Source organism: Pezoporus occidentalis, unplaced genomic scaffold (assembly GCF_034315485.1).
Source record: "Pezoporus occidentalis ecotype Australia unplaced genomic scaffold, CSIRO_AGI_Poc_V1 ctg106, whole genome shotgun sequence".
NCBI classification, from domain to species: Eukaryota; Metazoa; Chordata; class Aves; order Psittaciformes; family Psittacidae; genus Pezoporus; species Pezoporus occidentalis.
Genome location: NW_026912843.1, coordinates 2805941 through 2878029, shown reverse-complemented (window position 1 = coordinate 2878029; position 72089 = coordinate 2805941). Strand labels below are relative to the sequence as shown.

The 72089-nt window shown below is 44.0% G+C and overlaps 1 protein-coding gene across 1 annotated transcript; it reads left to right on the top strand.

Annotated features, from left to right (window-relative positions):
* The first annotated feature begins 23900 nt into the window (after positions 1 to 23900).
* On the top strand, positions 23901 to 62750 carry WNT7A (Wnt family member 7A). The gene is made up of 4 exons (XM_062621014.1): positions 23901 to 24073; positions 24889 to 25115; positions 36698 to 36969; positions 58354 to 62750. Exons 1-4 carry the CDS (start codon positions 24003 to 24005, stop codon positions 58831 to 58833), a joined length of 1050 nt encoding a protein of 349 aa, XP_062476998.1. The 5' UTR covers positions 23901 to 24002; the 3' UTR covers positions 58834 to 62750.
* Positions 62751 to 72089: the final 9339 nt, after the last annotated feature.

Here is a 72089-nt window from a genome sequence, read left to right as displayed (position 1 = left end):
ATAGAGCTGACATTATGCCTACACTGGCCTCTATTTAAACTTGACAATGAGACAGAATTGTAGGTTATAAACATACTAAATGTGCTTATATTGAACATCCTGTATGAATTTAATTGTATGTATTTGGTTTAGTTAATAAAATACCGTATTCTGTGCAGTCTTATGGTGAATGGCCTTTACTTTCTCTAAAAAAAAATGTGAATTTTACAGGAAATCAGAGCCTATGTTATGGAAATAAAGTCAAGACCATGTTAAAAAAAATGAGCTTTTAACTAGAATTAGTGATAATCAGTTATTCAGTGTTAACTGAAAATTATTCTGTGACTTTTGTTAAGAAGAGCTTTGGTACAAGCTTTCACTGTGAGGCAGGAATCCACATTGCTGATGAATGTGCAGGAAGCCCGCTTGCTCTAGGGCTGATTTCTGAGTGGAAATTTAAATTGCTGCACAAAAACCTGGAGTCTAAAGGGGAGCTGTGTTAGTCTTAACTGCACCTTGGCTTTTTGCATAAATACAGCTGGTAGGGTATCAGCAGATTTGGGCAGGGAAACATACCAATAAATTTGATTCTAGCAGTACAAAGTGCCTTAGAAGCTTTAATATGCTTCACATTTTAAGTACAAGGAGTATGCTTATGAAAGACACAAGAATTACCTGCTACCCACTCCAGCTGTGATACTCCCATTGTCATTGATGCATTTGTAAGGCCCCGTATGTGAGAGAATTAAATAGATCTTGAGTCCTAGATGACAATGAGTGGCTGTTTTATTTTACTTTTGGAGTAATATGCAAGTTTAGGCTTAATGTACTTACTTTTGCCATTCTGTTATTATAACACTTGATACTGGCTCTGAGTGCTGCTGGGTTTCTTTAACTTCAGAAAACAAGTAGATGAAGCTTTTAATTTCATAGTGTCTGACTGAAATTATGTACAGCTCAACATTATTATCACAGGGTTTTTTTTTAAGTTATAAGTGTTAAAAACCAGCCCCTCTTGCAGAGGCCGAAGTGTTTCTTAGGCAAGAGGATGTGAATTTTGGGATGAATGTCTCTATATCTTAGTGTAGTGTGATAAGCAAGTACTGCAGAGAGCTACTGTGATAACTGATTCTGCCACATGAAATCCAGCCCCTCTTGTGCAATACTGAAGTGGCCTTAAGGTTAAGAATGTTAACCTTGACCCCCAGCTTTCTGCTGCTGATTCTGTCTTACCTATAAGGTGTACAGGCATTTTTTTCCTTGTAATTGGAAGCAGCTTGATGAAGTGATAAGGCTCAAACTGGAAAGGAATTATGCTGTGGTTCAGCAGCCCCATCTCATTAGATTATTTCTTACCTTGATTTGTCTGTGGGCTCCACCTAGTAAATGGTTTCTGCTCAACAAAGCACAGGATTTGTTTGCTTTTTTCCATGTGGGTATTCAGAGAGGGGTCCAAGGATGAGGTTGACACCACAACAAGAATCCTTCCAATAAAGAAACAGTGCTTAAAGAATGCACAGCAGACAGTGCAGAAAAGTTTGCAGTAACAGTAGAGACATGTTTACCACCCATATTGAAGTGATTGTCTCCTGGTGGTCTTGGAAATGTTCCAGTAGAGCTCCAAAAATAGAATACAGTGTCAGTGCAGCTCCACATCCCAGGAGGATTGTTTCTGTTCTGTGCTCTTCCACGCAGGAAGGTGTGCTCTGAAATCTTCCTGGTAGTGGGAAACCTGAGACCTGTGGAGCTTATTCCCTAAGAGGAAACATTACCAATAAATTCTCTTGTGCTTCTGAAGGGGATGCTGGGCACTTGGTGCCATGTTCAGTGTATGACCTTTCTGCATTAGAAATTCTCCCCTCTGCTGCCTTGTGTTGACCAGTGGGATTGTGGCAGAGAATTGGTGATATTGTAATAGATCCTAGAGAGCTGCTGCCACCGCCCAAAAGGGTGTTTTCTGCTGAGCTTTCCCAGGCTGGGTAGCAGATTCACATGCTTAACATGCTTAAACTTTTCCTTTGTGCTTCTGTATTCAGCCGCCTTCCAACCTGTGAGAGCAGATGCAAGGAAACTAACCTTCAGCTATCAATTGAATGTGTGTAGAGAGATGTTAGCAACACACACATAAAATTTTCATGGTATATTTAGAATCCTTGATTGTTAGATCCAATCCTGTGGTCCTTTGAAATGCCATGTCATACTTAGGCCAAAAAGCTCTTCTTGCTCTCTTGCTAACCAGCAGGCTGGACTTAGTAATAGATGTGTACATACAGTTCATCTTTTGGCTTCACCAAGCAAACTGTTAAATACCTGATACATGCAAGGGGAGGGAGGGATGCATCTGAGAGGTGGGAGAGTCTCAGATAATCTGCTTAAAACAGACAAGTTCAGATGCATATTAGTGGCTTTGGCTGATATTCCCAAAAGACAGTTGAAGTCCCTCAGTTCTAGAGGCATCAGTGCATGGTGGGGCCTTCAGACCTCTGCTAAGCTTTAAGGGGTCTAGCAGAGGAGGAAGTTGGTTTTAGTCTAGAAAGCAGTGTTCACTTGGCAAGCTTAGCTGTATATTTATTGCCAAGGTTCTGTAGAGATGAGTCACACCAGGAGCTACTGGAAGCACCAGATGTCAATGTATGTTTTGTTGCAAAACTAGAAATCAGATCTGTTGCATGATGGTCTCACTGGAATTTGATTTTTATACTAGCTTGTTTCAGACACTTAAAACCACTACAGCAAAGCTGTAGTGCAAAGCTTACATGCATTAGAAAAGAAGATACTGTTCTACTTCAGCGTGTTGTATTAAAGTGATCTTCAGAATAAAGCTATTACCAGTCATATAATACTACTAAGGACTGCTTTTTTGGTGCCTGAAAAGGTCCTTTCTAAAATAGGAGAACATTACTGAAAAAACACTTAACTTCCTTTGACGTTAAAACTCTCCTCTATAAATGATGTTGTGCTGATGAGTTAAACCCCGCACAGTATAAAGCCAGAGAGAAGGATCAAATAATGCAATTGCAAGTACCAGTTCTGTGAGGGAGCTTATTTCTCCCTGTATGTTTCCTTGTATATTATGTACTCTTTAATTACCTTTGGATTTATCTGTGGTCTCAGTCCTCCCAACAAGTACACATAAATTGCTAAGTGAAAGTATTAAGGAGTAGTAAATCAGTCCCAGTATCCCAAAATGATGTTGTACATGAAACCTGATTCACATATGTGTGTATAAATGCTTCCTCCCCCAGTAGCTATCTAAAATGAAGAGGGGTAAGGAAGAAAAAGAGAGAGGTGTAGTTTAGTTTGAACTTCCCCACTCCTACAGAAAAAAAATCTGTACGATGTCGAAGAGCTAACACTCATGACTAACATCCTGCCTGATTAAGCTGTGACTGATGCTGCTAGGACCTGGTACATAGAACTCAATCGTATTTAATGCCAAAACAAGCAGAGTCAGAGACTTCCCTTGATACTTTACAGGGAAGTAAGACTGAAGCTGGTTTCAGGGCCTGAAGTAACACCATCCTGGTCGTTTCTTCATCGGCTGGCATACGCTGCCCCAGTTGCCTTATTGTGTGCTCTGTAGTGAAAGAGGTGGTGCAGCTGCAGAAAACAATAGCTAGAAGGACAGTACAGAGCAGATTTCCCTCAATTTTGAACAAATGCAGCACATTTTCTGTTACTGCTTTAAATGCGGCTGCTGTGGGGAGTGCAGGAGAGCAGCAGTGAGCTCTACCAATGCCAGCAGGCCAAGTCAACACTCTAGCCTCTTGCTATTCAGTGGTGGTGGTGAACAGAACAGTGTTCCTGCTGTTCCCTTCTCAATAGCAGCCTCCTGATGTACGTAGGTACAGTACTGGAGATGCGGTTCTCATACAGCAGCATAGCACCAAGTCATAGGTGGGATTTCTGGTGTTTTAGCAGGTGAGAGAGGTTGGTCAAACCAAATCAGACCAATGGAAAAGACCCAAAAGGCAAGTAAAACACTTGGCGCCTCAGGCATGAGAATAACTAAGGAATAAATAAAGTGTGAAATAACAAGAGTATGTGACTGAAAGATGCAAACACAGGAAACGTGATTGTTGTCAGTATGCTGTTAAAAAGTGTCAGCTTTTTGCCATGAAGTATAAAGTATTTCCACAGTAGAGTTTTATAAATGGATGAATTGCAACAAGCAGCTCTGGGAAGCTGTCCTCTGACAGGAACAGGCATGTTCAAACCCTGTTTCAGCTGAAGTCAATGGAAATCCTTCCCTTCATCTCAGGGCAGGATTTCACTTTGAGCCCAAGTACATTTCCTACACAAGTGATTGAAACAAGACAAACAGCTAACTCCTTAATATGGGAATCAACATATTGAGGGAATATTATATAAGAGACCAATAAACATTAGTAATTTGTGTTGGGTTTTTTAAGATCTACTCCCAGCTAGGAGAGGTTTGTTGTTTCCTGAGTTTACTCTGAATAAAATACCTGTGTTCTGTTTCGCATTTCAAACCCAATTGGAGCTGGGTCCCCACTGCCATGACTCAGGTCACTCCATTGTGTTCCAGGATTTCTGAACAGGGGCCAAGAAGTCCCAGCCAAAGATTACCTTACATATATATATCCGCTGTATTGCTGGTCACACAGATCTCATTCAGTGCCCACAGGCTGTTGTATTTCAAGTAGGGGCAACAGAGGAGTTTTCGTGTCAACTTCTCTTGCAATATCAAAACTCAAATTCCCTCCTGATCCCCCTCTACTCCATTTCCTTTTGTTTTGGAGCAGCACTGAGGTCCTGTGAAATGTAGAGCCCCATTCTGGAGCCACATGTAGCACAGCTGTACACAAAGCTTTCTACCTGCTCTGCCAATTCAGTTCACTGTTGACTCAAAGATGGGTGTCCCAGGTGTTTTAAGACTGCCTTTATGTGCAGCCTATGACAGTAACCAAATTGAAGATGCTCTTCAGTTGGGTTCGTTAGCTGTAGGGTGACTGCTGTGCTTTTCAGTGCTCAGAAGCCAATTTCCAAAGATAAAATTTGTGCATGAAGTGCTCATTTGTAACTGATACTGAACACAGTGCTTCACTCTAGACAGCAGTAGTGGGTGGATCACATCGTGTAACCCCTCTCCAATCCAGGGTTTCCTCTGTCAAGATCAGCAACAGAAAATACTCAAATGCTGCTTTTGGATTCAGTACAGACTGTGTGACTAGATGACTACTAGACCTCTCAAGAGCCTTCAAAAGGAGAAAATGTGAATTATCATACAAACTGGCACTTTTCTTTGTTCCTTCCTGTCTTTGAGACAAATCAAGAACCAATGAAATATTTGTACATCTTTGATGCACTTGGGTTTTAATACGGTGTTTTAAACCAGGCCCTGAAAATAATAGTGAAAAGCAACCCAAATATCAAGAGATTTCTGTGTAAGATAGAGTATTTAATTGCATGAAGACATTAGAAAAGCTGAATGCCTGGTACCTCCCATGCTCTTCTACAATGATCCAATGCCATCTGTGTTTCTGTCAGAGGTCACTATATCCAAATTGGAAAGAGTTTAGTGTGTGAAGTACTATCTGCTGAAAGCCAACGTTCTCAGATCATGATAGTTGTTTCCTAAGTGGAGTAGGATTCTGTAAGAAACAAAGTAGAAGGCCTAAATATTGAAGGCCTAAGTAGATTTGCAGGATCGGTTTAGCCCTTAAATGTCACTTTTAAGGCAAGAGAAAAAATATGTGAGCTCATGTTCTCACAACTTGACCATTCCAGGCTGTAACTGTGCCATCAGTAGCTGCAGCACAAGTACCAGACTTTAACTTTCCAGCACCAAACATGTTCCCTGTTGGACAGATAAGCCGTGACAACTGCTTTTCCTACAATAAAATCAGAGTTAGAAAAACCCCAGGGTTAAATAGAACAGGAAGTTTTGAGTCTCCACAGGCTCTGGTCAGCAAAGTGTTTAAAGATGTGAAGCTCAGTATACCTGGAAAAATACTGTGCCCTTTAGACAGCATATTATGAAGTATTATGAAATGACAGCACATGTGGAAGTTTCTCTCTTATGGATGATTAACAATTGAGATTTTACTGTAGGTTCAAGAAAACAGATTAGCACTATTGATATGTAGTTCACATGTCGGTGTGCCCATACGTCCCTAGAACTTTTCTGGAAGTGCTTCATGGTCAGGAAAGATGGGAAAAAGGCTTTAAAAATGATTCCATTTCTTCACCCCATCAATGACCTAATGAGATACGCTAATGAGATAAGGTTTTGCGTCACCATCTTTTATGTAAATTCTTTGTTAGGGCTGGTAAGGGAGTGTTACACTTAACCACTTCGTAAAGAAAAACAAACAGAGGTCTATTTTTAGTCTCCTGAGAATATAATGCACAAATGCTGTTTTTTCAGAGGTGATTTTTTGGTCAGCAAAGCTTTGTTTAAAAAAAAAAACAAACACTCATTGATACGGACTTGAAGCCTAAATTCATGTGACAGTTGCATCCATATCTCTCAAAGCATTGTATCTGATACCTGATATGAACTTAATAGGTAGCTTCTTTTAGTATGCATCTTTAAGAGTGTAACCAAAACTCAATTCCAACTGAGTATTTTGAAAACTGTTACCTACCACCAGACAAGTAACCAAATAAACTCTTTATTTTCTCTACTGCCTAAGCCTAAACCATGGTGAATATATGCTTCCAGTTCCCCTACTTGGATTTTTAGGTCCTTTACTGGACACAGTGTTCACTGGTTCTGTTCTTACCTGGGTAGTTGGTGTGTCTTTCCAGCCACCAGCCTACTGTCAGGGACACTACTTGGGTGTTTTCATTGCACAGTAGTAAAACCCTGAGCAAATGTATACACGATGGACCCATACAATGTATGTGGTTTCATTTTAGCACTGTACAACCAAACCAACCCTATTTTGGTCCTTTGGGCAGTGGGAGCAGCCTCACCTGCCTGGGGAGCTGTTCTCTGAAGTGTTGCTCCAGAACTCTGCCAAAACAAAACAAAGGATTTTAGACACACTGAAGGCAATTCAAAGTCTTCAACATCTTTTGCTGTCAAGGTAGCAGGCACAGATTGAACCTCTGTTCTGTCACTAAAGCCCCAGTTCTTTGAACCATTGGTGTTACACAATCAAGCTGCAAGTGGAAGTGTAGGCCTGTGAGAGAACTCCCAAAACAAATCAGTGTGGTCATTGTTTCTGTTAACTTTTTCAAGGAAAAGTGAGAACAAAAATCACTAGAATAATCCACTTCTTTAAAGTTTGAACTGAGAGAGCTCATAACTCTATACTGCACAATGAAGGGCAGCAAGACCATCATAGAACCATAGAATCAGCTGGGATGGAAAAGACCTTAAAGGATCATCAAGCCCAACCGTTCCCCAGCACTGCCAAAGCCACTAGTATAACCACTAGTCATCTACAAAATTAATTTGGTATTGAGAATAGTGAAATGGGTCACAAGGAGCCACCTCTGTCCCATAAAGATCCCACAAACTGACTGCTGGTGGCTATGCACAGTGCCTCACATAGCAGTTTGGGGTTCCCACACCTCCCATTATGTGCTGGCTAGTGGTCGCTGCAGGGCGCCCATCCTGACTACCTGAGGAACGCGTGACCAGTTTGTTTTGGCCGGTTCTCAGGCAGGTTTTCACTCTGTGTGTCAACACTGGGTGTGCTGGTTGTCATTTGTTGATACCAAAAGTCATACACCCCTGTTTGGAGAAAGGTATCATGCTCCACCTGTGTGTGAAAGGTTCACAGGGAAGGAATTCTGCTGTGTGAGTATACTGATATGGGGACATTAAAACACAGTCCAGTTCACTGGGTGAATTTGGCTAAAGGAGATGGAACAGGCACATGCTGGAGGTGATCAGTGCTGCTACTACCAGGGACACACAGGAGCAAGAGCCCCAGTCCCAGGAGCACCAGGACTTCGCCGGTGGTGCTTGGAGCCCATGAGGAGCTATTTGGTGTGAGCAAAGGGCCAGGTCTGTTGGCTGGGGCACAAGAGCAGGGGTGGGGTTAGTAAGTTCCTCACTGTATTAGCAAGCACATGGCTGTATTGTGAATCAGCCACAACTTGCACTCCTTGAAAGGGCAGCAGGACAAGTTGCAGTGGTTGCCACCTTTCACTTTACGTGCTCGGTGTACAAAGAAATTAAGTTTTTTCTCTCTTATTTCCTCTGTCCCTGGAGGGGCTTTACTCAGAACTTGGATTTCCTCTGAAGCACCTGAAGTAAAATCGAGTGAACTTGTTCGTAGCAGCTTGACTCGAAACTGCCATCAGGTTCTGCTGGTCTTGGCTAAAATTAGCACTGCAAATGATTTCCCTGCTAATATGTATTTCCCATCCTATCTATAAGTTATGGACCTGAAGCTACCTAACACCAAAGTTAAAGTGGAGGAAAACCTCCCAAACCAAGCTTCTGATCTACCTTTGTGGTGGCATCACTGGGTTTCATCCAGCTTCTGTATCCAGAGAAGGAATCTGAGATTAGACAACTACAAGTGTTGGGTAACATCTGCCTCATACAAACTGTGGTGGTTTGCACCCAAACTGGGAGGCACAGGATGTACAAACAGCCCCTGAGAAGGCAGGTTGGCAGGAAAAGCAGAGCCCAGGTCTCCTGAGTGGTAATCCTGCCTGCTGGGCATGTTCCCTTCCCCGCAGCCTTCTGGCCATGCAGGGCTCATGTTAAAGCCTGCATGGGTTATATTTTTCATGTTCAGTAAAATTTGACTTAATCTGTGCCAAAACCTTTCAGGATTCTCCCTCCCCTGTCCCCCGTGAGTTATGTTTCCTTGAAAAACCACAACCCTCTCTTAAGTACCTTAGAAATGCACTATAAGCATTAAGCCAACGCGAGACAATAATAAATGAGGCAAAATTACATGCCAGGATGTGCTGGTGATAATGTTTTCCACTGAAGACAGGAGCAATGAAATTTTCCAGCATAACAGCAGAGGCACCATTCCCCCTGTCCCATGTGAAACACGAGTAAGCTCTACCTCAGCACCCGCTCCCCTGCAGCCCTGGCCTTGCCCCGTCCCGTACCATCCCATAGGTGACACTGAAGCTGCCTTCGAGATGCTTGACCTTTAAATCCACCCTGTCTGCGTGCCCAAGGGGAAGTCACATGTGTGGCACGAGCCTGACCCGGGAATATTGCCCGGAGTAGGATATTTGCGTGAATAAGGAAGGGCAGGGTCTGCAAGATGAATCACTGAAACAATCATTATCCTGAGGAAAAACCTTGGAGGGTGGATTAGCCGTGATAACTTCCCTGTCAAGGTAACAACAATGCGAACCGTCAGCTCTGCTCTGCTGCGAGGGGCAGAAAATGCTTCAGAACAAAACATAACAATAAAAATGATGGAAGTTCCTAAGCAGAGATTGGCCAAGGAGGCATCCTTCACTTCCAGCTGCCCCCAGCCCAGCCCGCGATTGTTGGACAATCTGCCCCAAGAATTGCTCCACAGATTATTTTTAGAGCACCAGAGCTTTCAGTGAAAATAAATAAAAGGACAGACAGTTGCTATAAAGACAGGAAATAAACTTTAGAAACTATTTAGCTTTTGGCTAAGCTGGGCAACTGAATTGCACAGTTCCTGAGCATGCATGATGGCCTCAGATAAGATGAACACCCAATGATAGGGGTTTGTTTCTTTCCTCTGATCAGCCCGGTTCTAACAAAACTGTTGGTGCTGTGATTGCTCCGCACCTGGAACAGACACCACAGCCAGGAATGTTAGGGTGCTGCAGGCTCTACATACATCTTTGGTATGTAGAATCACAGAATGGCTTGGGTTGGAAGAGACCTTCAAAGCTCATCCGGTCCAGCCCCCTGCAATGAGCAGGGACATCTTCATCTAGAGCAGGTTGCCCAGAACCACATACAGCCTGACCTTGAGGGTCTCCAGGGATGGCTTTTCCCGTGGCTCTATCGTGTACTACTGTGATGTGCAGGCACAGGGCTCACAGTCGGCAGTGCTGTAGTGCTGTGCCTGTGCCCTGTCCCTGGAGGCAGCTGGTCCTGGCCACAGCATGCTCCCCAGAGCAGTGTCCCCATCCTTCCCTCTCCAGCCCCAGCCAGCCTGTGTGCCCACCTGGCTGCTTGGCTCGGGCACAGCAGTGTTGGTGCCTTTGCTTGCACGGCACTTAAACTGCTCAGAAGAGCTTCAAGCATCCCAAAGACAGGCAGAGGGGTGGTGGCAGCAAGAGAGGCAGGACATGACCTCCACCAGGGATGGGATGAGAGCAGCACCTCCAGAGACACAGTACAGGGAGCAGAAGCAGGCAGGTACACCCAGGCAAACCTCAGCAGTGATGATCTGCTGCTAACTAAGCCTTTGCTGCACTGAAGGAGGAAAAGGGAAAGGCCTGATTCTGTCTCCCAGCTAAAGCAATAGCCAAATTTCAATTAATGCACCAACTTCGTGTTCAGTCTTAGCTACTTCAGCTCAACACTCTGGACTACCATGGTGCCAAGCGGAGCTGATCTCCAAGAGGAGACATTATTTTGCTGCCTTTCACTTTTTCAACCAGTGTTTTCCCTCAAGTTTGCTTTGGGTAGCAGAGCCTTGTCTGTGCTGCGTTCCATCTGCTTCATGGGCTGATGGAAGTGGTGGCATTACTTCACAGAATCATGGAATGGTTTGTGTGGAAGTGACCTGAAAGCTCATCCAGTTCCAACCCCTGCCACAGGCAGGGACACCTTCCACTAGAGCAGCTTGCTCCAAGCCTCTGTAGGCACTTCTCAGGGCTAGAGGCAGAGTGAACCCCATCTGGGGTCACTCAAGCCCTGTCCTGCACCTAACACAGAAGCTCTCTGCAGTGACAGCGTTTGGGGTAAATAAGCCAGAGTTTGGTGGATGAAGCCAGAGGCATCCCAAGCTCTGCTGCAGAGGTTGCTGTGTGCAGAGCACGAGGCTGTGCTGTGCGCACGCTCCTCACCAGGCACGGGAGCGGTTCCAGCTCGCGCACAGCCTGTGCCCACCAGGAATGTGCTGTTGGACCCCACTGCCTGTGCTGGGGAGAGGCTCCTCCTGCTCTTCCCAGGGACCGGCTGCCAGCAGCAGGGATGGACACGGGAAGGGAAACCACAGCCAGGGTGAGGAGACCCAAGCGCTGCTCCTGGGGGCTCGAGCCCACAGTTACCACAGGAACCTTTGCAGTTTGTGCAGTAACTTCAGTAATGATAATAAAATAAACGAAGGCATTTCCGTGTTTCAGTGTTGTGTGGATGCCTTTCCATCTCACTGCCCCTGAATTATGAGAAAGAGTAAATATGAGAGTTGCGACACACCATTACTACAACTGTGAGCAGTTTTAGGTACCTCTGCCACCACTTCTTCCTCAACTAGACACCAGCATCCTCTTGTTCCTCCCCATGAGCGTTCCCTGAATGTGTCTGGTGTCTGTTGTTTGGAGATGGGTCCATCAGCACTTGAAGGGTGGTTTGAGGTAAGGTGAGGTCAAATTACTTCAACATCCTCCCATTTGATTTGCTTGTCTAGCCGTACATGGAGTCCTGGTCTGCCCACAGCAACATCCCTCCCCTCTTAAGTGTTAACAAAATGATTTTCATATTTTTATGTCCCCAAAACATAAAAAGCCCCACCTTCGGCCCCAGCCCTTCAGCCTGAACTCAGATGTGCCTCTCTTGGTTACAGAGCAGGAGTAAAACACCTTATCAATTTGGACACATCAGTTTCCTTTGTGGTGGAGCTGTTTTCAGTGTGCTGTGATGTGTATTACAAAAGCCAAAGATATAAATGATCAACTGGAAGCTTTAATTAATTTTTCCTCATGTCTAAATTAGGAAGGTGAGTAATTGCTGCAGTAATGGTGAGCAGAGCGTGTTTATCAATGCCAGTGAATAACTGGCTATTAAACAATGGTGCACTTTGCCTTTGAAAATTCACAACACTCTAACAGGAAGCTCACTGCCAGTTTGATATTAGCTCGATGACTGATGAGAGGAGTGGCAGGATTACAAATGCAGTTTGGGGAAAAGCTTTCTGACATGTCTCCCCCAAAAGCATCCCTGTGCCTGCAGAGTTCTCCTTGCTGCAAGGGTAAGTGCGCAGTGGGCTTAGATTACAGCATCTGAAGTCACAGGGCCAAAATAGCACAAGCCTAATTCTGTAATCAATCACCTCTGATTGCAGGCAGCCCAGCACTGCACCGAGGAGCCACAGGCAGGAGCTGCCTCTTGTTTTCTGGCTTCGTACATGCGTCTGTCTGCCCCTTGGCCACTGCTCTGACCTCACCCTTTGTTCACAGCAGCCCCGTTATCTCCCTTATGCCTTCCCATTTTCCATGCCAAGCCTATCCTCTTCCCACCATGCTCCTCACCCCTTCCTTTGACAGTGCTGGGTCGAGTCTCTGTCCTGGTGCACCACCCTCTCTACCCAGCCACACCGACTCCGCACCTCCACCTGCTTTCCAGTGCCACCTCTGTGCTTCTTTCCACTCCTGGTTACCTCTGGGCCCTGTGAGCTCACCCCACAGCTCCTCCAGCTACCAGGACCTCACCTCTGCTTTCTCTGGGTATCTGCCTTTCTCTGAACTTCTTGTGTCATGGTGCAAATGGCTGGGGATCCCTCCCATTCCTGCTGCTTCCAAACCCTTTCTTTTGCCCAACCTCTCCCCAGCCTCTGCCATGCTTGTTCCTAAGCTCTTTCTCCTCCTCCCAGATTCCTACATCCACTCTTAATGGTGCTGGGTTCTGATGTGACAACTCACCCTGTTTCTTACACTGGCACCTCCATATCCTTGTGCTTCCAGCTGATCTGCACCTCCTGTTTGACTCAGTCACTCTGAAATGGTGAATGTATGGGTTTCTTTCACCTAGCACTGCTCTTCCTCACCTCTCCACCCTGCAGATTTCTCCTCTGGCCGCTGCTCATCCAGGTAATTCAATCAGTGTTTCTTTCCTCCTCTCTTTGCAGACCTTTCTTCCCCATCCTTTTTTTAATTTGAAGATTGCTCATTTGCTTTCAAGCTTCATTTCAGTCTAGACTGCCTTCCCAGAGCCTGGCCTACTGACTTCATTTCACTTCGGTTTTCCCCTGAAGCTATTAACGCAGCAGCAAATTCATTCTCTCCACCTCTCCATAGCGTCACCTTCCCAACTTAGCAGCTTTAAGATCCAGCTGAGGCTGAAGCAATATATCTGCAGCTCTGGCTGATGCAACTTCTCAATCACTTTTTCCTCCTGGCTCCTCTGCTCTCCCAGGAAGTTTGAGCTGACCGGTTTTCCTCATCTCTGTGGTAGGCACTGCGTTGTTCTCCCTTCCAACAGTATCTCCAGATCATCTTAGTTTCATTCATCCCTTTTAATTCTAATTATCCTTAACACCCCTCCCCTTTATTAAACCTCGAATCCTGCAATTTCCCCTTCACTAACTTTCTTTGGAATCTCCTTTCTTTAAGATGTACCAAAAGGTCCTTGATTCCCTTATTATCCTTAGAGACACTGTTCCATCCCATAGCTCATTGCTGTTCGTAGTGTCCTGGTGTTCCTCCAACAGTTTCTGCCCCTCACATCTTACTGAAGCTTCTCTGGTTGAGGTCTCTCATATCTTCTTACCACTATTTCAGTCAGACACTGCTTCTTTATCATTCTTCGTTTGCTTTTAGCACTGTTGACCACACTCTTCTTGAGATCTTGTTCTCTGAATCCAGCACCCCTCATCCTCTGCCTTTACCATCCCTCGCTGAGCACATTTGCTAAGGAGTCTTCACCAGCATTGGGTAATCTTGGTCTCTTTTCTCCTACCTTCTCATTTCCAGGAGAAAACCATCCATCAAACCAAACAACAAACCCAAACTCACCTCCACGCACAAACTCGATAACCACCGCTGCAGAGACCTCCTGCTCTACAGCTCAACTCCAGACCTGTTCTTTCTATCCAAAGAAAAAGTAAAAAATTAAAAGATCTTTCTGTAAGGTCATCTTTTTTTTTTAGATCTGCTTTTAACTCATACTCTTCCTGGCTAAAGCAAAGCCCCTGCCCGTGCCTCCATACAATCCACCTACCTTCACTACTGGCATTGTGACTACATGCGTCAGTCACCCCGCAACCCACCACAGCCTCCTGTCTCTCTCCTAATGCCCAGTTTATGAATCTATTCCTTCAAATGGGGATTAATTCTCATGAAGTTGGCTCCTACATTGGTTTCTAGGAGCTGAGAGCCTTTCCCAGTGATCCCTCAGCTGAACTCTCACCATCTGACATCCGATGAGACCATTAGCTCTACTCTTGTTTTGCTCACAGCAGTGCAGCACTCTGCCACAGTTTGTCACTGGCATTTTGACACACACTCCTCCTTTCACATCTCTTCTGACACCTCCTCTTCAGCATCAAGTGTAAGTCACTTTGCTTTTAAGGCTCTTCAAGACATATTGTCCTTCACTGATAAGAAGCTGCTCTACGGCTGCTCCACTACAATGGCCTTTATCCCTCACTATTATATTTCCAAGGAAGCAACTGTCTTGTTCCTGGGTGCTGAATTCCTGCTTAAAGCTCCCTGTGACTACTTGCAAAAGCAATTCACTCTTCTCCTACAGCCACAGCAGCTGCTCACCATAACAATGAGCATGGTTTCCTTCTTACCCTCATGTCTTCCACCCTCATCTTCTACATACACAGTAATGAATTTTTGGGATGAGATCCTTCATGATGCTGCAGAAAGGCAACCTGCTGAAGAGATAGGTTTCTATCATCATCAAATGGCTTGCAAAACACGGCAATATGTGGGAAATGTAATTATCAGAGTGTACTCCTTCCACACATCCATGATCAAACATATAAATCCTCCCAGGGATTCTTTCAACCTGTGCCTTCTGCTCAGGTCAAGTGCAATGCTGACACCTTTCAAATGGCCCTGATTCCATGAGAAATTATTTCACAAGAAGTCAGACTCTGAGATGTCCAAAGGGTTTGTGTGCATTAACACAACCCAGCCACGGCTCCCAAGTGCTTCCTAGGAACAATCCAGTAAGGGCTGAATTTCTTAGTGTCTTTTCAGGCTTTCCCTTCTGATGAACAGCACAGCAAACTCCCTTGCTGACAAGAGCACTCAGTTGAGCCAGACCAGCAATAACACAGCTGCAAAGCCCTTTTAACCTGAACCACCAGTTGAAGGGTACATCTGGAAGTGCCCCCTAGCCCAGACAGCAGACACCTTGCTTATCCTCTGTGACCATATGACAGCCTTGGACTATCATGTGAAGTGCATTAGAAAAATTAACTATTTTGGCAGATGGACACTAGAACCAATGATGAAGTGTCCTAACCTCGTTGTCAGAGATGACCCCTTGTCCAGGTCCTTGGCAGAGCACAGGAGCTGTGGCAGGAGCAGGGCAGTGCTGCCAACACAGCATAAAGAAACTTTAGTTTCCTAGTGCCAAGTCTTTTCACCCGGCTAAAGCCAGCAAGCTTCAGTGAGGCCACAACAACCCACATCACCAGGACCATGGCCCAGACCCACACCAGACAACCTCTGGCACTTGTGGTACTGATTTGCCTCCATCTTCCCAACTGCACAAAGCACATGCCAGGACTCCATCACGATGCCTTCAGTATTGTTAGATCCCCAGCAGTTTACAATTACATACTCAGTACCTTTATTGTTGAACTTAGTGATCTTAAAGGTCTTTTCTGACCTAGTTGATTCTGTGGTTCTATGATTTACTCCACTTTTACATTACTTTTTGGAAATGCATAACTGGAGGGCTGTATGGCTCACTCTGAAGACATCACCTGGTCCATGATAAACAGATGTGCTTTCAGTGTCTGCACAAGCAACCTTTCCAAAACCGTGGATTAGCTTAGGTAAGTGTATTCCATAAGCACACTTTTGACTGATCAGTTAATATTGTTTACATAATTTGAAACTAAATATTGAATGAAAGCCTATTTTGCCTTACACCTTGACATAAAATATATCTCTGCGTAGATAGATAGGAAAAAGTTCCTGGCTTTGCAAGGAGATAGGAAACTATTGATAACAGCCCTGATATCTGCAATACAATCCCCTTTCCTAGGGTTCACAGAATTCCCCCAAAGCTCCTCTATTAACAAGGGCTGTTTGAACAAACTTGGCTGGAAAACAAACCCAGTTCAGTACTTTTCCTTTTTTTTTTCTTTTTTTTTTTTTTTTACCTGCAGTGCTATTTTAAGCCCAGTTTTTATGGTTTCAGTTCGGGCACTGGCTAAAAAGGAAGAGGAAAAACCACAGCGTTTCATAAAGTTTATGTGCATTGCTCATAACTCTCTCTCACAGCATGATATCACTGCGGCCATGTGAATTGCTAGTGGCACCTTGACATCAGCCTTGTAAAAGCACATCTCAGATCTTGGAACAGAGGAAAAAGGGAAAGCTTCATTTTGGGAAAAGACAGGTTTCGAGTTCTATCATTTAAACTGCAATTATAGTGATATTAATCTTATCAATAGTCTCAAAATGTCTTCTGCCCATTGTCAGATTTGTAAGCATGTGTTAATCCAAGGTCAGCCTTTATCAGGACAAAAAGTAGACCCATGTCTTTCTGTGCCTTCCTCCCCATCATTCCACTCTCTCCACCCTTTCTCTCCTTCCTGCTGTGAACACGAGTTTGCTTCCCCTGATCTCCACATGATTTCCTCATGCTATTTGTTACCCCTTCCCATCCACAGTTCTATGTCTCCGCCCTGCACACATTCAGGGATCGACAACACCCTTGTTGTCCATGCTGCTGTCCCCACCCAGCCACATGCTATCTGCTCCACACATCACCCTGCTCATGGCCCATCTGCCCAACAGAGAGCCCCTGGGACTTTGGCAGCTACCAGTGTCAGGCTCAGCTCTGCTTCACCCTTCCCCTCTCCCACTGTGCTGCGAGCAACCACTGGAGCACATCACTGGTACCCAGCAGGTTTCAACACCAAAATACACACCAGCAGGACTTGAGATTCAATCTCAGCTGGCCACAACTGGCAAAGGTGCATGATTCACCTTCAGTTTTGCACCCCAGCTCTCTTCCCCCCACACTACTCCCTCTCTCTGCAGACCTGGGGAGAACCTGATAGCTTTGGGAATACCTTCTTTTAGCAGCATCTATAGCTCTTTGTTTCTTACACTGCCTGGAAGACTGTGTCATATTTGCTGGATCAGATCCATGGTGTTTTAAGACCTTTCTTTGGCAACAAATAATCTGCTTTAACAGCTCATCTTTTCACCTCTGTGCCCATTAATAAACATGTAAAGGAAATGTCAGACCCTTCTTTTTTATTGTTAAAAAAACCCTACAACAAAAAGGCAAAAATAATATTTGCCCGAGTGCAGTTGTGGTAATTCAGATTCCTCCAGCGTGTCTGTAAAGACCAACCTGTGATGGGATGGAATCTGAAGAGACTCCCAGAGAAGCTGTGCAGGGAAAAACAGAAGAAAGAAGCCTGGATAAGCAGCACCCTGAGAACAAAGAGCTGTGTTTGTACCTGTCAGGGAACAAACATGAACCACTGGAGCTCTCTGTGTGATGTGAAGTAGGCACCTGATGACATCTGCACATTGGTTGAGGGAGCAGAAGATGCAGATCACTGGGGTTCAGGTACTTCGCTCAAAACAACTAACAAGAAGGGGTCTGTCACTCCACTTCTTCTATTGATGTTAAGGATTACTGTTTGAGAGTAACTTACTTCATATGTATTAATTATTATCTCCTTCTCAGGTAGGTGCAGCAGGGCTGGGTCCAGACTCCAAACAGGTGAAATGGTACCCATGGCACAGTCTGCAGCTGTAGGCAGGGTGAAGCCCAATCTCATTTCAGGATACAGCCCCAGCGCCCGGCCTGGTGCCTGCAGACACATGGGAGATCCATTGCTTTGGCCTTAATGTGAAGTATTCCTTCACCTGTACCTAGATTAAAAAGCCTGAGCAACCCCAGAGAAACCCAGGACTCACACTTTGTTTTCAGGAGGTCCTCAGGCTGTGTCCAGCTCCAGAAGCCAGCAGACATGTCAGAGGTGACAGCAGAGGAGTGCTTCCCTGATGCTCACGCACAGACACAGCTCTATGCCAGATGAGCATCAACTGGCTGCTTCTTCCAAGTCACTGAAGTAGACTCCTAAATCACCAAAACAGAGCCACTCTTTCCTTATCCCAGATCTTCTCCTGGCTCCTAGTCACCCACCTCTCTCCGCACCCCTCTGACACTCTGAGCCCATCAGCTACTAACTGAAGCTGCAGGTAATCAGCTCCCAGGTACTTTTGCTGGCTTGTATTGACTGCTTGGCTTGGATGAGCCCCACCTGGAGCACACCCCAGTGGGATCTGGGGTCTGAGTGACCCTCTCAAAGGGCGCAAACCTGCACCACATTTCTCAGACCCCTTGTCCTGAGCTTGCCAGGTGCCTGTCTGTGTCACCAAGTCCATCCACACAAGGCAGTTGATCACAACCGGCCATGTGTCCTTTTTATTGCCACAAGTGTTCAAAACTGGACAAGGCTTTCTCTGGAAGCACCCCCCAGGTGCAGCAGCATTGTCAGGAGGGGTGGCCAGGGCAGGGCAGGTGGCTTGCACCCTTCCTGAGCTCTGACCTGCTGCTCCTCACGTCATGTACTCCTTGTACAGAGAAACTCTGCAGCAGGCTATTTATTGCTCATTTTGCAGCCCCACGAATACATCTGTAAACTGAGAAGGGGCTGTGGTTGCTGAGGATATGATCTATCACAGGAATGGGCCAAGAAGAGCCCAGGAAATTAACTGGCTTTGGGAGTATTATTTATTTATTATTGTATTTTTTTTTAAAACACCCTTTTAGGAGGTAGGAGATTCTCAGTACAGGGAGCACTGGTATATTAACCTCACATTTTTGCTACTGAAAGGACTCTCTAGTCTGACTTCTATGTTTTGACAACAAAACAGTGCAGCTATGATTAGCCTGATAAAAGGGAGCCAGAGTTGGAGTATTGATGGTATGTGCATCTAGGATCTAGTTACAAAATGGGCTTTTAACCACATTCTCTCTCGTGAATTCGTGTTATCAGAGGCCATCTTAAAAACAACAAAAAAAGACAGACAATCTTTCTTTTTCATTTCTGTGGGTATGTTTCTTGTATCTCTTTATGCTTATGAAAAATGAGACATTAATAACCTTGACCAGAACCACACACTGAGCAGACGGGCGCTGTGTGAACTTCCTGACTTAGTCCATGCCAGTGCAGGGATCAGCAGCAGCAGTGAACCTCTAACCAGAGGTAAGTATCGGATCCAGCTGTGGTTCTGTGAGGGAGCCCAAAGGACTGTATCAAGACCAACAGGCTCTAAAAGCTTCTTTTTTATGATCTAATTTATTTTGAGAATACATTTTGAGAGCTGATTAGCCAGTGTACTAAATCATTGCACTGCCTAACCCCAAAAAGCAACCTTGACAAACAATTAACAATAGAAACACCATTGTAGCAACAAGTGATGGATGGCTCCAGGGTGTAGCTTGAGCCTAGTCTTTGTTCAGAAGAAAGTGGCTGCTGCTAAATAAAGAACTGGGTAGTAAAAGGTGAGAGCAAAGAGATCATATCTGCAATAAGACTATTTGCTCTGCTTGAGCATATGTTTCTCAGGGCAGTGAGCATCTCAGGAGGCAGGAGAGCCCCTGCCTGATGACTGCACACCCTGTGTGCTCCCTGGGGGCAGAGAGGCTCTCACACTGCCTTGGACTCTCTCTTGAAGAGTCAGAGCCATGTGCTGGGACGGGCCTTCAGACAACAGTGCTTCATGGAGCAGCAAAAGCTGCCTCAGCCATTCCTGTAGAGACACCACAGAGTTCTTTCAAGGGAGGAATCCAGAACTGGATTTTATCTGCATACATCTTACCATAGAATCACAGAACCCCAGACTGGTTTGGGCTGGAAGGGATCTTAAAGCTCATCCAGTTCCAACCCCTGCCATGCACAGGGACACCTTCCACTAGAACAGGTTACTAAAGGCCAAGATCTGGGATTTCTTTTAACCTTTGTAAGAACAGTTTCAAGTTTGTTTCTACTGCCTCCTGATTCCTACTTTTCTGTCATTAATTTCTAATCGTTGTTCCAAGTTTTGTGCTAATTTACCAATTTGCCTATAACTTCCTGCTGTACTCTGTTAAGAGAAATTGGGTAATTTATCATAATGCCTTATATTGATTTTACTATGCAGAGATAAGCAAGTAATAAATTTAAGAAAATAGTGTAAAAAAGGAAGCTGGATATATACACACTGTAAAACAGATGGTAGGTAAAGATTAGTTACTACAGACCCCTGGAAAGACAGATGGTTGAAAGGACCATTTAAGGTCTACAGAACTTTAAATGGTGATTAAAATGCTTGAGACACTTTGCCAAACAAGACAAACTACCCTCCATAATCTGCACAGGAATGCTATTTTATGTATGCTTCACATGAGCGTGCACCCATGCACACATATATATTTAGGTCACTTTTTTTTTAGGAACAGAGTAAGAGAAAGTCATTGATTAGCCCAGTAAATTATTTATCTTCATTTTCTGAGGAGGCTTTGCCATTTTCTGTTCTTACTGAGCCCTTAGACAACAGTTTGCTCAGCCTTGACCTATCCCATACCCCTGTGCTGTGTTAAACAGCCAGCTTGCTGAGGTTGGGTTAGACAAAGGATCTCTAGCTTCAGCATCAGGAATACAAAAAAAAAAACAACAAACAAACCAAAACGAAGCCTAAAGAGCTCCTGGACCATGTCTTATGTTCCAGGTCACCACAGCAGAGAATATGGACTGAAACTGTGAAGCAGATTTAAAATGACCTCCTACTTGTTTTAATGTTCAGAGATCCACTTTGGAAAGCAGGTTTAGTTTCAGGATGAGAATTCTGAGACCTTTTGTGCCCATTTGTGCTCAAGAGCTATTGAACCAATGTGACCAATTGTACTAAAAGCAACAAAAGAAGCTACAACCCCCACCTCCACCATGCATCCCTAGATCCTCAGCAGCAGCAGTGTTTGGGTGGCTGGCTTGGGTTTTGCCAGCCCTCAGGAGCCCAAGTCTGGATCAGGACATCATTGTACCAAGTTATACATAGAATTATAGAGTGTTTGGGTTGGAAGGGATGCTAAAGTTCATCCAGTTCCAAACCCCTACCACATGCAGGGACACCTTCCACTAGAGCAGGTTGCCCCAAGCCCCATCCAACCTGGCCTTGAACACTGCCAGGGATGGGGCAGCCACAGCTTCTCTGGGCACCCTGTGCCAGTGCTCAGCACCCTCACAGGGAAGAGCTTCTTCCTTATATCTAACCTGAACTTCCTCTGTTTAAACCCATCATCCCTTGTCCTACAGTCATTACTACAGTTCCTAATGAAGAGTCCCTCTCCAGCATCCTTGTAGCCCCCTTCAGACCCTGGAAGCTGCTCTGAGGTCTTCACACAGCTTCTCTTCTCCAGACTGAACAGCCCCAACTTTCTCAGCCTGCCTTCATATGGGAGGTGCTCCAGTCCCCTGATCATCCTCGTGGCCTCCTCTGGACTTGCTCTGGAGCAAAAAATAAAACCCTTCATTCACAAATCCACACAGGCAAAACATGCTTTGGTGACTGAAATGGCAGGGCATGTTCTGACACTCAGAAAACTGCTTGACATGCAGAGAGGACAGCGCACTGAGCACAGTCACTTACAGAACTGATAAAGCTTGTGTAATCCTACTTCCTCATGCAGGTCCATCCCACACTGCTTAAGCTGTTGGCCTGTGTACCCTCACGCGAACTGAGTGAGCATCTCTGTGTGAGCTGTGCACAGGGTTCTCCTGATCCCCTGCTTGTCACACACCCGTTCCCAGGGCTTCCCCGCTCGGGCAGCCGGCGGCGCACGGCCACGGCGCGGGGTGCCTGTCTCAGCACGCTGCTGGGGCTGGGCTCGCTCCTAGCAGCAACACAGCGTGTTCCCTGCTCATCTCAGGAGATGAGAGACAAATGCAAATTGGAATCGTGCCCTTCTGCCTGTCTCTGAACGGCACTTGCCTTTTCTGGGGGGTTTCCCCCGCCCGAAGAGGACATGCCCTAAGCCATACATAGGCATATCCTCTCTTGCATAGGCATTCACTTCTCACGATGCGCTGCCTTACACACGCATACACGATGCCCTCCAGGCAACCTCGTATCTGCTGCTGGGACACTCAGTGCCTGCTTTATTTCACTCGAGGCTGCTAAAGCCGTGGGGCAGCTGCTCCCTCTGCCCCAAAGAGTCTTGGAGGTTCTGGGCGCTGCCCGCACATCCCGCCCTGCCCGCAAATCCCGCTCTGACCGCTCTGCCCGAGGAGCCCGCACTGCCCGCCAGGTGGCGCTCTGACCAAGAGTTTGTTGTGGCGGCTCGGGGCTGCGGTGGTGTGAGGGGTGTTTGCGGGGTCCGCGGCTGCTCCCACCGCCGACACCCCAAATTCCGTTTCATTCCTCCCTCAGGGCCTGGAGCCGCTCACCCTTGGCGGGACGGCCCGGCCCGGTTCGGCCTGCGGGGGGAGCTGCCGGGCGCCAGGGTGATGTGAGAGCACCCGCAGCAGCGGGACACACAGGGCGCTGGAGGCGGGAGGGAGCCGCATCCCTGCCCAGGCACCCCGCAGGGCCAGCGCTGGCCGGACTGCTGTCCCGGCCCATTCATAGTCCCGCCGGTGCGGTTCGGGGAGGGGCGTCCACGCGGGGCACCGGCGCGGTTTATGCCGCTGCTCCGCTCACTGGCCCGGGAGAGGGGTTTGGTCCCGTGTTCTCGGAGGGATCCCGAGCGCCTTTCACTGTTGGTTTATTTTTTGTTTTCAGAAAACCCCTATCAGCAGAACAATTCCCACACCACACCCCTGTTATCGCGTAGGTAACCTCCCTGCTTGAAATATTTTAAATGGATAATAAAATAGTCACCATATCCGTGTAAATTCCTGCAAGGAAGAGCCAGGAGGCTCCCCCCCTCCCCATGCCCCCCGCGGCAGGACGGTGGCTCCCGGAGCGCCCCGGCTGCGGGGTCCGACCCTGCGCGGCCCCGTCCCACGAACACCTTGTGCGAGCCCACGGCCGCGCAGGGCCCGGCGGGACAAGGCGTCCCCGCCTCTGTCATCGCAAACTAAGCGGAGAGGGCACCGCAGGTACACACGGGCGGGGCTTGCCCCGGCCCCGGCGCGCTGTGGTACCGGCGGCGCTGCGGGGGAACGCTGCAGGGGGCTCGCCCCGCCGCGCCGGTTGGCCTCGGAAACCGGGAGGGAAAGCAGCAGCACGTTACACAGTAGCGGGGAGGCAGAGCGAGGGGAGGAGCGTCCGCGGAGGGCAAACGCATAAAACCAGCCCCAGGTGCTCGGTAGCCCCGGCGAGCGGCAGCTACCGCGGAGTAAAAACTTACCCCCCCCCCGGTGCCGGCCGGCGCGGAGCAGCGCTGGGAGCGGCCCCATGCCGTCCGGCGGGCCGGGGCCAGCCCCGGGGGCACCCCCCGGTGACATCCCCCGCAACTCCCGCCGCTTTCCCCCGGGCCGTGCCCGCAGGAGGAGTCGCGCTCTGCGCCCCGGGAGGATCGCTGTGAGCCTGCGGGCAGGCAGGTGATCGGCCTGCCAGTCCTGGTTACCCTTCTTCCCACCTCCCGCCTTTCTTCCCCCCCCGGCTGGACAACTCCCTCTCTGGAGAACACGCCCAAGTAGCTGAAAAAGAGGGAAAGCGAGGAGAAAAGAAAAAAGGGGGGGGAGCAGGGAGACAGTTACCGCTGGACCGGGGGGAGCCGCCGGCGCTCGGGAGGATCCCGCAGCCCGTGCGCTGCCGGCAATAAAGCGCGACGTGTGACAGGCATACAAATCCGGGAGCGCGGGAGCGGCGGGGCCCGGCGGGCCATGTGAAGAGCCTGCGGGGGCTCGCCGGGGCGCAGCGGCGGGGCGCTGCGGCGCGGGGGGCCCCGCTCAGCCGGGCGGCCCTGACCCACCGCACCGCCGGGACCGGGACCGGCCCCGGGCCGGCTGCGCGGCACGCACCGTTTCGCACGTTGGGCTGAGACACAGCAAGCAAGGAATATGAACAGGAAAACAAGGCGCTGGATCTTCCACATCTTCCTGAGCCTGGGGATTGTGTATATCAAGATCGGGTAAGTAACTTTTTTTTTTCCTTCCCTCTTTCTTTTATAACAATCGCGTTCTCGCGCTCCCAGCCGAACCTGCCCAGACCTGTTACTATGTAACTCGGGAAGTCTCAGAAAGAAAAAGATGATGGTAGTGATCACGGTTATTTCGTAAAGGACAGGTAAAGCACCCCCCCCCCCCCAGGCTCTTAGCAACCCACGGGGAGCGGAGCCTCTGGGACCGGGAGGTCCCCGCCGATGCGGGAACCGGGGAACCCCACGGAGCAGCCGGGACCTTCTCCGCCCCAGCCTGGGGCCCCTGCCGCGGGGTGCCCCCGCCCGCCCCCCGCAGCCACCTGCCGCCGGCCGCGGGTTTGCTGCTGCTCACTGAACACCCGCACCCAGCGGGGAACGGGCCGGTGGCAGCTTCCCCGACCCGTCCCGCAGCAGCATCCCCGGCCCGGGTCGCGCGGAGCTGCCGGCCCTGATGCGCCCGGCTGCGGGGGGATGCAGCGGCGGGCGCGGGTCACCCTCTGCCCTCCCTTTGCCCTCCCGCTATCCCACAGGAGAGGGAAATCCCTCCCTGCCCGTTGCCTGTGCGGGGCCCGGGCACGCAACGCCGCTGCACGCGTTTTAATTTCACGAATGAGGAAGTTGGGTCCCGTTTTGGCAGGAGCCCGCGTGCGCCTTATCTCCGCTCCGGCTGTGGAGAGAGGGAGAGGGAAGCTCAGCGGGAAGAGGCGGCAGTTTTCCGGCGGCACCTGCCAAAGCTGGGCTCGGCGGGTGCTGCGCGTGCCTCGGGCACCAGCCGCCCCTCAGCCCCTGGTATGTTGTCGTTGCAGGGGTTTTTCCTCTGTGGTGGCCCTGGGAGCCAGCATCATCTGTAACAAGATCCCGGGTCTGGCCCCCCGGCAGCGGGCGATCTGCCAGAGCAGGCCCGACGCTATTATCGTCATCGGGGAAGGGTCCCAGATGGGCATCAACGAGTGCCAGTTCCAGTTCCGCAACGGGCGCTGGAACTGCTCTGCCCTGGGAGAGAGGACCGTCTTCGGGAAGGAGCTCAAAGTGGGTATGTTGCCTCTCTGATCGCTGCTGGCTGGCTCCCACCTGCATGACACTCAAAGGGGGGCACACGGGGAGCATTGCAGGCACATCTATGGCATTAGGAAGGACCAGCTGGCTCGTCCAGCTTGCACCAGCCAGGGCAGGACTGTCACCTGGGCATCTTCACTTGGATGCTATGGCTGTTGCTACCAGTGTGACTGACATCTGTGCTTCCTTCTGGCAGGGCACCTGCTGTGGTTAAGGAAAGCCCTTCCACATGCGTTAGCTTCCACCACAGCATTGCACTGTCCTGGTCTTGCAAATCCTTTACGAAAGCTTCCCCATCTGTGCGCAGGACAGGACAGCAGCCGTGCTCGTGTACTTAGGGATGTGAAGAAGGTGTTTGGTTCTGGTTAAAGGTAGTGGTCAGAGACCGAATGCTGAGTGGGGAGCAGCTCAGCAGTGACACTGTTTGTACCTGTTGAGACTAAGTCCAGCACTTAGTCTTCTTCTAAGAGACTTCCACTGGACATGGTAGTTATTCTATAGCAACTATATGTAGTGTCCCCCCTCCCACCACAAAAGGGGTGGGTTCTGCTTGGAGATGTCAGGACATTTATAAAAACTGTTCCAAGCAACAGGCAGAAGATCCCAATTTCCTTCCTTCCCCCCCCCCCCCCCCCCCCCCCCCGGCACCCAGTTATTGCAACAATACAAAATACATCTAAATTCTTAACTGAACCAGCATTAATAGTGACAAACACAAATACCTGAAGAAACAGAGCTCTCATAACCCTGTACTGAAATCATGTAGTAGTTAGTGGAGTTTACTCAGTAATTATTGATTCCACAGCGCTTAAGATACAAAGACTCAGGAAAGGTGTTTTCCAAATACAGGTATAGCCATTTTTAAAGCCATCATTGAAAGCTAATCACTTCCAGGACAGCATTCCTCATCCAGAAGTTGAAATTGGGATTTGTGGTTTTCAGCCTTAAGGTCTTTCTGCCTCCTCCCCATGTAACATGTAGATGCCAAATGCAGAAACCCCATCAAACAATGCTTAGCATGATAGAAAACATGGATCTTTCAGTAAAATGGAAGAAGTGATTGAGGACAGGAGGTAGAAGAGCCCTGAGCAGTCCCACAGCAGCTGTGCCCTGGCTTCTAGCTTGCTGGGAAACCCTCTGGACTAGACTTGCTCCAGGCACTTAGTCATCTAGGGACAAATGGCAGGGTATGTCCCTAGTTCCTTATTCCTGCATTCCCGTGAAATGCAGGAATACATCTTTGCTGCTCTGCTCTGGAACTCCTGAGAACTCCTGGAAGCAACTAAGTGTGTTTTATCACATGTGTGCATGCTGATACATGTATTTTCCAAACCCCAGTGACATTTAAGGGAAGATCAGAAAGAACAAGATGACTAAATTTGAAAGCCCCATGTGAGTTACCGATATTTCAACACCATTGATAATCAAACAGGGTGAGCCAAGTAGGGGTTGTAAAAGCGACCCTGCATGACACTGTGAAACATCTGAAAATGGACCATTTATTCAGATTAGCTCATTGTTTCTATTCCTTGAGCTGAGCTGTTCCTGTCAGTGATGCATGCAAGTGTTTGCCACTTATGTCAGTGAAGAGCCCATTTGGATGGCTGACAGGTTTGGGCTCATTTACTCCAAGAGTAACGTTTCCTTAAACAGAAAATGTGAGAAGGATTTTTAATTCTTCAATGAATCTTAGAACTGCAGAGTTGCTGTGGTCTCTTGTACAAACATGCACTCAGTTCCTCCCCCCCTCCCAAAATTGAATTATTTAGCTAGCAGGTTATATTTAGGTCCTTTTAAAGAAAGTCAATATTAAAGAAAGTAGACTTTGATCTGTCTTTGAGGTGATAACTCTTAATATGTTCTATCTATCCATTATGAGGCTAAGATGGATAGGGCAAATTCATCGCTGGCTTTGGAACACAGTCAAGTGTTGAATGGCATCCAAATGATAAAACTCATTTAAAGAATAACAAACCCCTTCATATTTAAACGGGTTATACACTTAAATTTGAAAACAAACTTTGATAAAAATCACACAGGTTTGAAATCCTCAGTGGTGAATTTTACTTGCACCCAAGACGTGCATGATGTCTCGAGGATAGAGATACTCAGGCCTTCAAACACTGGGAAGTGTTATAACGTAACTCTTGCTCAGGTTGTCTCGTTGTTCTTCTGCTTCTTCCCTATCAGCATGTACAGAAACCTAGAGTATCTGACACAAATAATTTTTGTGCAGCTATAAGAAAAATAATCTGTTTCCCAGGTTTCTCCCTCTTTTCCTAAGATCTCTGTGTCGGGGTGTGCTCTAGGTTATCAGTCAGAGAGATAAAGGTTAATATTACCCTCATGAAAAAAGGGTAAAGCTTATGTGCTATAAAGCCATAAGCCAAGTTAGGTGCCCACAAACTAGAGGAGATCAGCCCTCTGTGCCTCAATCTAAACAGGAGGAGGTATGTGGGACATGAAGGACCATATACCCTAGAGGGTGTATTTTAAGGTTACAGTGCACAAGAACAATCCCGGTTAACATTAGTTACTGTATCCTTGTCGCTTTTTTAATTAGCAGCGACAGCTCTAGATCCTCAGTCCCTTGTCATTGTGTGTATTACAAAATACTATTCACACAGCAACTAACACATTGTCACCTTTCATAGCATTCAAAGACTGATTCTATTTCTTGGCCACTTGCATCCTTAAAGTTACTATCTAGGAAGTACATGGGGCAGCTTTGTCTTGCCACCTGCAGTAAAGTCCATGGCCACACATGACCTCATTGAGCTTTCTCTCTCAGAGGCTCTGCTCTGCCTCTGGAGTGGCACTGATGTACTGGCTCTATGATTAGGGTATGACTTCAGAATGACAGTGATGTGGCTGGCCTGGCCACTGCGCTGCTGAACATGTGCAGTGAGCAGTCTAATATCAATCTGGGATGATGTGCTTAAATAACTCTTATGCTAATGGATTTGTGTGTGTTTGTCCATACAAATAAGTTCCCTTGGATACCACAGATTCTTGGGAACTATTTCCCAAGATCTGATTTTGATGGCACACCAAGCTAAACCTCTTCAGAACCTGGTTTCTTTACTTTTACCTTTACAGGGTGATCCGCTTTAGGAATGTTACACAAATGTGCCCAAATTATTGAAATTCTCTTCTTGTCACTACAGGGTGATTCAAGAGGCCTCAGTTCTCCCTGTGGCTCTGCCATTGTGTGGCTGAGGGACAGAGACCCTGCTCTGTGCTCCTCTTTTCCTACTTTTAAAATGCCAAGAGGCAGCCCTGGTCAAACACTGAAGTCAGTAAGAGGAAAGCATCAAATACAATTTTCCTGCTCTAATCTGTAGCTTGTGTGTATCTGTATTTTAACAAATTCACATCTAATCCATCTTCAAGGGATAATTTAGTTGTAGAGTTACAGTTAACAGCTATTTAAACTCATTCATGCTTCATATGGCCTATTTGTGGCCACAGTTACCACCTCGTGTAGCATACTTCAAACCAGTGCACAGCATATACTCTCCATTTGTTGTGTCATTTTGTCTAGTTTGCTCTTCAAATAAGAGATTCTTCCCTACTGACATACTGCGGATATCTTATCGTGACAGCTGGTGACTAAAGTGCCAATAACATGAAGAGAAATAACAGAGTAAAAGCGACATCAGTTTACTCCAGCAGAGGGCTCGGTCCAGTTATGGGAGTGACAAAGTCGCCATCAAGATCACCACAAGGATTTTTGTTCTAGACATTTCTGTAGACACCTTATTAATAATGTAAAGTCACAAAGAGAAATTTTAAAATAACCATGGAGATGACGCAATGCTGCAGTTCTGGACACTTTTAAAACCAAACCTATTTGTTACAGTGCTCAGCAGTTCTGTTCCTGAAGACAGCCACAATTAAACCAAGGGTTTAAAGCAGGACTGGCCAAAAAATTCCTGCCCACCTCTCTTCAGGTGAAATACGGTTCAAGCCTCAACATCTGAGCAACCAGGGATGCCTTTGATAGAATGTGAAAATCAGGTTTGGGCTCTGACGGACTGCAGAAAGAGCAAGTGCTATAGGGAAGGCTCTTCATCAGATGCCTTACTAACCCGTTCTGGTGTGCAACCTTGTCAACAGGTAGTCAACAGTAACTTTGCTGTTTGTGATAATCACAGGCCAAGGAATAACTAACTCAAATAATTCCCTTAGGATATGTAAACATTTCATGGTATCTAGAGGGCAGCACCATATTGGCGTCATAGGGAAAAACGGAAAAACTATGTCCTGAGTAGCACTGCCACTATTAAATGAAGCCTCCCAAGTGAAACTAATGCAAACTGTTTGACTTAATCTCGGCAAAGTGACACACAAAGGAAACTCATCTCAGTATAGGTCTATGAAAAGAAAGCCACTATGACCATGCAGAAGCTGTCACAGACCCTGCATGGGAAAGACTGGAGAGAATCAGCCGAGGGCTGTGAAGACGTGGTGGTCTTCAATGAGCATTACAGCAAAAGGGGTTTCAACCAAGTTTTCATCCTGGTCTTACCAAAACTCATCAGTTCTTTGGTTTCTTTCACACTAAAAAAATGTTTCAGTATAATCACATTGATACCTTCATCCATCTCATATTACTCATGGGAATAAGGAAAACTGAAATCAAAACAAGAATCCATATGGACCAAACTTCTGCGCACAGCACCAGTGTACATTGTGCCCAGTGCCTTTGAGGGATCACTACAGATATACTCAGATGTACACATTAAAACAGGAGAGGCTGTTAGCTGTCCTTTATACACTATATTAGCTCTACACTGCCCACTGGACTGAATTTAGCAGTGATTTATTTCCCATATATTAAAATACACTTTTCTTCTGTGGCTTCAACAGCATAAAGGAAGAGGGGATATTCTTGTCTATTGCAATAAATAACAACTGCCCTACAAGCCAAACCCTTAAGTAGCTTGTTCAGAAGCTATCAGGAACTATCTCTTTTGCTAGTATGAAAAAGAGAACAAGATCTAGCTCATTATCCCATCTGGTCTTGTAGGGTTAAAAGAAAACAGAGGAAAACTTTGTTTTGTCACGGTGTAAAGGACACAGTTTTGCAAACATTTGGTACAGGTGTGTTCAATAGAGGATTTAGTCTTAAATCATTTTCCAGAGCTTTTTGATTCGAAATACTGATGTAATCGCTTGTGTTAGGTTTTATAGTCTGATTCTTTGAATTACAAAATAAGAGACCAACTAAACAACCACTGGTAGCTCATTCTGAAAATCTTGCTGTTCTCATATTGCACATAAGATTACCTGCACAAGTCTATGGGAAACCAGGCTCTAAGTGCTCCTGCACTATTCAGTGTTCAGTTTTCTGACCCATTGGTGTTGCAAAACCCTTGAGATACATGGAAAAGAAATATTGAAATTCACGAGCCTCTTGCTATCTACTCAGGCAAGGTCTGAACTGGTATTTCTGCTCAGTTTCCAGCACTTACAGCCAGTTCTTAATGTCAGATTCTTGCATGAGAACAGTTACTTGCAGGCAAAACAGAGGCCAGGCTGAAATATGGCCTGAACATCCCAAACCTAGCATGCTGCTGTAAGCCAGAAAGTCAATCTGTCTCAGCAGGGACTGTCACAGTAAGATAAAACATTGCCCCAAGGTCACTGCAGTTGGAATTCCCATCAGAAGGTTTTCATACCTGCCTTCAAATGTGTCTTGTGAGTACATGTTTCAGAGAAACAGGAAGATTGCATTTCACTGGAAAGGTGGAAGAGTCTCTCCTGTTGCAGGGTCAGCACATGGCTCTTCCTGAAGCACGGCTTCTGGAGGGATCAGGACCATCACAAAAGGGGAAACCATTGTCTCAACTCTGAAATACTGGCTGTGATGTTTGAAATGCACGTGCCTTCAGCAGCAACTTCATAAGTTTAAAGAGGGTATTTTCAGTGTTTCCTCTCCAAGAATGTGATGTGTTGACAAAACTAAACTTCAGTTTGTGAACGTGGGCAGTGACTAAACCCCCCAAACTCTCGAATGTCTCTTAGAGCAACTTTATTTATTTTATTTCCTGGTACTAATCTTTGCAGAGAGCATGCTGCTGATATATAGAGAACTGCCATTTTCATTTCAAGTCAGTACAATATTTTAAGGCACCAAACCCCTCAAAACTTTGACCCATTACAGAAGGGGGAAGACAAATAGGGGAGGGGTACTTCAGTGATTATTTTAAGCTACCATTTTTATTAATCACACGTGCTAGGTTAAGGAAATAGAAAGCAAGACCCTACATAGCCTACCAAGGAAGGAGGAGGCACACCCCAAAGTAGGCAGAGGATGGATCTGTTCTTTGTCTTTCCTAGATATGAGTTATGACCTCTATAGAGAGATATGAAGTAATGTTAGCTATGGCACATAATTGGCAATGCACATTGTGTTTCCATCTTTCTATTTTCACAATCATATTTCAGCTCATGTCACTGCAGGTAACTCCCTCTCTGACCTTTTGGCTTTAAATAGCAAAAAATACAACCCATGTTTTCCAGGGAGATAAATAGAAATTTATCTTTTTTATTTCACAGCTTAGTCAGTTCATGGGGGGGACTGATGGGATGGGCCAAGTTATTTAGAAGCATGCTTAGATCCTGAGAGGTACTGAACTGCTGAGCACCTGTTGACTTCCTGCAAGTAAACCCAGTCTATCTTGCAAGCTTAGGTCCTGTTTCCCATGCAACATCAAGGGATTATGCAGCTTTTTAAAACTAAATTCTTATTTCTAATCAGTGTGAATGAAACTTTTTACAAACTGTTCAAATTTTTAGATGAAACTAAATTGAAAGCTAAATTAAAACCAGAATGCAGACCACTCTGCAGCTGATCCACTTGCTGATCAGCCAAAGCCCAGTCACACAAACATTTATACCCAAAAGCAAAGACACACATGTGAATATTTGCAGGATTAATGCTACCGGGTATGGAAGTATGCTCAGTGTTAGGAGAGCCACCTGTCTTGGTAATACTTACATTTGCACTTATCTATGGTAATCTTAGTGCTTCCCTTTGTGACATTTGACACAATGTGGTGGTGGTTGACTGTGCAGAGCTCAGAGACAAAGCCAGTTTGGGATTGTCGCCTGCTGCCCAGTGAAGGGTCTAAAGCCAGGACTCCAGTGCTTCAGAGCATGATTTGCATCAACAGAGTGGGGCTGCAGGAATATTGGAGGCCATGGATGCCAAACTCTCTGCTGTCAAAGCAATTGGAGCTGCAACACGCTGAATACCTTATGGAAACCCAGAAAGAGTGGGGAGATCTTTGTGTCCGATTCATGAAGAAAAGCCTCTGTGTTCCCACAGCACTGAAGCACTTGTTTAGGCTGAGGACAGCCCCTGTGTAGATGGGGAAGTGGAGCCAGGCTGGTGTCAGTGCCCATATCTCACGGCCAGGCTGAGTGCTGATGGGTGACACTGCTGGGGTCAAGCACAGGGTGTGCCCCCCACTCCCTGCCAGCCACTGTGCTTGAGCATCACTTACGGTGTTATAGCAGTTATGCCTGGCAATGCTGCCGTGGGTAGAAACCTGTCACATCACCAGCTTCATTAATGACCAAAGCAACCTCTGACAGACTGCTGCATGCTTTCCTCCAGCTTCTAATGCTTGGAGTTGATCTCTGGCGTGTGTTTAGCCTTTGCTTATTCCAGACAATGAGAAGAACATGTGATTTGGGAGCTGAAAGGGTGGCTTACAATTCCTGTACACACACAGCCAACTCTCCACCTCTCTCCACAACTCGGGTAGGGCTCAGGCAGCTGTCATTCATTTTTCTTCTGCTAGTTTACTCATCACAAGTGGTTTTATGTGCACCCTTGCAAGTCATGGGCTGGAAAAGCCTCAACAAAACCTCTTAAGTTGACCTAACATCTGGGATCATGATTTTCACCAATCCTCCCACAAAGATCACTGGGTTTGTTTTTTATATGTATTTCTAAATTAAACTTACTTTTTAAAAATTCTTTTTTTTTTTTTTTTTTTTAATCATAAAGTCCAGTTGCAGTTTAAGGATGGGTTCAGTGAGAACTGGCTGTGAGAAGGTTTAATTCCTGGGTCTCCGCACAAGGTGTCTAGTGAATGGGTCATAAAATTGCTCAAGAGACAGCTTGAATAGCTCACGCCATTGAGTACATTTTATTTAAGCTCTCTCCAAAAGGTCTTTTCTGATTTCACTGCTGAAAACATACCAATTTACTCTGCCAGCTACTGCCTGATCTTCTGAGCCATCTAGAGAAGGTAATTACTGCAGATTAGAGTTTTTCACACTCTGTCGGTCATACAGAAGAGCAAACCCCTTGATTTTACCATCAACCTGCTGACTATCTATCTATTTTTGCTAGGAAAGAAGTGTTTTGCTTATTCTGGTCACTGGCCAAAGCAGGCTCTGTGTCTCACATGGTGTGATGCATTGCTGCTAGCTCTGTCCTTTCTTTGCCCTATGTTTTGTGCCGTACCTCCTGCTTTGCTGAATTTCTTTATCTTCCTACACCAGAGGTGCTGTTCCCACCTGTGAAATATTTCGTGATGCTACAGTTACCATCACCTTCAGCTTGGGTATGAGAGTCTCAGTACAGTGTTGATATCAAAGCCTGACCTTTTTCTAGCACTAGGATCCCAAGGTTTTTACTCCTAAATTTTCAGAGGGAAAGTAAAGCATAGGTCTCAGCTGAAAACTAAACAAGAAAGAAGATAAAAGAGGATGGTATCAGCTCAGTTCCCAAATTGATCCAGAATCCACCATCCAGAAGTGATGTTATTGCACCTTTCAACCTACCCATGTTTCGAGATTAGACTGAATACAGAGCAGGTCAGCTGTTCTGGAGCATCAGCAGAGTCTCAGAGGAAACCACCCATTGCCTGCAAGCAGCAGCCTGAGCCTACCTTGTTAAAGCAGCGTTTCCTTCCGAGATCCTCCAGGCACCTCAACTGTCTGCTGAAACCAGAAGCAGAGGAGTAGCATTTGCTGTTTAAAAGTGGTAGGAAAGCACATGTTCTCATGTTATCCTGTCTGCTGTACAAAGCCCCGTTATGCTCCTTTGGTGTTTAAAGCATTGTCACAGAGGAGGCTCAAAATGAATTAAGTCTCCCCCTAGCCTGTATGCTCGCATTCCTATGGGCCAGACAAGGGTAATGAAGCTTCAAAAAGTGATTAATTTGTGGAAAAACAGAGATAGTTTGATGCAGACGGGACAAGCCTGTTCCAGTTTATCAATACTGCACAAATGCCAAGGTGCTTCCCCCCTGGATCAATTCCTCCAGACACTTAAGTTTACCTTGTAATTCTCTAACTTTAGTTTTAAAAAGCTGCTCAACTTTTCCCCCAAACAAGACCCACTTATAAAATAATTTGTGTAACATATTTTATGGCCAAGATTGACACTGGGGTCTGATTCTGCTTGTGCCAGTTTTATACTCCCTGCGTTGCATTTTGCTCCCTTCTAAGAAGCAAAAGAGCTGCTTAGTCTTTATTATGTTGAGTATGTCAGGTTAAAGTGATCTCCCAGTGTTTTTTATTCTAGATCTTGAAAACAACTTGTGATAGAGCAGAAATCATCCAACCAAAGGAAAACCAGAACCAGATGCAAATTTCACCAGAAACCCAGTGTAATGCATTGCTCCCCTCTGAGCAGAGAAACTGGGACTTCTTATTCTACCTTGCCCTGTTTGTCAGTGCATTTTTCATAGTGTTGTATTTAAAATAGTGAGGATATTGTTGAAGATAAACTGGAGGAAGAACTACAAGGTGCCCTTGCTGGTCCTGGTGGATTCACTCTGGAGTAGGACCAAATTTCCACCTGCCTCCTCTGGTGTCCATACACAGAGGCACTGAGAGTGCAACTCCAAATCCACCTAAAGCCTCTGATTTCTATCCCACATTCAGATTTTCATAAAAAGCCAAATGTTCTGGAAAGCCTCATCTGCAAAGCCCACAGTCCCAACAAATCAACATTTTGTGACTTTTTTTTAATATAGGAAAACAAGAAATCCTTTGAGGAATAATGATACTTTACTACAAGTTTCTTAAATACAGTGCATGGCAGTATTAGTGGGAATATTGCCTGTGCAATAAAAGGATGTGAAGTTGCCTATTAACAGATTTTATGTCATCTTGTTTTCCATTGTACTTCTTGCCTTAAGGAAGTGAACGTTTTGCATTAGAAGAACCATTTAGTGGCAAGTAAGAGAAATCCAGATCATGGGTGTGAAAGGGACGTAGCTGAGAATGAAGTGCTTGTAAGATTTCTTTCCCAAGTAATGATTTTTTTGTGAAATCCAATAAACAACAGAAATGTGCTTGTTTCTTGTATAAGAAACTATTGCCAGTAGCTAAGCTCTGCCAGAACTCCACTGCTGGGTGTTTGGAGAAGGGAAGCTGATCTTCCCATCTGCACCTCTCCTCATTAAGAGCCTGATTCTGATCCAGTTGATGCAAGGGTAGATTTTGACCTTGGAGAAATAAGAGTAGGGGTAATTGCTTAGTTTGGGAGATCCAAGATTTTTTTAATGGGATGTTTGACAGACATAGGTGATCTCTGCATATCTCCTTAGGTTTTGAAGGGGCTCTCATGCATCAGAACTGGTTCTGGAAGTCTCTCAGATCTTGTAGGATCCACATATGGGAAATCCACAGAGCAGAATGCAAAAAATCTTCAAGATAAATTAAATTATAGATCTAAAGTGAGAACCAAACAGAAGCCTGCTGTTATTATAGCCATGTTGTTGGTCCTTTCCAACCCTAAGTATCCTATGATTCTGTGTTGCACAAATCAATATTGGCTTAACCTCCACCTCGCAGTCCTCTGGGGAGGCTCTTACTTTGCCTTGCTTTTGTCATGTACCTGCAACAGTGTAGGTTATTTTTTCCATCCTAATTTTGAAAAATTAAGTGTTGAAATTTAAATTTTGAGGCATTTTGAAATTAAACCCAAAACTGATTTCATTGAGTCTGCACAAATATCACTGCTGAAAACTTTGTGATACCTACAATGTAAAAATCCCATGTTCCAGATCAGTAAAGATATTTTCAGAACAAGATTTCTAACAGAGGTTTTCTTCCTGTAAACAGAGGCTGGTTTCCTGTACAAATACTTTTTAGTGCAGAATTCAATTCCTAAATAAAATCCCATTTCTGTTTTTTTAAGAAGTTTAATATGGTTGTTTTAGCAATTTCACTCCCAATTCCACCTATTTTCCTTTTCTTTCTTTCTTTTTGAGCTAGAGCATTTGCCACCCCACCCTGTTGCTATAGAAAGTTTAGTTTGACTATTTCTAATACCATCTGGAAATATATATGTGAAGTTGCCTAAACAATACTTTATATCTTACTATCTCATAGAGAGCTATCATTTCAGAAAGTGAACGTCCACAAAAATCAATACTTAGAAGAGTAGAGACTTGCTTATGCCTGCAGATTTACAGCACTCCTAATAATAGCCTCCTGATGTTTGCACGGCAGGACCTTGACTGTGTTTTTCTAACTCATGTCACCATGTTGTATCATGTATTTACAGCACTGTTTTCATTTCAGGTAGCAGAGAAGCAGCATTCACGTACGCCATCATTGCTGCTGGGGTAGCACATGCAATCACAGCTGCCTGTACACAGGGCAACCTGAGTGACTGTGGCTGTGACAAAGAAAAACAAGGACAGTACCATAAAGAGGAAGGATGGAAATGGGGAGGCTGCTCTGCAGACATCAGATACGGAATAGGATTCGCCAAAGTGTTTGTGGATGCCCGGGAGATTAAGCAAAATGCAAGGACACTCATGAATCTGCACAACAATGAGGCTGGGCGGAAGGTAAGTCCCTCTGCTTTCCTCCCAGGCCATCTCCAGCCTGGGACTGGAGATGGGTTAGGTCATGGGCAGTGCCTCGCAACTACAGTGTGCTTTAATGCCAACCTCATTTTACAGTAGACAAGTAGGCACCTTGGTGAGTTATACGAGCTGGTTGGACCATCTGTGCATCACATATTTGTCTAAATGTTACTCTCTACAGCTGGAAAAAGAAAAAAGCAAACAAACATTTTAACTGTAAAGTCAAATGATACTTTATGGTAGAAAGCTTGCTGCTACTGTGTGGGTGAATGGGATTTTCGTCAGGTTCAGACATGAACTCCTCATTTGAAAAGGGATCGTTTTCAAACCAACTCTTTAAACCTTGCTCTTTGTGTGAGGACTACCTCTAGAAGTATTAAAATACTTTAGCAAAAAGGCCACAGGCTGACTCACACCATTATATGGATTTGCTTTATCATTCTGCACAGCAAGATGCCTGCCCCCTCCCCATTCTTTTGAACTGGGTAGCTGAAAGCAGCTGCTCCAGAACCAGTGCTCAGGAAGACAGGAACTCAGCAGCTTCCAAGACGTTTCCTGTGGATCCTGGGCACTGAGTGCCCCGGGTTTGCTGCCTTTTCTATTTGCTCCACTTGGCCAGTTTTCTGATTATCAACAGCAGCTGTTGCAGAAGGAAGACCTGACCTGATCTGTGCTCCTCAGATCCCTGCTGGTCAGGCCTTCTCCAGCATACCCTGAACAGTCTCAGTGGTGCAGGGGCTCTGATTTACACCAGCGAGGAGTGGCCAGGGGCTGCCTCGTGCTCCCCATGTGCAGGCAGCCCAGCGCTGCTCTCTGTACGGAAGGTGCTGTTTTGCTAATCGCATCTTACAGAATGAGTATCAATCCTGCTGCTTTCTGAGCTCACTGCTGTACCTCCTCCACTGAGCATTACTACTGATTTGAGCATTATGTTAGTGTGCCTTAGAAGCAAATGGGAGAAGGAAGTTAGGAACAGCAGTGAATTTGTGGATACTATTTTTGTTGTAGTAATTACCTGTGGGCTCTGAGACAACTCCACTTATGCTAGAGCCAAGTAGATTGAAAAAAAGAAAAAAGCCATTTCCACCCCAAACAAAAGCCTAACCCTTCTTTTATTTAATGCTACTGTAGTAGTTTTATAGATGAGATTATGTTTTTTACTCTGTCTAGTATCCCCAGTGCCTGCTTGTGTCTGGCTCTCTAGTGCAAACACAGTACGTCAAACCACTAGCAAGATTAACACTGAGTTCTGAGAATAAATCAAGGGCTACCCACTAATATTTGCTGAACAAATGATCTGAGATCTTTCTTGCTTACTGAGAAGCCTGGTAAAACACTGAGATCCAGTCTGCTCTGTTATGCAAGCACAAATCCACTGAAACAGAAGACTGCAGAGGAGTTTCACCTTTGTGGGAAAGCTACTTCCTTGAAAGGTCTGCTTGTGTTCGATAGGTGCTGGCAGTTAAAAGATCCCCAGGAAAGGACAGAGCATCCTGCAGATGGCTGCATACGGAGATGGAACTGGCTACTGCCTAGAATTCTCTTCTTTCCAATGCAAAGCTCAGATATACAGAGAAAAGAAGAAGTTGCATTTTTTCATCTCCATTGTCGCCCAGGCATGGACCCAGGGTAGAGAAGGAGAGCAGCTGGTCCTAGAGCTGGCCTGTGTTTAGAAGCCTTGAGGACATGAGCCCCTTGTGTTTCTCATCTATATGTGCACAATTTGCTGTCCTTAAGGATTGTGCCTGGAAGACTGAGCTCTGCGCATTGTTACCTGGGAGAACAGTGGTGTGTGCTATCTCTGGCCATCTGCCATTTCTCCAGCAGGCTCAGGAACTGTTCTAATCTCAAGATATTTCTACTCTTCTTCCTGCATCTCTTACAGAGCAAAATTACTGATCTTTGTTCAAACAAATCTCTGTTTGAAATCTTCAGGGGAAAGAAGGAGTAACATGACTGGGAAGAGGCACGTTCCTCCACCATCCTGGAGAGAAGGGATAAATGATGTTTTTCCTAGTAAGATTCCTTTCAGGCTTTGCTCTTATGTGAAAGATCACAGTACTTAAAGACAATTGGCAGAGGGAGGCCATTACGAGTATTTGGCAAGCTAGGTCTCTCACAACCTAACCCTCTTACAACAAAGACTGTCTTGTTCTGAGGTGGTACTCTCGCTTTTGGAGCAATATGGATCTTATCAGCCTCCACACAATCTGTTCTTGGTGGCTTTCCTCTGGGCTACAAATTCTTGTCTAGTTTTACTCGCCCATGGCTAGGTTTTTGATGATATTTATGCACGTAGGAGACAGACTGGCACCTACTGGCCTTCCAGAAATAAACCAGATGTTCAGTTCTTATTGTTATCTTCACCTGTAGGCACTGCTATGCTGTTCATAAGCCAGTCCCCTCTACTTTGGTCTTGCAGTGTGAAACTGTACTGTGTGCTGTGCCCACTGCCCTGGGCACTCATGGATGACCTGTGGAACGGTTCATCTTTAGGATTACACCAGCTGCAGAGGATTCAGGATGCACTCTAGTAAATCATACATGTGTTATTATCTAGTTGACTTCCTAGGAATCACTGGCAAATTCATCTGTTCCATCTTGGTGAGCAAGAGATGACAGACTTTGCAATACAGTGGGCAGGCCCACTGGGCATGAGTTGGACTGCATGGTATAAACATACAGAGAATCAGGAAGAGTCTGATCCAGACATTTTGGAGATCTTAATTCAAGACTTTCCACCTTCTCATAGTCTTGTTTTACTTAGGCAGATGTCTCTCTATCTGCTGTGGTGCCAACAGCAGTCTCATAGAATCATAGAGTCAACCAGGTTGGAAAAGACCTTTAAGATCATCCAGTCCAGCTGTTACCCCAGCACTGCCAAGGCCACCACTAAACCAACATGACTCTGCCAGGGCAATCTCACAGTTGTCTGTCAGCTCCTTCTAGAGGTGAATGAAAACTGACTGTGCCACGTGTGGAGGATTTTAAAGGTGACAGGTGGAGAATATCCATGTGTTTTTATCTCAAAGAGCCTTGGTAGTGCATGCCCAGGGCACAGTGAGAAGCACTCATACCTGTGATCAGCAGGTGTGAAATGTCTCCACTTCCAGCTGCTCCCACACTGTAAACCAATGCCAGTGAAGCCAATGGTGTCCTGCAGGATGACACCTCCACTGCTGGGGTGGAGCCAGCAGGGCTTTCACTCTGTTCCTCTCCCTGTCTCGGTGACAAACTGCCAGGACTCAGTTCTGTAGCACACAGGCACAACTTCAAAGTTCCCAGGCTGCTTGGAAGGGAAGGGGCAGAGTTCAGAACAGGGGTCACATACACCCTACACAACTGGCCCCAAGCAGCCCAAAAAGCTTCACGTAATTTGTCAAACCTACTGGAGAGCAGCTATTTCTGACCTCCAGAAGCAGAGTTTAGAGTGTCTTTCCTCTTTGAATTAGTATTTCCTGAAATGCTGATTCACTGCAGGAAGAAGCAAGCAGCATAGGGAGAACAGGAGGAGAATTCATAACAGCTGGGTCAGAAAAGACAGATAAAGCTTGAATTAATTTAAAGGCATAATCCTGATTTGACCTGAAAACTTCCATAACTTCCATGTGAGGGGTTATAATTGCAAGGCTGAATCATCTGTTAACAAATTTGTCTTCTCAAGTACAAAGTTAATTAAATTACTGCAAGTAACACAATAATGCACATCTGAGAGATATTTATGCTCCGGGAAATAAAAATGTTTTTCTCCAAGTTATGATACTAAAAAATAGCAAAGTAGGTACTGAAAGGTTCTACACATTTTGGCTGTAAGCGTTCCATTTTGACAGCATGGCAAGGTGCTGTCAAAGACCAGATTGCTCTCTCCTCTCTTTTCTCTGTGACATTGAAATTCCACGAATGGCATCTTGCATCAGCGTTACATCATATTAAGTATAATGCAATATTATGAGTCATTGTTATAAATCATGGGCACAGGCTGCATTAGAAAGCTTTTGCAATTCAAGAGCACATCAAGGTGGATTCTTACTCAGTGCTTCTCTTTGAAGCATACACAGGTGCACTAACTTTGCAATGTACCTACATCTTCTGAATCAGGAGCATTTCAGTTTTCCCTTTCAGCTCTCAGGCTTGCAGGAGAAGTGCAGTACGTGCCTAACAGACTTGCTGCAAATATCAAGCAAGCTATGAGAAAACAGAAGGTGTTTCTGAAGTGGATCATGCAATGATCATAATAGACTGAAGTGCTCAGTATTGTATCCTCTGGGAAAACTGTAATGATGTTAATCGCCTGCATTTGGAAAGCACGGTGTTCAGTTCTCCCAAGCCATTCTTTGAAGCCTCCGCTTATATGACACTCTCCCCCTCACCTCCTAGCACTTCTGACCTCAGAAGGAGATTGCTGCCATGTAACTTTCCTGAACTTCTTCCAGTTCTTGCATAGCATGAAATCATCACACAACTGCAGGAATGTAACTGTTCTCTAGAGGAGACAGCTATTCCTACTTCATTCAGCATACCTTTTACTTTAACTGGACTATTAGCATGAAGACAAGAAGCTGCACAGAGCACAAGCTCATGCAGGCGAACCACTTGAAAGCTTGTAAGCATCTAGCACATTGTTAGAAAAGAGACAAGACTGATAAAAGAGGCAGCCAAACATTTGAACAACTGTAACTTTTCTGAATATAGGCCTGTCATTCTGGATGTTTAATATTTCTGCCTGAACTAGGTCTGAAAACATGTGAAAACATGGCACTAGTCCTGCTTGCACCCATGGCTCAGTTCAGCTGCTCGCAGTGGAGGGGGATTGCAGCCCTGCTGGGGTGGTCCTGCCTGAGGAAGACTGCAGCCTTCCAGGGGACCCCAGCAGCCCAGGGGCTCCTGAAAGGAGCTCTGTTTCCAGAAGGTGACCACGGATGCACACTGCCTGGCTAGCAGGGTACAGTCAGTGCGCTGGAGGACGCGGGGCCCATGGTGGAACCAAAAGATTCCTTCCCACATGTCTGTACCAGCTGTAATCTGGTGCTAAGCAATGTCTGCAAACATCACAACTGACTGATAGTGACCAAACCCATGTACTTCTGTATTCATCTGTCTCTCAGCTCCATCAGAAAGAATCTCTCTAATGGCACACGCACACCAGGATAAAGCTTGCCTGTGTGGAGCTGCTGAGAATTACCATTGACTCCAGGGAGTCTAGAGATCAGCTCTGAGCAGAGCACTGGGTGAGGCTGCACCCATACTCCTGGCACCAGCCATCAGCTGGTATTAGAGTATCAGCAGCAGAGCCACATGTTTCTTGGAGTTCAGAAGTCAACAGTGCCTTTACAATTGCACTTCACATTTCCCATTGTATTTTTCTTCTCCTTTTTGATTTTTGTTGTTGGCATGAGCACAGAAATGTTCCTGATTTTTGTGTTCAGAAGCTTCTAGTCCTTAGTGTTAGAGATGCTTTCTAAACACAAAGCTGATGAATTATTTCCCTCTTTACTGGTACTTGTGAAATGATTGAGAGTGGTTTGAAGTTGGGAAGGATTTTTGAGAAGTAACTTTCCCCTTGTAGTTACAATTCCTGTGAGGGATCATGGAGAGAGAAGCATACCTAGGACTAGTGCTGCCTGCTTGATTAAGAGCTTGTTCATTTACATCCAGGACCCCTCACTACTCCCTCACTTGGACCTCCATTGTCAACAGATGTGTTGAGTGTGTAGGAGTGACAAGCATATGTGCTGTCCCTCCGCACAGAATGACCAAGCACTTGCTTAGACTTCTTGCCTGGCTGATAAGGGACTGGGAGAAGTGCTCCTATGCTTCCATTCCTGTAGGCTGTAGGAAGATGGGGAGCTTGGTTTGTTGACAGGTAGGTGCCCCTTGCTGATAGTGGCAGTAGCAGTTCTGACAGACTTCAGCAGTAGCTGTTCAGGCCCCTGACAGATGAGGTCGGTAGACATAGAATCACAGAATTATAGAATCCCAGCCTGGTTTGGGTTGAAGGGACCTTAAAGCTCATCCAGCTCCAACCCCTGCCACGGGCAGGGACCCCTTCCACTGGAGCAGCTTGCTCCAAGCCCCTGTGTCCAACCTGGCCTTGAACACTGCCAGGGATGGGGCAGCCACAGCTTCTCGGGGCACCCTGTGCCAGCGCCTCAGCACCCTCACAGGGAAGAGCTTCTGCCTAAGAGCTCATCTCAGTCTCCCCTTTGGAGGTTAAAGCCATTTCCTGTTTTCCTGTGCCTATATATGCCTATGTAGAATGTCCTGGTAGCTGGTTGCTTTATTCAAGTGTATGGTATTTTACATAGATTAAACTGGTCAGGAGGAGAAGGTTTACAAGAAGGTTTAGACATGTGGCTTGTGTCTCTCTGTGACCAGGTGGAATAATGGAACATGTGAAAAATGCTTCTGCCAACTCTCACTGACATGGTTGTAAGGTACAGGGAAAGAGAAGGAGCGTTCACCCATAGAACTGGGTCCACTTATAGCATGTTACCTGAGGGAAACCATGTCCTGTCCCACCCTACAGTTCCTGTGCTTCATGGCCCTGCTGTCCAGAGTACTTGCCTTCTTCCCAAGCCTCTAGCCTCAAGGCCTGGCACCATGGCTGTAGTTCAGTGCGTTTAGAAAACATTAGGAGCATTAGATGTAACAGTCTTTCCTGGCAACCTCAGCACCACACGCTTGCTGAGGGGCAGCAGGATTCCCAGAAAGGCCAAGCACTGGATTTGGAGGAAGTCCAATTCACTGAATGGGAAAACTGCCATTGAGGTTGGTGGGACCACAGGATGCAGCTGACTGCTTCCAAAAATCCCATCCCTACAGTGTTTGCAGGGCACAGCAAGAGTTTGCTGAGCAGTTTCCTAGGTGTGAAAAGTATATACATCCTATGCACTCTTACAGTATTGTGTTTGTATTTGAAAGCATCAAAGTACTATTTTATGCCTTTCCTACTTTTTTTTTACATAGGTCTTAAAACAAGTCCCAACTTGACAGCCAAGCTCTGCATCTTCTCAACAGCCCAGAGTAAAGATAAAGGGAATATTAATGTTAGTCTGAATGATGAGAGGGAATTGGACTGCACAAGAACAGTAATCCACACGAATGGATTTTCATTCCACTTGTCCTCCACTTTCAGCTAATCAGAAACTGTGATACATGGTCCCACTTGTATTTTGGCTTTCAGCTCCCTCCTATATCTTATGTGGTAGAAAATTGAATTCCTGATTTACGCTGAAGATTAGGGAATGATAAATGATATCACTTACCTGCAGTCGCAGTTTTAGAGGATTCTGGCATTATGAACAAAACACGCATTTCGTGTATATGAGTACCAGATCTGACAATTTGTCGTGCAGCTAACTGAGGGCCAGGGCCTCTTAATAAATAACAAAGATCTCAGATTCCAAATTTAATATATGCACCTTTTATAACTGAAATGATCAGATCTTGCTCCAATGATGGATTTGCTCCACAAAGCCACTTGCTTGGTCACACCATTTTGGACATTTTCTAATTTAGTTCTTTCGCTTTGGACACTTAGCAGCATTTCCTTCCCACAGGGCACACACTTGCTATCCAGCACTCAGAGGGGAATATAATCTAGGTGAAAGCAGGCTGCTGTATAGATTATTCAGTTCTATCAGTGGTTTCAGCACTGTTGGATGTGACCCTTTTGTAGAGTCTTATTTGGCAGAAGTATAGCTATCACAGAGCATAATCACTTCAAAGCAAATACATGCTATGCATGGTATTATAAAAGTTATGCTGAACATGTAATACAAGTTTTAAGAAAGAGAAAACGTAGCGTTTATTAACCCTAACTCTGACCCATGAGCATAGCTGTTTTGCCCTGTACTGTTTATATTAACTTGTGATTTTTGATGTTTTATTGAGAAATTAAATCAGAATACAAGACTTTTGAGCTTCATACCTAAATCTAGGCCTAAGTTGTTGCAAAACTTTCAGAACTAGCTGATGAGCACAGTTCTGCTTCTCCTGTATTCCTAAGATGACATTTGTTACACTTTACATTTAGGGTTCTAAACCTAAGACTGATTTCCTTGCATTAGTCTAGACACTGCCATCTCCATATTTCAGCAATTTTAACAAAACCCAACAGAACCCAGGCATTGGCCAAATTAGCAGGAAACTAATGGCCAGGCTACTCACAGAACATTTTTAATAGACAAACAGGCAGTGTTTACACTGCACATAAAGTTTGCATGGAATTATGCTGGAGATCTTGCATGATGCAGTCTCATTCATTCCACCTCTGACCAAGTGTACCCATTCATCACATAACTCTAGGTTTGAGTGCTTGAATCTCTGCTACCATGCTGTGTCAATGGGGATAGAAACTGGAATCTTCTCCAGTTACAGCCCAAACCCCTACAGTCTGAGCTGGAAGTATCTCCAGGAGCGTTTCCAAGAGCCTTGCAATGATGAGTCAGTAACATGAACTCAGTTACCTTGCTATGTAGAGGCATTTGGAACAATCCATAATAGAAGTTTTGGTAAAGGTGAAAGTTAAACCAAGGTTTGGTTCAAATGCTTTACTAGACACTTGGAGGCAGAAAACCCTGAAGCCACAAAACCCTGAACCCTCACTAAAAGCAATAATTGCTGGCATTTGCTGTACAAATGGAACAGACTTTTGCTTTAATGGAAAGAATTTCCAGGTATTTTGCAGTAAACAATTAAAAAATCAATTAGATGAAGAACAACCTTTTAGTCCAAGGACACGAACAAGACTTGCTTTGGTACTGGAAGAATGTAGAATGGATCTATTAAAGGATAAGGATTTCAGGTAATTGCAGAAAGGATACTTGGCTCTGCATGCCCAGTCAGTGCCAAAAGGCACTAGTATTAATCTACATTGGAACTGGTTATAGAAATGACCCTGAGCCTTCTGGTACTTAAATATGAGCTGCACCTAATGGGCTTCATATGGTCTCTGAGAAAACAGAAGGGTCAATATTCACAAACTCTATATCAGATCTAAGCTAACATCTATTGCTAGTGATCTACCAAATAGGTTTTCTTGGTACCAATCAGCTGGTGGCCTACCCTAAGGAAACTAGCCTTGCCTTAAGCATGCTACATCTTGTACTAAATATAAGACCACACACAATTATGAATATAACCATGTATTCTCTTGCAGGGCTATTCCCACATGAGATTTTAATTGAGACACAGCACACTGTTATCTTTGGGTATATAAATCCTGCAGTCATAAAACAATTTACTAATGAGATGGCACAATAGTGTGTAGATAAAGAAGTTCAATAGGGAGTCAAGAATATGTGCCCAAAAGCTTGAATTAAGACCCTGGTTAAAACAGAAAAGGTCCAGGAAATGTAACCAATGAAACAGTGGAGATGCTTTCCTGCAAAATCATGCCTTACAAGTGATGGCAAGCTCTTTGTGAATTGCCTTTGTGAATCTAACACCACCAGCATTTGCGTTGCCACCAGGAGCATTTATAGGATTTGTATGCTCCCTGTGGTCTTTTATTTCATAGAATTTTCTTTAAAACATCTACCTGCTGTCATATTTGGTTGAAATTACTAAAAAGGTGCAGCCATTACCAATGGGATATGAGAAGATAGGAAGGCAGAAGGGAGCCAGACACCAAGTACTTAGGCTTTGTTTTCTAAGAAAATCCGCCTGACAAGTCTGTCTTTCTATACTTGGAGCAAATTTTAACTAAAAGGTGTAATCAAAGTCTTACAATATTTTCCAGAAAATTATAGCTTTAAATAACCATGCTAAGGAATATCTTAAGACTTTTTGCAATTCTATTTCACAGGATTATAGTTTATATTAATGTTCACCTTACAGAGATATTTATAAAATTAGTATCTGATTAACACATTAAATGTGTGCTACAAACATGCATGGTTTCTTTTACTGATGGGTTTACGTACTGGTGAAACTGGTACTTAGGTGCTGTTGTCACAGGCATCCTATGAGCTTGTGAACTAAAGACCTAGAGCAAGAGCAATTGGTTAACCCTTTGTTAAAAACATCTATCTTGATATCAAGACTCATTTACAGAATCATAGAATCCCAGACTGGTTTATGTTGGAAGGGTCCTTAAAGCTCATCCAGTTCCAACCCCCTGCCATGGGCAGGGACACTTTCCACTGGACCAGGTTGCTCCAACCCCTGTCCAACCTGGCCTTGAACACTGCTATGGCTTATAAAGAGGAACTGTTAATGGTGTTATTTGATGTTGTTATTCAACTCATCTCTAAGTGGCAAAGAGTTAGATCTGTTAACAAAAAAAGCAGCAGCTATGTCTGGTCTGGAGGGTGAGGTGGCTGAGGGGAGTTACATGCATCAATGCAGTAAACCTTAAAAGGGAGTATCTGTTAATAGGTGTTTACTCATCTGTAAGACAAAGGCTTCAACTATTGCTTACAATGCCTGTTAGAAAGAAAAAGGAGAAAATCTAATAAGCCGGGTAAAAGCAAGACAAAAAGCAAAAGAGTATTGCTTAGACTGCACTAGGCATTAAGTGTAAATTTAGGAAATTCCACTTTCTTCTGTATAGGAGGAAATTTTCATTGACAACAGGCCAAAGATCCTTGTTAAAATTCTTGGCCTGGATACGGGCATGCTGATCTTGGCAGCTGCTAGGCTACAGAGATAGGCTTTGCTGGTAGGATCTTATCTCTGATAAGTGGAAGCTATTTGCAAACATGGAAGTGTGGATCTATTGTCCAAACTGCAACTGGAGGGGGAAAACTCTTATGTATAAAACTTAATTTTAAAGTCATCTCTGTGGAATAATTATTCTCACACAAATGTTACAATTAAGACCAAAATCATGTTAATTTATGATACTGTGAATATTTTGAATTTTAAAACACCAAGTGTGTGGAAATGTGTTCACAAAATACAATGTGTTATTGTGATCGAGTTGCTGCCTTATGATAACTAAAATAATTGCATGCTGATTAGCTGGAGGAGTAATGGGAAGTTTCTCTTAAAATTACAAGAATAGCTATCACTGTCCTGAGCATCTGCTGCTTGATGTGCCAGCATGGTGATATCCCACCCAGGGAACAACCATCCTTGGTGACGGGTTTGAAGCCTCTGCCACAGTCTAGGTCATGCTATCTCTGCAAAGTATTGTGGCTGAAGGAAATGGGAGTGAGTTTGATGTAGCTCAGGTGCTCTTCCCTGCTGAGGAAGGTAGCAGAGTGCGCAGTGGGTACGCCTCCAGTGTCACTTACAAACTGTGAACAGCTTGTTAGGTGTTAGGATTGCATCTTTAAAATGTCTCTCTGTGAATCAAACATGAAGATATCCTGTGCTGCTTTCTAGACCAAAGGAGTTAGTGATGAAGTTAAGACATACTGAGTTTTTATAATGGCAATACTGAAAAAATTAGCGTAGAAATACTTTGAAATTACCTGAAGAGCTTGATAGAAAGGGAAAACATCCTTTGATTACTAAAACTGCTGGCTATAAATTTTTCAGCATGAGAAATATGCCTTGCATAGTATTATGTGCTGAGTATCTAAGAATTAACTCTCATTGTCTGATATGCAACTAAATGAACCTATAATTAACTGTGTGTAGCTATTGGTTAAAACTGGAAGCAATATGAAGTGATATTGTTTTGCATCTAGTATTCCTGCCAGTACCTGGCTTTATTAGCTGAGCACAAGAGCTGTTTTCTGATTAGTTGTCTGGAACAAGTAAGACTATTCCTTTCATTTCTATCACTCTTTGGAAACTTTACTCTTGACAACTTAAACATTTGTCAAAATGCTCTACATGGTTGCTCCCAATTCTTTACAATGCCAGCACCACTTCATTTGAGTGCTTCACAACCAGCGGGGAGAGTTACACGGAAGATGAAGTTTAGTGGGAATGAGTCAGAATGTGCCATTCCTCTCTGTCCTGGGTTCAGCAGTAGCTGTCTGCCTGTCTGGCTAGGTTTTAAACCACGACTCTCTCTCTGTGTACATTAGCTGTGATGAGGATGAATTCCAGTTGTGTCATTTCCTGTTTTCCCTATGTTTTTTTTTCTATGTGAAGAATGACTCAGGCTCCATGGCATATCCCAAAGTGAGGGGCAGCAGTGTCATCCCTGCCTGAATAAGCCCCAAGACTTTAATTCATTGTGATACCAAAATGAGGAGTGTAAATAAGTTTAGTTCATTTTATCTGGGAGTACTTCCAATTTCTTCAGAAACAGCATGCTAAAATATGAACTATAGGCACCATTACTTTCTTTCTTTTAAAAACTCCGAACACTCCATCCTACATTTTAATGACAGCTTGATGCATTGACATTTAGAAGCCCAGAGTATGGATGAAGATCACCATCCCAAGATCAAAACTAAAACCAGACACACTGGACACAGGATGCTAGAAGAATTATATTGACTTCAAAGAGGTCAGGGTTGGCAGACATCACTCAGTTAAGATGTCATTGACTTCACTACTCTGATCCATGCATTGACTGCAGGACTGAGCTCCTAGACAGAAGTAGGGATTAGGGAAAATGGCATTTTTAACAATGGCCATTTGTCATCTTTTTAATATACGGCAAAATACTGCTCAGATCACTATGTTAGAGAGGCCTGTTTTAGAAGTATCAGTATTTTGGAGTATTAGTGACCTGAATGTGGGAAGGTAGATATGATCAAAGAAGAAATGTTATGTTGACAGCATGTCCAAATCCAGAAAAATTGCTGTCTCATTTGCTTGGTAAACTGTTTTAGTAGCAGTGAACACCGTATTGTTTCTTGATTTTCAAAACTGCTTGATCATATTTTATTCACTTCTGCCATGAATATGCTATCCAGTATCTTTCTGGAGAGGAATATATGCACTGTAGAAAACTTTCATAATGATAGGAAGGTAAACTAGATAAAATAACCATCAACTCTACCTGTAATTGTGTAACACCATCCCCCTTTCCAGTCTATTTTATCTTCATTGTATAAAGTGCCCACTTAGGCCAGACAACAGGACTATTCTGTATTTCAAAAGCAAAAATCCATCATATCTACAATGTCAGTTTTGCTTGGACAGCAGCAAATAACAATTCTAGATAAATTTTCCCTTAATCTCACAATCCCATTTCAGTGAGGGGCTTCACTTAAAAAAATAGAGAATAGAAAATTACATGCTGAGTGTCTTTAAGACAATTCAGCTACATTCCAGTAACAGTGAAACTACATTAAAAGAAACCAGATTTTTTTTTTCACTACTTTTTCCAAGTTCCTTTTTATGATTGATCTTTAAACTTCCTCCATGATGACACTTCCTTGGCATTGCACTGATCCAGTCTAATCTAGGTGATAATGCGCCTCCCAAGAGTTATTTTTTAAAAACAAGTACTTTATCACACACATTGACACTTGGTTTCTTAAATTATTTCCATTTTTTTTCTGTTAAAATATTTGCCTTGCTTTGAAATAGAAAAATCCACAAAACCAAAGTGTGGGTCAGCCCAGTCCTGCAGACAGAGGTATCAAAAAGCCACCACAGCAGTAACCCCTCAATATGCTGTCAAGCCAACTGTCAACTACCAAGCTTTTGTCATTAGCAACTCAGATAGCATGAAGTCCCATCCCAGGAACCCTCCATCTCACAGCCTATTTGCCAAAAGACAGTAGGAACTTGCTACTTGGAGCCTATTTCCTGATAGAAAACTTACCTAAGCATTACTTTGGTAATCTGTAGTTGAGAAGAGTTTTTATAACTGGACTTCCTGCCAACAGGAGGAAGGGTGGGAAGAAGGTTTTGTATCTGATATTACACAGAGAACTTTGTCACCAGCACGTCTGAAGAGTCTGCAAAACTCAGCCTGAAGCTTACAATTCCAGCTCCTGGATTCATGGTTTCAATTCATATTTTGTTTACCAGAGACAGAGAGACAAGGGTTCAGGTATTTTCTCTCTGGGGAAAGAAACCTGGAATGCGTTCACAAAGGACGTAAAAAGGCAAGGAATCCCACAGGCTAGCTTGCAGCTCTTATCAGACACGATGGAAAAGGGAGAGGGAGAAGAGAATATCTGGCATGAGACCTGCTCCAAGGAGGGATTGCCTGACGTGGCAACCCCGTGTGGATTTCTGCATGTATCATTCCGCATGAATCCAGATCAAATTTCGCTGAGCTATCAGCATCAGGTGTTGCCACATCATGCCCACTATCTCTGCAAGCACTATCTTGATGAAGATAAATAAAAACTTAAGAACCTTATTTGACTTTCACAGGCCATGATTAGATTTGCAGAGCTGTCAGAGAAAAATACTGAGGAATGAGCAAGATAGATACAGACTCTGAGCCACACACATGGAATCCACTCTCATAGTTACTTTTGCAAAACTGTGAGGATTTTGGCAGAGGTTCATCCTAGGAGCAGCTATGGTGGGATATAAGGTGTTCTCCTAGGAGGACCCCTGGAAGCAACAGAAAGCTTAATATTAAGACACCTCTTTTTTTTGTTTCACATAGCAGTTCCTACAGCTTGAAAAAAGGCAAATACCATGCCTTATGGTTTAATTTGAGAAGAGCATTGTTAGGTTGCCTGAGAATCTGCCTTATTAAATGTCTCTTTTTACAAACACCTATGTCCTTTTTATGCTAAGTGTAACTATTCTTCAAAAATTACAACAATGAAAGTATCCTGTGACATTTACTTTCTACTGCTCTTTTGGTGCTTTTGGTCCCAGAAATGGTGATAAATTGATTTAGTGCATTGTAAGTCATGAAAGTTATCAGAAGTATAAGAAAAATATGCAGCAGAAAACAGATTTTACTGCATTCCTCTCAGCTTTTACTGGCCTTGCTGTCAGTGCTCATTTGCTATTCTGCACAGTGCTAGTCATTGAACGAAGGGTACCAGGTCTCCTGTCCTCTAATTCAAACAATACAAGGGGAAAGAGAAGCACATCTCACTCAGTTTGCATGTGCTGGCTGACAACAGTGCATTGTGACCATGCAGAAAGACTAATGTGTATTTTTGACTTTACTTATTTAATGTATTGTGGAAATAGAAGCTACATTTACAAAATCGTTGCTGCATATGGTCAACTGCTTTATAAAACTGAAGTAAAGGGCAACCAATATTCCACCACCGGAAGTATAAAAATAATCATAAAACTCCATAAAATGCATATAAGAAATGTTAGGAGCCTATTGCTTTGTGGTGGCACAGAGAAAAGGCAGCAATATTACAAAAAATAGTCAACCTTATGAGAGCACAAAATTTCTGAAGTCTTAATTTTTAAGGATCTCTTGATTTAGAATCCGGAAAAAGCATTTCTGGTCTTTAAAGCAGGATTTCCATTCCTGTGGGTAGATGGTGATATTGGGAAATACCACCCACCTGTGAGGCTTCCAGAATTCTGTCATTTAACAGCATTCTCTTGGCTTTTTATTCATCCTCAGAGCAGCATGTTGCCTGATTTTCTTTAGAGCCCTAGTCTGGGGGAAGTGCATTGGTGATGTGATGGATGTAGGTCACATGCTGTGGTGATTTCCCAGTCATTTTGTATTTGAAACCAAGTCTCTTGTAATGAAAAAATGGTTCAACCTGCCAGGGCAGTCGTGTTTCTGGGATAGTCGCAGCTCAGCCTATTGCATTTGTTTGAACTGACTTCAGGTATTGTTATTTTGCACAGATTTATTGATCAAAAACATGAGAAAAAGGAAAAAAAAAGATCTTTTGGCTGTGCTTAATAAGGTCTTCATAATATGTTCAAATGAAATATGAAAGACTGGAATAAGTCACTCTTAATAGGGGACACAGATGGTTCCAAACTCATCCCCAGTTAGTTTACCATAGGATATCAATGCAAAATATGTTGTGTTTCTACAGAACACGTTACAAAAGCTCTATTAATATAGTTAGTGAATAGATATCCACTGATGGCACTCAATCTTTTCCATTTAAATATTCCTTTGCTAACTTTAAACTTGAAATAGAGTACTTTTGTATTATGCTGTTTCTGACATTCAAAACTTTCAGGGAGTTTCTCTTCAGCAGCAGCGTTTCTTGTTTTATCCTCTCTCATGTTCATTTTTGGTTTGCAATCATTTTGTTTTGCAAAAAGCGCCAAGTATTATTTCCTTGAGTTTTAGAGCTCTGGTGTTAAGACAGTCCTGCAAGTTACTGAAACAGCAGCATCCTTTTGGTTCTCAAGTAAGTTAATTTGTTCAAACACTAACTATGACATGGCTTTACTGTATGTATTTTTACTGTATTAGCTTTAAACAGTATTTTTCCTCAATGAATCCTTCAAAAGCAGAAACCCACATCTCTGATATAATTCCTGAATTTTGAGTAGCTTTGTCTTACAGCTACAAATGCCTCTGAAAGTAATATAAATCATGAGTCCTCATATGCCACAAGCTGAAAGGGGCAGATTTGCACCTGTCCGCTGGCCTCCCCACCCCACAGAAGTGGTGTGACCGCTCCCCAGCCCCTGGCATGCTCTTCTCCAGAGTGAAAAACCACTCTTGTTTTGCCAGTAGTGGTGGGTTCTTTCACTTATAGTAAAGGTATTTGTTCAGGCACTTGGAGGAGACAGGTATTTCCTGATCCAGATGATCTGATGTCACACAAAATTAGGAAGGATTATGGCTTTGGTGGGATAGGAATTAAGTGTCTGTTGTCTCACTCATTACGTCTGCTTCACCTGTAGACTAGAGTCTGAGTTATTTCTGATGTAGCAGTGAAGGGTCTCTGGTCTCAGGCACTATGGGCAGTGTACTGACTGTGAGGAAGGATTTAGTTTCCATGGGAATCCTGTTGGTGAAGGAGAACGTGCTGGAGGTGCGATGGTAACTGTATTTCAGATGTAAGAAGTCCTTTGGGATAGCTTTGGCACCAAGTGTTTTAGAGTTCTTGTGACCAAACCCAGGGCTGTCCCCGGTACCAGACCACATGTGAGTGGCCATGTGGAGTCTCAGACTGCCCGGGCAGATGCATTTGGAAAACCAAGGTGGTACACACCGCTGACTGACTGGGTAACAGAGATACTGAGCTCAGAACACCCACTGCATGAGGGTGACCCGTGTTTCTGAGCACACCAGCCACATAACAACTCCATTTCCCCTGACCCGAGCACCCACAGCACCCATCCCACCACCCAGAGGGCACACTTCTGATATGGCTGCAGAGAAGCACTTGAGAGCAAATACCACTCCAGTGCCAAGTCACACCAGCCAGCACTTTCTGCTGGTCTCACTGGACACCAGGCACATTGGCTCAGCTACAAGGTGCCCTGGCCACTGCTGCAGGACCGCAGCGCTGGTGCCAGCCCATGCAGCTCCTGGGCTGCAGGGTTCTGCACTTGCTACCCTCACACGATACACCCTTCACATTCTCTGCAAAACCAAAGGTGAAGAAAAAACATGTTAAGTTGCTAATGGCAGTGCCCAAAGGTACTATATCGGAAGATAACATCAATAGAGAGAGCCAGCGCAAGTTCTCTTCATGCAAACTATTTCCCAGAGGCTAATGGCAAGGGGGAAGAGGGAGAGAAAAGCAAGTACTGACAGTTTACTGTAGGAGCTCAAAGAAAAAGTGGACAAAGCTAAAAGAACTGCGGCTCTTTGTTCACATTTAATCCAGTTCAGAGCATTCACTGGTGCATACAGATTTACTTTCCATGGCTGACAGAGCTGGATATGGTCATTTGGTAAGAAACAGAGGATCTAGGATTTAAATTTTGTGCCCTTCAGGCTCTTACATTTTAGAAGTCAGTCTCAACATCTATAAAGTTTTAATCTAATGTAAAAAGTGAGAGCTGCTGGTTAATACCTTCAAAGACACATATCCTGGTCTTGACAGGTGAAGAACGCTTTCTGGTTTTAACCAGACTAAGTTTTTAAGGGGTAGAGCATTTCTTTTGGTTCATGGAAATCAAGGGAAAGACTGAGGCCTCTTGTCCCTACGTAAGGAATCCTCTTGTTTATCTTCTTCCTTCTCTTTTTAAGTTTCATCTGCAATTTATAAAGGCAGTGATTTATCAGAGGCTACTAGAATGGTACTAAAATACCACTGCCCGCATATTTTGATGCAAAACAAATAGTCCAAGCACCTGATCTCAGAGTACAACAAAGCTGTCCGATCAACACGGCAGGCTTTTGCTGAAGACAGAGAGTTCAGGTTACACATAGCCTATTTCCTAAGGGCTGTAGGGTCAGTTCATGTCTGGCTGAATTTGGAAAACCCCACATTGAAAGACAGCACATTGAAAGAAGACTTTGTATAGACAAGAGCAGAACCTACCAAAGGGTTTGTGAGGCAAAGGTAGAGAGGTTGGGTTAGAAAAGGCAGAACTAAACAGGAAAGTTCAGTTGCAGAGTACAGTTGACCCAAATTAGACAGATTTTAGCACAGTATATTGGAGATGCATCCCCAACAGTATGTAGCTTGGCCACCAAACCTTAGAAAGTGCCACCTACAAACCAAACCAGTAAGTGTGGCACAGCGTTAAAGGACAGCATTCTTCCTCATCCTTCTGCCCTCTCCAAGAATTTTTTGTCATCTAAGAAGGACCCCTGGCACTTTGGTTCAACCAGTATTGCTCAAACTTCTCATTTCCACATAAACCCACTCCTTTTTATCCTAACTGCCTGTGACCAGCATTAGCTGAGCCCCTGAAAGCAGAAGCCTATCCTGGTTGGCATCGTGTCACCCCAAGAAGGAGCCCAAACCATGACACGAGGCTGCCCAGTTGCTGAACTGCTCCAGCCGCTTGCTCAGCTCTTTCAGTGGAACTACTAATTCTCTCTGAGGTTGCTGGCTGTAATGGCTTGTTAATGAAACAGGCAATTTAGGCTATTTAAGTACACTGCAGGAAAAAAGCTCTACCTGGGTAGATGACACATGATGTATTTTGTATTAATGTTTCAAGTCAATTTGGAGGATCCTGATGTCAGGCAAGGGAGAAATATTTCGTTGCAAGTTTGAACATGGTACCAGGATATAAGTCCAGCCCCTGAACATGAGCAGGGGTTGAATTAGGGCTGAGAAATGCATCCCTGGCTAGTTTCAAATTAAAAAAAGAGAGATTTTTAAAAGGTACAAATGAGGCTAAAAGAATTTATGTGATTTTTCCGGTTTCTGTGCTATAACTCCTTTTCCCTCTCCTCATCTATCTTGTTAGTGTACTACCTCATAAATGAGTGAGCAATAAAAGAAGCATGCAGTGGCTGAGAAACTCAAGATAACAAGATAATGGAAATGTAAGCCAAAGCTTGAGCAGAACTGCAAGTTAAGATGTGTATAAAAATTTCTCACATCTGAGTTTTAGGGCAGTCATAGATAGTTTGCATGGAAAACGAACCTAAAAACTGTAGCATGAAATGTGACCCAGTATGTACTAAGTTTACATCTGTCAAAGTCTTGGACCTACACTTTCTACGTGTTTTATTCCTGCCTTCAGACCACAGGTGCTGACACTTCATTCATAGACTAAAAATAAAGCTATTTTAATGCCTTTGAAATCCCTGTCTTCATTGAAGAGGGGCAGAGGAAGAACAATAAGTAAAGAATCAGCTACAAACTCTCCTAAGGTTAGGCAATAGCAATTACTGTGCCTAGATGACATGGGAACAGCCTGAAGACCAAAAGGTATGAGAATAATAAGCTACTACATGCAGTCTCTAAATTACTCATTCTAAGGCTGCCAAGAGCAGGATGGAGTTATGTTCACCAGGGTTAGTGCACCACTTAGGATCTGCAGTTGTGCTCCTTCTCCTTGCCGCCCCTGGTTTAATGCTGAGATTTTAGTCTTTTGAGTCCCAGGACATATGTCCAGCCTTCGAGCTGGACTTGGCTCCTTCAGTGCAGGCTGGAGCAGCAGCCAGTGCCAATGTCTGAATGGTAAGTTCACAAATGTCCAAAACTGAAGAGGGGTTATAAAAAAGGATTAATTCAAGTTGTTGTATCACTGCACAAGGGTACAACCAACCCCTGTAGGCTGCCCAGGTCAGTTGTGTGGATCAGCCGGGCTTTCTCAGGGGAAAACTTGTGTGGCCACTCCCTGAACCCAGATAATCCTTTTGGCTGCACTTCCACTGCTGGGATCTGCTGGTTTAGGCAGAATTTAATCATCAAAATCATTATGGCCTCTTTCAGGCAAAGACCAGTGGGAAACTAACTGCTGGAGTTAGGTGTTTTCTAGCATTGACCCAATGTAGCTGCTCAGTGAGGTCAGGATGGACAGCAGGGACTGAGCTGGTCTCCAGTTTCATTTGGCAGAGTGGGTTGATGAACAAGCAGCAGGAGGGAGAAGATACAAGGATAAAGTGTAGAGGGTGGGAAGGTGGAAGGAAAGATGAAGCTTGTTATCTTCAAAAGGAATGTAGTGACAACTCAGGTGTAAGCATGAGATACCCCTACAAAGAAGAGAACATGTGACAGGGTGGAGCAAGCCACGGGGTTGAGGTGTTTGAGATGCTTTTACAGTATGAATGAAGTAGATTTTTTTCACAAGAATCATGTCAAAACATGAAACCTATTCCTCATCTTTACTTGGTAAGACAGACCTAGTTTTCTTAAAAGTAGCTGGGGCATTTTGTATTCTCTGTGATCCCTGTGAGAGGACACAAAATACTTCAAACCCTACAGAAAGTGCAAATAACATGACTGTGGTATATTAAAATAATACTTAGATATCCAAATCGGAGCATTAGCTTGCAACATTTAGAACAGATGATGCCTACATGAATAAATGATCATCTGCTCTACACTGCTGATTGATGTGAGACCAACAGAAGAATAAGCCTTGATAGAGTTTAGCTACTTGTTCCTGTCTTTCATCAGCTGATGTCATGTCCAGGTGCAAGAACTGAAATGCAGTTTATGTTTTAACCTCTGTTTACAAGAATCAAGTTCTAGTACCTATTGTTGAACTTTCAAGGCATTCTGCATGTGGCATTTCAGGAAATAGTGTGATTTTCTGCCAGTTCCTAATTTCACTGCCATGTGTCAAGAGCTGTAACACCAGATGAATCTGAAGCACTGTGCATTCCTATTGGAAATGAAAGCGATGAAAAACTGTGGTTAAGGAGAGTCCCATTTTACCCTTGCTCTGTGGGCTGTGAAATTAGGAAAAGTTTTTTTCCCTGCTTAACTCGAAGTGCAAATGGGAAATGAGCTTTGCAGCAATGCTCAGCTGACACTGATGAGCATTTCCTACCTGGGACAACAGTGTCACTGGGCAAGCAAAAGCCCCAGCTTTGGTGGGAATGTGGTCTTTGAGGTGACAATTCATGCTGGAGAGCAAACCCATCTGTGACTATCATTCAATATGTATCAAATAACCCTGTTGAAGAGACTCTTGCTTGTATTAATGCATCATTCTTTGTTCTTCCAAATACAGATTCTGGAAGAAAACATGAAGTTAGAATGCAAGTGCCATGGGGTCTCAGGATCTTGTACCACTAAAACATGCTGGACAACTCTGCCTAAGTTCCGGGAGCTGGGCTACATCCTTAAGGACAAATACAACGAAGCTGTTCAAGTCGAACCAGTGAGGGCAAGTCGGAACAAGCGTCCCACCTTCCTGAAAATAAAGAAGCCACTTTCCTATCGCAAACCCATGGATACAGATTTAGTGTACATAGAAAAATCTCCCAATTATTGTGAAGAAGACCCTGTCACTGGCAGTGTGGGAACACAGGGCAGGATGTGCAACAAGACAGCCCAGCAGTCCAATGGCTGTGATCTCATGTGCTGTGGTCGAGGTTACAATACACACCAGTACTCAAGAGTGTGGCAGTGCAACTGCAAATTTCATTGGTGCTGCTATGTTAAATGCAACACTTGCAGTGAGAGGACAGAAGTATATACCTGTAAGTGAGCATGTGGCTGGGCAGGCTGGCATGTCCCTGGCCATGAATACATTTGCACATGCACTCAAAGTACCTACACAAGACTGTAGGAAAGATCTGCTCTCCCAGAAGAAATGCTGATGAATGGAGCCCTCTCTTTTCTTCTCATGTTTCATTGCTTCTATGAATACACATTTCAGACTCTTATGAAAGTCAGCCAGGAAATAAAAACAAAGAACCCCCACCCTGAGCCACCTGACACACAAAACAGAGAGAAAAAAAATCATCTCAGTTAATGTGCGCCTCTAAAGCAAGAAGTATTGACTGCTTTGTGAAGAGACACCGCTGAGAGGAAAAGCTCTGAGCGTGGCAACTAACTCTTGGTTTGGAAAAACAATGGGGAAAAGCTTCAGTGTAACAAGGAGCAGGAGGGGCAGAGGAGAGATCCTCAAAAAGGGCTTTGCACAGGATGGACAGTGCCTTGTTGTGAACTGCCCATGTGAGTGTGTGGATGACACAGATTCAGGCTTCTGCACTTGTGAAAAGCTTCTGCTGCTCTTGCCCATCTTTTCACTTCATAACATTTGCTACAGCGAGTAGAACTTTTGAGGGTTTCTGTAGACACTGCTTTATCTGCCTTTCTTGTGTGTGTGTGCGTGCTGCGGATTTTAGCACAGGGAGTTGGGACACTTTGCATAATAATAGCAATATTTAACAATTTATTCAGATAAAACTAATATTAATTTATTTAATTAAAAAGAACTCTACCGACATTTTTGGATCTATTCTGCAATTAAAGTAGATAGCTGGCTTTGTGAAATAATTTTGTAGAAATGGCAAGGAAAAATGGGAGCTGTACATATTATTCTTCACTAGGATATTTCTATTAGTTGGACTTGCAGTATGTGTTCTACAGTAGTAGATGTTTAAGTACAAAAGCTGGCATCTTTATATATATATGTACATACACAAACACACACTGTTGTTTTGGGTTTTTTTGTTTGTCTGTTTGTTCGTTTCCTCCTGTTTGCTGCTAGTTGTCTGGAACAAAAGTCAAGTGGTAGGGGTTACAAATCTTTATCAGTTTTGAGGTGGTTTTCCTTCCATTAAAGAAAGAAATGTTACTAAAATCCTGTTTGGAATATGTCTAAAAAAAAAAAAAAAAAGAAAATCCAGACAAACTTCCATCTTTTGGAAAAATCAACCATAGGATAAGAGAGTATATTTTGTAAGAGACTATTTTTATATAAATATTTTATTTATACTACGTCTGCTTGTTCAACCTGTACTTTTTCTCAAAACAGGCATACAATTTGTAATTCTTAGGCTATTTAACAGAGGAAGGGTCATTAGTTTGTGGACACAGCAGCAGCAAGCTGGATACATTCAGCTGCAGTTGGTGGATGTGTCAGGAAGCAGAATGACCTTTCTCTCTGGATGTGTGTACAAACTGGCTCTTTTCCTGCAGCTCCATTTGCAGAATATGCAAAACAAGAACAGGGTCTGTAGCATCAATTCTGTCACATGGCTTGAATTCCTCATTGGTATGAACTGGATGCTCATTTATCCCATTCAAGTAAAGCAAAATCCGAATTAGCTTCCCACATGCGTCAGTCATTAAACTGTGGTGTTATGACTAGCAAAAGTGCTGTGTGTGCTGTCAGTTAAACCTCTATATTGTGTTACTGTCAAATTTGATTTTAATCAGTGGAAGACTGTAGACTATGACTGTAAAAACTAGCATGACACACATCGTCTGATTCTCATAGATAGGATACAAAGCTTACTTTTTGTCCAGCTCTTTTTGGCATTTACATTACTCTACCCCCCCCCCTCCCCTTCCCCCCAGACCAGTGCTCAGGAATTCAGAAAAACATCTACGCAAACTTAGAGACTACTCACTTGTTTTCACTTGTTTGTCAGAGTCCAGCTAAGCCATTTTTGTGTTCCCTTTATGGTATTTCCTTTTTAGCACTGTAATTTCTCCAGCTATTTGAGTGGTGAATATCATTCTGTTTCTCCTGCTTGACACATTAGTGACTGGTAAAAAACTAATCTAATTTTGATGTTATTTTTCATTGGGTAAGAAGCTGATGATATTGCATGTTCTGTCTGGGACAGACCAGATTCTTCCCTACTTCCAGACTACAGGATCTCACATTTTTAATGAGGCTAAGAGGGGCATCAGTAAGGAGACAAACCTCCATCTAGTATGCAGTGCAGTTCCCTGACTCCTTGTGAGAACAGTGAGCCTTACGAGGAGGACATGGTGCAGATTTATCTTGTATCCACCTACCTTTCTGAGGCAAAACTCCCACCTAAGACTGCAAAACCAGAGGAAGTTTTCTTAGTAAATAGAAGTATCACAAAAGATGTTTTAAAGTTCCACTGTAAGGATCTAACCTTTTAGAACTTGTCTGAATGTGACATGATGTTTCCTTGGTTTAACTTACTTCTTGCATACATCATTTGTGTAAGAACACAAGCCCATGAAGTACCTGAGCCTGCAGTGTATAATTAAGATTACATAGAGAGTTTCTTTGCAGAGCTGCCACTTAAAATAGATTTTTTATGCAATTCAGACACCAGCACAGGATATCAAAATGAAATTATGAACACAATTTACTCTCAAGCTTACGACTTGTCAGTATAAAACAATGTAAAAACAATTTGGGGAGTAATTGAGTCACTGCTTTTAATTCTAAATTCCATGCATCAAGAATTGATAAGACATAAAATGGAAGTATATACAGTATGGATGTTAATTACAACAATATGTTATAGTTCAATAATTCATACCTAACGTTTAATATTGGAATCTCCCTTCCTCCCCCAGTTTGTATTGGCTTTTTACTTTGTGAATACCATATCACAGTCAAAAATGTGTTTTCTTTACTGGTTAGAGTTATTTTACAACTTATTACTTTTGCAGCATGTTTTTACCCTAGAAGAAGAATTTGTGAAAGTCCTGCTGCCTCTCTATTTCAGTAAGCAGCGATGTGCAATGTACAGCTAGCAGATTAGTAACTGAAGGACAAATAACTTTAAACAGTTTTACTTACAATAATAAAGAACTGGATGACGATGAAATGAATTTGATCTACATTTCCCCTGTATTTTACAGCATTGTATATGATCAGTGTATTAATTAGTGAAAATATCAATTTGATAGCTGCAAGAACAGTTTGGGAACTATGCATTAAAGAGCAAGGAAAACGCTGCATTCAACTAGAAAGTACTTGGAAATTTGGCTGTATCATCTTAGACAGGAGAAACCTGGCCCATCAGAATCTGCCATGAGTCTGGAGTTAACTGTTCATTGGCTAAACGGTTTTGAATGGCACAAAGAATAAACAGGAGAAGGAGAAAGATTTACAATTTGGTAGATATCCCCCCCCCCCCAACAACAGTTTGTTCTTTGTCCTCAGGGATAGAAAAGCTCTATTTCTGCCTGGTGAAGAGCTGCACAATGGGAGTGAAATGCACACAACTGCAGAACAATACAGCTCTCAAAAGAAAACACATCTTTTCATCTCCACTAACCAAGGGAAACACTGGATTGCTGCTCACATTCATAACCCAGCTGAGGCTTCTAAAGAAAACATACATGCAAGAGGAGTAAGAGGAGTAGGAAGTGTAAGAGAACAAGCATACCTGCAAGTTGTGAAGCTGTTACTCATGCAATCTCACTTTCTCACTTGAAAACAGAGCCTGGATTCATGGAAACAAAGCAGTTCTGCCTTGGGATTCCTAAGCACACTGTAAGGATTTTACCTCTCAGCCTTTTTAAAAGGACAACTAACCTGAATACAGTTAGCTTGAATGCTAGAAATACCTACATAAAACATGAATCAGTCAATGATTAAGTTTTCTTTGCCATGTATGCACAAACCTAATGGAGATATGTCTTTCAACAGTGATAATTAAACTGAAAACATCCTTAAAATGTGCTCTCAAGTGACTCATTTGGTAAAGTTACTTTAAGGCTGCACAGTTACTTAGAAAAGGAAAATAATGGACATGAACCATAATATGCAAGGCTCTTAATAACTTATCTGTGGATTATAGAACTGTTTTTAACTCACCACACTTGAAAATCAGTGTGGTGAATACAGAAACATCACAGAGTACAGGCGGGGTGCATATGTTCTAATTAATTTCTGACATTTTTACATTTATTATTATAGCATGTATCAGAAATATGCACTATGAATGTCCAAAATGAGTGTATTAACTAATAGAGCCCTCTGCACCCAACTCGTAACCCCAAGAAGCCAATTGAACAAGAAGCTCTCCACCTCTGCTGTTGGTAGGACTATCCTACAGCTTCAGTGATTGACGTGCCTAGACAAAGTTGGCCAAATCTGGCAGATGCTGTTGCTGTCAGCCAACAGAGGTACAGTCTGAGTCAGGCTTGAATATTCCAAAACTGTTCAAAACTGAACCAAGTGCAGGAACTGTATCACAGCAAAACTTCACATGATGAAGCTCATCTAGATTCCAAAATATTCTCCCTTAATTGATGCTTATTTTGGGTAGTTGTCACCATGGCAAGTGACCCGATTTGCTAACCCAATTCACCTTCTTCTGGTCAAAACTGTACCAGTAATTTCTCAAAATGTGAGCACTTTAATCTTGAACAAAAATTGAGGGAACCCTACCTCTGGATTAATAAGTCAAAATAATGAAGAGATGCGCTTGGATCTAAAGGACTCCAGGTGTCTGAAGAAGGATACCAAAACTTTTGTGATTCTCTTGTCCAGAGGTAATGCTATAAAAGCCAAAAGGCTTCTTTTGATACTTTGGAGCTCTGTGACATTACTGATTTTTCCATTTTGTTATTACATATTCAAAGATTCATCTATAGCATGTATCATGTAGTTTGCAACTGGAGGTCAGAAACAAGTCCTGGAGAAACCTCACTTCTAAGTATAGCACAATATATTTACTACTGGTGCTCTCAGGTTTATGCAATTCCTTACCTTGATCTTGTAATTTTGTTAGCAAAGTCTCTGCATCCCACTTTTTTTTAGGAAAGATGCCTTTCTTTGTAAAGAGGTTTGATATCTCTGTGAGATGAGATCATATTTATGTTAGAGAAATGTTCCCAGGATTATGTGCACACAAAAAAAACCCAAATGAGGTAAAGAGGATGGTATCAACATTGCAGCATTCACTTATACTTAGTAACACATAGTCAAACTTAGTTCAGAAAACTTAGCCCTAGTTTGCATTTCCTATGCTAGCTTTCCTCTCCCTACACACTCAAAATACAAGTAGTATATATCATACCAGATTCATAGCTGATTTTGTGGTTGCCAATACAAACAATTCACCAGTGGTACCTCACAAACCCAGTAGGACCAGCATAGAAAACCTGTGCACCCCTAATGCATAAGAATGCACAGAAGTTTCTCTTGGGAACAACACATTATGCACAACTTGCTGTTACTGCAGTGCTTCACTTACCCATTCTCATGCCTGCAACATGTATACACTTGTTGTTTTATTATCTCCAAGCATTTGGAGTTTTAGCTCTCTTTAGAGAGTTTATAAGCTGTCCAGTCCATTCCCAGTCATCACTGATGGCTTGTGTGTCCTGTTTTTTAGCCTGTATGTGGGGCTACGATACAATAGAGGAGGACACTCAACGTGAAAAAACATTCAGTCTCTCACAATGTACCTTTAAGTTTTCAGACCAATACAAGAAATATGGCATCACTCCAGCCAACACACCATGTCCTCCTTACTCACATTTTCAACACAATTGAGAAAGCTGCCTTGATGGCTTTTTAAAACAAAGTTAAAGACTTTAGCCAAAGCTAAGCCTGCCTAGCTGTTACACACCTCACAGCACAATTTCATTTGGCTCAGGCCAAATCCAAACATCTATTCCATTGAATCAGCAAGAAACCTGTTTTGTGAGTTGTTTCTCGCACTTAATTTCTTTCCTAGCAACTTTTCTTTTGCACGTGGGCCCATGAAAATATGCACTGTTTGTCCACATGGAGCTTATTGTTGAAATGACTTAAATTTGATCTAAACTGTTTTAAACTACTCAAGATATTAAATACTTGGTACCTTGAGGAAGAAGTTACTGACAGAGAAGATAGAGTACAGGTAGTGTTAGACCATAATGCCATCACACAGGACTGGAAGATACATAATTTAACACCAAAAAGTCAGGATAATTCCTTTTGGCCTTCTATAATGCTGAGGTGTCAAGTTGTACAAGTGCTCTATACTGAGCCCAGCCTCAGTCAGCCACTGTTATCCCCATAAACAGGCAGGAAATCAGGAGACACAAAGCACAAGAAGGTTGGCCAGTGGGCACAAAGAAGCCTGTGAAAGGATTCAGACTCTGACCCAAATTTCTCAGCTTTTGCCATCCTGTTTTAAGGAGCTCCAGCAATGACTGAGCTGCCTCCTTTTCTAAAATTCATATTCAGATTTGAGTGGTTTGGAAATATATTCACTGCATGTAGTAGGTTCACTGTGTGTTCCGTGGAGCTGAAGTGAGGAGACTCCCTCTCAGCCTCATTAAATGCTAAGCACACAGTAATTAATATAACCTCCACATTAAGTATGAGTCATGCACTGGGGAGACTGTAGTAACCTGGTTTTGTATTTTGTCTCCTGAAGTCAAATGATTAACAATGATTTGAGGCAAAGGAGGTAGCAGAGAGTCTTTCTAAGTCAGAAGATGTGGACAGCAGTTCTGCAGAGGGAGCAGCCTCTGGCAAGCTGAAGCTCAGTGCAAAGCCTGAGGGTCTCCATGAAGCAGGGGCCAGTTGCTGTGATGCTGCATCACTGAAAGCATATACAGGAATTAGCAAATACTCTAATGGAAAGCGTTTCACAGGACAGTGCTAAACCACATTGTATCTTCTGCCACCAACAGAGGGGGGTGTGAGGTGACTCCCTCGGGTCAATGAGTTGTACCAACTAAGTACAAAATGTGAGAGTTAGAATGGAAGCTTAAAAAAAAAAACAATCCCCCCAAAAAGGATTAAACCCTTTCTGAGAAGGGAATTTATCTGCTTCTCCCCCTCCTTTCCTGCTCAGCTCGGGTACCTGTCAGAATACTCTGACGTCTGGTCATGTCTAGTTGAAAGCCACATGAGCTGAATTCAGATTAAACAGTAAAGAAAAAAACAGTTCCCAGAATATATATTGTGTTTATTTAGGTCAGACCAGCTTGGACGAAAGTGCAAAATCAATCAAAGCCTAAAAGGAAGCTGGCAAACTATCAGTGCCTCAGCACATCCTAGCTGTGCATCCTCCACGAGGACAGCTGGGCTGAGAAAATCTTAGTGTTTCTAACACATATAATGCTGGTTTCTATAATAACAAGATGAGATAAGGTGGTACACAGCCCTTCATTAGTGACTACACGCCAAAGGTGTCATTTTGATGACTTGTTCGGGCAGGAGTGGTAGTGGCCGGGTGATAGATTATTCTCCCTTTCTCCTGCCACAATGACATCTGCTTTATTCACAGATCAGCCACCAGTTGCTACAACAACGCCACTGAGCTTTAGAAAATGTTGTTGAGCTGCTGAGAGAATCTTGGCTACCCATTAGCAAAATGTTAACTATGCAAAAGCGAGCAGCCTTTGGTTTTGTTGTAGGAAAGAAGTCAATGCTCCCCAATAAGTAAGAATGTCAAAAAGAATTTACATTCAAAAAGTAGAGAAGGGGTTTTAACCCATGATATCACCATGATTCAAAAATCCCCCTGGAATTCATTAGTGAGACATTAGGCCTGAAGAATAGAGAAAATAAATAATGAGTTTGAAAAAGAAAGGACAAATACACTTTCCTGTGAGCAGCTTGTTGTCTGCAGCATTTTAACACGTCCGTTGCCCCTTCACTTTTCCTGTTCTTTGTCTTAGATTTTTACACAGTAATCCTTTGCTAATAGGGTTTTATTTATTTATTTTTATTTATTTCTTTACTTCCACTTAGCACTTTGAGGGGACATTGGGTGCTGCTAAACCATGTGAGGAAACTGATTTGGCTGCCTGTAAAGCCCTTTGCTCCCACTTCACTAGGAGGGGAGAGAACCTCACACTCCAACATATTCCTTAGAAAGCCTATTATAAGAAAGCATTTGCAGGCATTTATAGCAGGAATAGCTTTGTCCTGCAGCCAAGAAAGGCAGCATTGGAGAGCCAAAGAGGGCAGACCATGCCTGAGGGAACAGGAGCAACGCTGGGGGCAGGTGAACGTCCCCTTGACACGTTTATTGTGGATGGCACAGTGAAGATGTGGTCAAAAGCACTGAACTTTTCAGCTGCTGCAGTATCTGCTTTGGGGAAGAGGCAACCAAGCAGTAATGTTTAGTGAAATTCCTCCAATTTCTAGGAAAGTGCTGCTTGTCATCTCCCAAGTGACTCCTGTCGGGCTGCCTGCCACCGACAGTGGTGTTAATGTATGTTGGACAGCCTCTAGCATAGTGAGAGGTTTCCGCTGCTCCCAGCCCCTGCTCTCCTTTGAAATACAATGGGTCTATCTGTCTTGGTCACAATTTTTCACCCACCTCGAAGTTAAGTGAATATAATTCTTAATTTGTTTTCCAAATGACTCAAACAATTTTCTTCCCTTTGTCTCCCCAGCAAGATCAGATTGATTTTACAACGTGTTGTACTTCGAATTTAACTTCATTAAATGTTTATAACATTAAGAGACTAATGACATAAGCCCTGTCTGTGGTATTTATAGGCTTTATGAAGAGACTGAAAAACTGAAGTTCAGGTTAATTCTTTGAGAACTAATTTCAACACCTATTCTTGCCTGTAAAGCATAAACTACTCCTCATCCTTCAGGGCTATCATGTTAATTTAACTCCAAGTTTGTCAACCACATCTACCATTAAAATTTGAAATCTAAGCCCAGCCCACAATAGATCATAGGTGCATTGTTTGTCTGCCACAGTAAATAGGTCCCAAATGTTAATCTAGTTACACCACCAAACTGAAGAGATTTTAAGATACAGATTACTGGGAGAATACATGTGGAAAATGGTTGGTAGCCTTTTTTGCTCCATTCTAAACACTTGTTGTAGTCCCCTCACCAAAGAGGCTTACTGGGTTGTATGAGTCCCCAATTTGACTATTTTTAATGGAGATTTCCATGTCATGATTGCAAACCCGTATTTTCAAATGAAGAGTATCCCTGTATTTTGCTGCTCACCACCCCCCTGTCCAACTACTACATGTCTGGTTTTCCTCCTCAGTCCTGAGCTTTCTGCTTCTTCCAGGGATACTTTCTAAAGCTGCTGACCTTCAGTCTGTGGGAATTAAAGGGAGATCATGAATGCTAGTGCTAATGCTGAATATGCACTAGTTGAATTATATTCCAGTGCAATGTTAATTTTCAAGGGAGTACAACAGGGAAGTGGTTTGGTTTGTTGTTTTTTTGTTGTTTTTTTTTTGGGGGGGGGCACTTTTTGCTTTGTTTTGGTTGAGTTCACAGTATAATGAGAGCTTCAGAAGTGCCAGTGGGAAACTGTTCAGAAACTGATGGCTGCAGGAGCCCACACCTGAAGTGCTCCCCTGAGCCTGCTCTGAACACTGCCTGTCCCCACTGCCCAGGGAAGGCTCTCCTGAAGCATGAGAGGAGACACACCTCCAGCACTGCTGTGATAAGTACTCCACAGAGTAAAACATGGAAACTGGTGTGTAACAGGGACTCATAGGTTGCTTGAAGCTCTTTAACATGTTGGCTAGTTTTACAACTGCCTGACCGGAGAATGAAGCCAGGAGGGGACTGGTCTCTGCTCCCAAGGAACAAGGGATGGGACAAGAGGAAATGGCCTCAAGCTGCCCCAGGGCAGGTTTAGATGGAGCTGAGGAACAATTCCTGCCCCAGAGGGTGCTCAGGCATTGGAACAGGCTGCCCAGGGCAGGGCTGTAGTCACCGTCCCTGCAAGTGTTCACACAGCGTGCAGACAAGGCCTTCAGGTTAGTGGTGGCCTTGGCAGTGCTGGGGAATGGTTGGACTTGATCTGAAAAGTCTTTTCCAACCTGGTTGATTCTATGATTCATGGTTCTATGGTACTATGGTTCTATACCTCCCCAACTTTACCCAGGAATACCAGCAGGCATTCTTGTGTAACTGAGCAGTAGATTAAATGCAGAATTCACCTATATCTGGAAAGAACGTATGGGACTCCCTGCTACACTTCTATACTTACTGTGGTTGTAGACTGGGTTGAGCAGCTCAGCACACCTAGCCAGGCACCAGCAATTCACTTGGGGTTTCATCTTTTCACAGGCTAAAGTTCACTCTCAACTTGAAAGAAAGAACATAGCACAGAAGGTAATTTTTAAAAGGAGTCTGTGTCTCACAGGTACAGCAAAGGGAAAAGCAGCATTCCCAGCACTGTTGTCATGGCTACAGACTGAAATCTGTCTCCCACATGTACGGTGTGTAATGTGGGGAAAGTCCAAAGAGCATCCTTAAAAACACCAACCCCTTCTCGAAGCCCAGAGCCTGCTGTGGGAAGCGGTGGCTCAGCTGGGGAAGCAATGCTGGTGGGGGCCACTTCCCCACAGCAACAGCCACTCTTGGAGCTGTCCCTGTGTGTATGTGCAGTACTGGCAAAGAGGGCAGCTTCCTCCACAGCTCTCCAAGACCCAGCACACATCCCTGGCCCTATGGATTGCCAATTTCAGCTAATTATACACTAGGAACCTTATTTCCTGAAGATGTATATTGCCCTACCAAGAGGGATGGATAACATCTTCATCTGCCAGAAACAGGATTGCTTTTGACAGAGTTATGTTTACAAACATAAAATTTATCACTGTTTTTTTCTAAGATAGCACCTGTGTACACCTGGAACAAGACATTTGCTAATGATTTATGTTGGACAGTAACAACGGCTGGTTTTGCTGGAGCTCTGCCATAACTTAGTGTCTGCTGCTCTGCCCTATTGGGTCAAGACAACACATCAGTCAAGTAAATCACTTAAGTAAATTATTGAGAACTTAAATTGACTTTTTCTACATAATATGTAATTACTTCCTTGAGCCAACATTCCCTTACATCACCGATCTAAAAAGCTTTCTATTTATTTTTTAACTGAATATTGATTGAATTTAAATTACAGCCAGCATGTACTATTCATCTGAAGTTCAGATTCCAGGGAACAAACTTTCCAACAGCTTTCTCAGCCTTGCAGATCCTTGCCACCCACACTCCACAGCACTCAGCGCAGCGAGCCACAGAGCTGCAGTTTGCCCATCACATTCACAACACAAGAACAGGCCTGATGCATCTGCCGAAACCAACAGTGCCAAGGCACTTGGACTGAAATTGCTGGGAGGCCAGAGATGCTGAAGGTAGTGCAGCAGCACGGGGAAAGGTGAAAGGCAAGTTTGCAACATCAATTTCTCACCAAGATGTTGTGAAGCAATGAGGATTTTTGCTGTAGCCAGCAAGAGTAGAAGCCCAGAACCAAGAATTACACGTGTAAAATCTCCACAGGGAACACAGAGATTAGGAGTTCCACAAGGCTGTATCAACCTCTGAATACACTGATAGTCCTAGCACAAGTCTAGAAGAAAAACCAAATATGCAGAGATTTCTCATGTCATTCAGAAAGACATCAAGAGAGATTTTGGCAGATGATATTCTGCTCCTGAGCTCTTGCCCTTGCTTCAAACACAGCGTGCACATACACAGCATTTCAATAGTGTCAGAGCTCAGCAGCCCTCAGCTGGGGAATCCTGGCCAGGTCAGCACTGATTACTGGCCCCTGATCTGTAGTGTGCAGTTCAGTTAATAGGGTGTGGGCCTGTAGCACGGGAATCAGCTCAGATGGTAGGAAGAAGACCCTCTGAGTGCAAATACCCTTCCTGTCTGACAGTCGTCATGTCTGTCTCCGCTCATTCTCTCTAAAACTCCTCCAAAAATCTACAAAATGAATACATAAATAAATAAATACTGTGAAGTATTTTTCTTTCTTGAGCAGATGATCAAGTGGAAACAAGTACCAATGATTTTCAAAAGTGCCTGCATGCAAGTTTGATGGAGGAGAGGCATGAAGAAGAGTCGGGATTCAAAGAGGGAAGTTTTCCTTCAGGGTGCAGGGGGCAGAAGTGTCCCAATGAAACCTCTCACACACAGATCAGGTGCTCTGTGCTGCTTTGGGCAGAAGTAGAAAGCCCTTTAAATCCAAGTTTGAAACTGTGGTCAAGTGGCCCCAGGCTGTAACATGGGTCTGGCTTTAGCATAGGCCAAGAAGGACCTGCTGCTCCTAGCAAGGGCTAGCAGCAGATCACATCTATTAGGGTGCAATGTTTAATATACCTTAGTCAGAACTGTTTCCGGTTAAAATTGGCAGAAGTGGTGAATATAATTCTCTTAGTATTTTATTAGTGAGATGAGAAGTTAATGGGAAAGGGCAGATAAAAGTACTTCTGCTAAGGCTAGAAAATACATTAAAGTCAGCGCTGTCACGGATTACATCCAAGGTCACAGGATTCAGTCACAGGAATTGATTACTGATATTTACAACTCAACAAATTGCTTTAAGCGAGGGTGACATCATGCCCTGCACTGTTTACCAGAGGAACTACATACAGTGAAGCTGTAAAATAGCTCAGCAGTCCCTGATAGCTTAATGTAGCTGGTGTGATGCTCAGCTAGAATGAAGTAGGATTCCACTCTCCGCCTCTAAAGGTCTGTATGAAGCTGCAACTGCAAGGGAAGAAAGAAGGGTTGTGTTAGTCAAGCTTACACATTCCTGAGAGCTCTGCTGACTAACATCTACAGCAGTCCCTTCCATTCAAATGTGAGATTAGAGAAAGCTGCTTTCTGTTTAATGCATTTACTTGTACTTTAATTAAGAATCATTTCAAAAAGCAAGATCCTACCTGTATCTGTTGCAACAGCTTGGAGTGAACCTCCTGAGCACATCAGCAAACAGAACAGAATGCTGTGTCCAGGTCAGCTTGAGCCTGTGTTCTGAGAAGCTCTTGTTAGCCGACAGTCACAGACACTTGGACTGAATCTTTGTTCTTAGTTTTAACTGAGTGGAGCATGTCAGTGCAGGCAGACACCAGGGAAATCTAACCCAAGAGCCATTAGAGGCTGATGAAGGTCCATGGACACAAACAGCTGGAGGAGAAAACTCCCCACCTACCCTGGTGGGGGTATGTAACGGCATAGTTCCATTGAAATCTGGAGGTAGCAGCACTCCCAAACTCTAGACAGCAGAGAGAGGAGCTGGCTTTGGCTCCAGCCCTGCCTGATGGCCAGGAGAATGCTCGCTCCCG

Bases quoted from the DNA above. Each gene is read 5' to 3' on its own strand.
- WNT7A (XM_062621014.1), top strand. From the start codon at position 24,003: ATGAACAGGAAAACAAGGCGCTGGATCTTCCACATCTTCCTGAGCCTG. The intron at 24,074-24,888 runs GTAAGTAACTTT...TTGTCGTTGCAG, and splicing joins ATTGTGTATATCAAGATCGG to GGGTTTTTCCTCTGTGGTGG. The intron at 36,970-58,353 runs GTAAGTCCCTCT...TTCCAAATACAG, and splicing joins ACAATGAGGCTGGGCGGAAG to ATTCTGGAAGAAAACATGAA.